The following is a 72089-nucleotide window of genomic DNA, read 5'->3' as shown; positions in this document are numbered from 1 at the left end:
CATGATGGCTGATGGCTGTTTGAATCCAGGGAGAAGCAAGACCCTCTTGGGGTGCTGATATTGTGAACCCCTCCATTGTAGGCTCAGGGTGTATATATGTGTAATTAAATCATACATCATAAGGACACTGCAGTCTCCGCTGTGTCTCATTCCCAAAGGGAACACAAAACCTGGGTAAGTGCGTGCAGTAATACTTTTATTTTATCTTTTTGTAAACAGCTTTGGGGTTGTTTTTTAAAATCTAGTGGTGTGTAAATTTTATGAAATAAGTGGGTGGCATTCAACTAGGCTTTTCTCAGAGTAGACCCACATTAATTAATGGCCCTAACTTAGGTTAATTGATGTTAGAGGCTCTACTCTGAGTAAAGCTTAGTTGAATACTGCCCAGTGTGGTTGTCTCTCAAGTTCAGAACACTGCAGTCCGTCCTGTACCCTGAGGTGCATTCTCCATGTTGTAGAATACCGAGTTTCCAATAAATTCGGGGAATGAGGCAGTAAAAAGGAACACCTGCATTTCCTTAGTTGTGCCCAAGTTACATTCCCTTTATGGTAAACAAGTTGCTGTTTGAAACCTGCCAGTCTGAAACAGAAAATAGCTTAATCACCTCTACTGTAGCCAGCAGCATTTTCCTTCCACAAAAAAAAACCCCTTGCATATCCCTTCCTAATATGCATGATGTACAAACAAAGAATAAAATTAGCACCCTCAATGAATACGGGGTTTATGACTGTAAAACACAGGCTGAGCCTGATCATGTTCATACACACTTCCAAGATAGTTTATATGTGCTTGTTAACCTGTCTTCACAGGTTGTATGGAAATCTAAATTAGAATGGGAAACTTACTACAGCCTGAAAGTCACTGAGGGGGCAAGTGAAGTGGGGATTCTCCCCCAACCCCCAAGCGATGGAAATGCTCCCAGCAAAAAAACAAAAACTACTAAGGAGTGATTAGCAAGAGAGCTGCAGTAGGTGTTCTCTGTGTACTCTCCTGGGAATTGTTGAAATCTTAAGATAACATCTGACTCTTCACCTTGATTCCTCATCACTTGACTGGCAGAGCTCCCAGTGCTGAAATCATGAGACGCCAACTCTAATCAGATGAGCCGCTAAAATATGGGTGGCTCTCGTGTTGGAAGAGATGACTAAGGAAGAGGTGGCTGTGTCTTAGGCAGCAGTCCATGTACCTGTAGGTCTTCCTTTGGAGTAGGTGTGCATAGGATTGCACAAATTTAATGTTCACGCACCGAATGTTATCAGCTCTTTCAACAAAAGAGCTTCACTGCTTCATGTTGAGGCCGCAGAAGATAGCTTCAATAAGTTAACCTTGGGTGCAGCATTGGCAAACGCAAAAGGAATTGCCTGGGCACACCTGTTCAACAGATGTGTGCTGCTTTTAAAGATGCAAATCTCTAGCTCAGTGAAAAGGAAGGTTGGTTCAGGATGACTCACCCTAACAGGTGGTTAGGGGAATGTTGACAGGAGTGGGTGAAGTTTCTTTCCATGTTGCTCTGCTCTTCACCCAAAGCAGCTTTCAACTAGGGCCAGTAGGCAGATGTACCTAGCACTGTCTGAAAATGTACAAGGGAAAGACATGGGATATCGCTTAACAGTAGATATTCTTATGCAGAAGATCCTAGGTTCATTCCCTGGCATGTGTGTTTCAAAGGCTCAGGTTACTGGTGATGGGAAAGAGCTCTGCCTGAGATCTTACAAATCTTGACTGCAATCAGCATGGACTAAATTGGGTTAGAAGCATGCACAGGCCAGGGTCACATTTATTAATCAAAAGAAGCTGGAGACTGCAAGGTAGCTTGCTGTTATATCTGCATTGGGAAGAATATGAAACCATGTTTTAAAGCTGCCTTCTAGAGCCTGGCTTGTTTGCAAGCTATTAACCATAGTCCCACTATGGATTTAATGGAAAGCTATGAGTAACACTGGCTTCCTGGCTTGTTTACTTGCTTGTGTGAAGGGAGAAGAAAACAGCCATGGATGAGATGGCAGGATCATTCCAGGCTATTTAATCTTCTTTACCAGGTTGCAATGTGACAGCATCCCCTAGAGGAGAAGAAGAATAATACAATAGGGTTGTGTGTGCATTCAACACCCAAAGTGCTGTATTTTACCTTTTCAACTGATAGGGAAGGTGATGCGGCTGAGTATTCTCATTCCACTATTAGAAGTTGATAGCAGTTCATCTATTAAACTCAGAAGGTACTTTGTCAACATGTGACTTAGGACTGGTTGCCGACTGATGTTACTGCAGAATGAAGACATGTTTCAAGTCATGTAGCAGGGTTGGGAAACTTGTGACCTCCCAGATGCTATTGAACTTCTCATCGCAAGAGCTCTGATAGGCATGGCCGATGGGCAGGGATGATGGCAGCTATAGTCCAATAACATGGGGTTGGACTGGATGACCCTTGTGGTCCCTTCCAACTTTACAATTCTACGATTCCAACAACCCTGGAAGGCCAATGGACTTTCTGTCCTTCCAATACAGTGGTACCTCAGGTTAAGAACTTAATTTGTTTCGGAGGTCTGTTCTTAACCTGAAACTGTTCTTAACCTGAGCTACCACTTTAGCTAATGGGGCCTCCCGCCGCTGCTGCACGATTTCTGTTCTCATCCTGAAGCAAAGTTCTTAATCCTGTAACCTGAAGTGTCTGTAACCCGAGGTACCACTGTACAAATGACAACAGCAAGTCTTTGACTTGCATTTCTTATGCAGCACAATGGCCACAAACTAGTATGTCATGCACTGAAGAGAGGCAAGAGCAGAACTTGCTTGGTTCCTTTTGCTGACCTCAGATGTTCATGTGAAAATGGCCACTGGATCTAAAAGCCACATACCGTGGTACCTCGGGTTACAGACGCTTCAGGTTACATACGCTTCAGGTTACAGACTCTGCTAACCCAGAAATAGTACCTTGGGTTAAGAACTTTGCTTCAGGATGAGAACAGAAATCGTGCAGCGGCAGCGGGAGGCCCCATTAGCTAAAGTGGTGCTTCAGGTTAAGAACAGTTTCAGGTTGAGAACAGACCTCCAGAACGAATTAAGTTCTTAACCCGAGGTACCTCTATACTTTGAGAGAAGAAGGTGTGTCTTCAGCCTTGCCCTGCAGCTGCCTGCTTTTCTAGGAATCTCAAAGGTTGAAGAAGAAGCACTTGTGGCCAGATCCTCTTCCTCCCCTGGCAATTTGGTTCAGGACATGGGAGGAGGAGGAACGGACATACTTTGGGGATAAGCATAGGTAGTAGATGTATGTTGCAGCATGCAGCAAAGCAAGAGGCTGAAATCAGAGCAGGGAGGTGACAGCAGGGAGGGAAGGAACACTGCACACAATTCACTTTGACTTTAGGTTGAGGTGGGGAGAAGTTTCAAATGTCTGCTGATTAATTGCTTTTAAGAACAAAGACTGTGAAGTCGGTGCAACTTAAGTAACACTGCTTGCCAATATACTGTTTCTTCACTCATTATATTCTTGCTTGCATCTTGTTCAAATGTTGGAGCCTTAGAAATGTTTTCCCTTCTTTTTTTAAGATCTGTGATAAACACAAAACCTCGTCAACCCACATGCATTTGTGCAATGAGAGTTCAGGGAGAGGATCTCAACAAGATTCCACAGCAAAGCAAACAGACATGCTTTGGGCACATCCAAGTACCAGCTAACATTAGAGACACCACTCAGCGGTGGAGCAGGCCGATCAGGCGCCTGGGGCAGCGCGTGTGCCCTGCGCCCGGGGGGGAACAGCAGCCTGCAGGGTGGGGCAAGCCGGGGCAGGACTGCCTGCCTCCTCCCCCTCAGCTGCCCTACAGGCGGGGGAGGCGGCAGGCGGACCATTTGGGGCAGTGCAGAGCCTGCGGGTGCCCAAGCCACCACGTCAATCTCAGGAGAGACGTGTGGCTTAGGCACGCTACAGGCCTCACAGTGAGTGCCGCCCAGCATTTTGTCACCCCCCTGAGTGGTGACACCTGGGTCGGCCCACCCCCACCACACTCCCCTTCCTCCGCCCCTGATTCCACTCTGGCTCAAGGCACAGTCAAGCCCGACAATGACCACTTTCCATCAATGCCTATGTGGCATAAGGGCAGGTAGATGGGCCGCTCCTTGAAACAACCCGCAGGCACAGGTTAATTCTGTGCCCAGGGCGGCTGTCTACCAGCTCCATCTGGTACGCAGGCTGAGACCCTACCTGCCCGTGGACTGTCTCGCCAGAGTGGTGCATGCTCTAGTTATCTCCCGCTTGGACTACTGCAATGCGCTCTACGTGGGGCTACCTTTGAAGGTGACCTGGAAACTGCAATTAATCCAGAATGCGGCAGCTAGACTGGTGACTGGGAGTGGCCACCGGGACCACATAGCATCCGTCCTGAGAGATCTGCATTGGCTCCCAGTACATTTCCGAGCACAATTCAAAGTGTTGGTGCTGACCTTTAAAGCCCTAAACGGCCTCGGTCCTGTATACCTGAAGGAGCGTCTCCATCCCCATCGTTCAGCCTGGACCCTGAGATCCAGCGCCGAGCGCCTTCTGGCGGTTCCCTCATTGCGAGAAGTGAGGTTACAGGGAACCAGACAGAGGGCCTTCTCACTAGTGGTGCCGCCCTGTGGAACGCCCTCCCGTCAGATGTGAAGGAAATAAGCAGCTATCTTCTTTTTAAAAGACATCTGAAGGCAGGCCTGTTTAGGGAAGTTTTTAATATTTAATGCTGTATTGTTTTTAACACTTGATTGGAAGCCACCCAGAGTGGCTGGGGAAACTCAGCCAGAAGGGCATGGTATAAATAATAAATTATTATTATTATTATTATTATTATTATTATTATTATTATTACCCAGCCAGATGGGTGGGATATTATTATTATTATTATTATTATTATTCCCCCATTTGATCAGTGTTCAAGTGACTGGATCCAAGAGGCACCAGGGGCATCTTCCATCCTTGCAACCTGGCTAGCAATGGGAGGTAGGTTGGCAGTGCACCTCTACCTGCAAGGGCCTCTGACATCTTAAGCTACCTGGCAGCCGTGATCAGCCAAGTTAGAGACTATCCTCCTAGTGGGGAAGGGTGTGGAGTAAGTGAAGGAAACAGTGGCTCAACCGTTGCTCCATTGCCTTGATCATTTCAGTTGCCCTTTTCTCGTTGCCCAATATTATAATGCCATCGTTCAAATCTTTGGTGTCACTGTACAGTTCTGGTTGCCTCACCTCACAAAGGAGGTAGGATATTGCAAGTAAATGCCACAAGGGCCATACAGTTCTTTTGGGTGGGGCTCCTAGTCTATGAGGTCCCAGACTGCTGTCTCGTTGTTCAGCTCCGGCAGCGCCTCTGCTAATATGACCAAAAATCTAGGTGACCATTGTCTGCTTCCCTAAAATTATTTTAACCCTTTAATGAGAGATCACTGTCTCATGTAAATTGGATTGAAGTATAAGGTTGTCCTTGTCCAGTATAAATGTTTGTTTATATAACACTGACAAACAGTCCTACCAATCAGAAAGGTGTCACACAATTGAATATGCATTTGCCATGTGTAGGAGTGCAAATATCCAGAGATGTAGTGATCAGGTGGGATTGCTATGAGGAATCATAACAAATATAGAGTAAGCCATCTGCGTCAGCAACGAAAGCATTTCAGGCATCCTGGATCATCAAAGACAGTGGGCAGCTTCTTTGAAGTAGCCTTTCTGATATGTTAATCTTAGGATTTTAATGTTAGGGCCAGTAAACAGATCTCACATAAAGGTGATAATGATCTTTGTCCTCCTGGCCATCCTCCTTATCATGTATATTGCTTGTTTATCACCTCCGGGGTTGCCAAATGCTCTCCTTTGTAGTTCTGTGGTTTGTTTACCCAGTGCTTAATTAAGTTTTGGTAGTTTAACTTTTCCCCACATGGGGTTTGTTGAAATGCTCAGAAGAAATCTGATTGGTTCTTACGAAAACTCTGTAAAAAGCTCTTTTGTGAATAAAACGACCTGGGCCAGGGGCTGGAGGGAGGGACAGAGAGAGATTATTATACGCACCCTTCCCAGGGTCTTGCTAGTTCAAACCTCTGTGTGTATTCTTATTAATCAGAGTTCAATCCTTCCTTTACTTTGGAAACGCCTCACCTTGTTTGCTAAGCTGGTTTGACTCAATGTACCTTAGCTCAGAGATCTGTTAAAGGGTTTCCAGAATGCATTTCCTCACTCTTAGTTTCTGAGAATTCTATATCTGATGAAACCTTTGTTTATAGAATTGCTATGGAACTGCTGCCAGCATATTTGGCACAGTGAATATTAATAAAAACATAGTGATACATCACTATAGAGTGTGCAGATATGCTCTACTTGTTTCTGCTAACAGAACTGAAAAACAGAAAAGAAATAAATTATCTGTGCTTCCTACCACTCTATATAGCCATTTTTAAACATTTTTAAACCTACAGACCAATCAGTCTATTAAGTATTATTAGTAAACTGTACGCTGCTCATTTATGTGATAAATTAGTGGAGTGGATGGAAAGAGAGCATATTCTATCAGAAGCTCAAGCTGGCTTTAGAGCAAAGCGTTCAACTATAGACCAGGCCCTTATCCTTCAACTCCTGGCAGATAAATACTCTAGAAAAGGGGGGTCTTTATATGCAGCTTTTGTCGATTTTAAATCGGCTTTTGATCTAATACCAAGGGATAGACTCTGTGAAAAGCTTGGCGCTACAAACATAGATAAACGCTTATTACGCCTTATTCGTGGTCTATACAAAAACACCAGGGTGAGGGTAAGATGCGATCGGTCAGGCCATTGAATTAAAGAAATTCAAACGCACTATGGGGTTAAACAAGGATGTGTCCTCGCACCAACGCTATTTAATTTCTACATCAACTCTCTAGCAGTAAATATGGCGAAAGAAAATGCCCACCCTCCCAAACTGGCAGGTTTGCCCCTCCCGGTGCTTCTGTATGCGGACGACGCAGTCCTACTCTCATTTTCCTGCGTTGGCTTGAGGAAGCTTTTGAGATCACTTGCTGACTATTGTCAAGAGGAACAACTATCAATAAATTACAGCAAATCTAAAATTATGGTGTTTTCAAAAAAAAGAAGGAAACACAAATGGAGAATAAATGGTCAACCTATTGACCAGGTAGCAACTTTCAAATACCTGGGAATAACTTTTCAGGAAAGGGTCTCGTGGCACCAACAGATGAAAAACGCCATTGCCAATGCAGGAAGGGCCAATAAAGCCCTTACAAGATTTTTTCACGGGAAAGGGGGTAAATACGTTCCGGCAGCCTCCCAGGTTTTTGCTGCAAAAATACTCCCACAACTCACTTATGGATCCCAGGTTTGCAGTTTTAAAAATTTTGCGCCTATGGAGGCATTTCAAACAAAATTCTATCGGTGTCTATTTGGGATCCCCCCCTGTGTATCTAATATAGCTGTCCGCTTAGAAGTTGGACAACCACCCGTTAACGCGCGGTTGTGGATTCTAAAGATACACTATTGGTTAAAACTTATTTTTCCCCCGGCCGGTTTGGCTCCTTTAACACTCTTAGACACCTTTCATTCTACCTGGAAAGCTTCCCTGTTTGAAAAGAGAAGAAGCTTGGGATTCTCCCCGCAGATCTTGATAGCGGCAGGATATGAGAGAGCCAAAAGTCAAGTGCTTCAACGCATTAGGGACATAGAGTTGCAATGTCATATGGGCAAAATAGATAAACATGCCACAATTAGAGACTTTGGGAGAGGGTTTTCACCCGGAAATTATCTGGCTGATTTACAAATACCTAAGTACAGACACTCCTTTACCCTGGCCAGATTCAACGTTCTGCCCTCTGCCCTGCTGCTAGGCAGATATGAGGGCAAACCATATGAGTCACGTGTTTGCCCATGTGGCTCATCGGAAGTGGAAACAAGTCTGCATGTATTGCTGCACTGTAGTTACTACGAGGATCTACGCCTGACCTTTATTGCCCCAGTTCTACAAAAGCTTAAAAATGAACCAGAACTCCAACGTATGAGAGCCTTGGTAGAAGATAAGGTTCCTGAAATTACGATCAATGTTGCCAAATTCTGTGTAGCCGCTATTAGGCATAGGAAACAAGAGCTTTCCAATGTCAATATGCAGGCGAAGGCAAATACTTAATTTTAGTTATGCTGTCTAATTTTAAATTGCTGTTATGGCCTAATCTGTATTGAAATTGTCCTTTGTTTTTTCCGGTGTTATGCTTCACTGACTAGCTGTACGAGTTAATCTGGTCTGTGACCATTTAATAAAAATTTGATTAAACATTCCTTTTTTCCTGACTTTTCCCCTTTGGTCTCTTTGTTCTTGTAAAATTGAGGCACTGCCAATTAGCCGTGATTAACAGATGAGCTTTGTTGTAATATTTTACCCTTATTGCCAAGAAAGAGGTACTGAGCTGGGCATGTTAATGATGAAATCTTCCTTAGGCTAATCCTCCTGCAAAATAAAACAAACAAACCAGAAAATCATGCTGTGTGTAATGGCACCATTTTTTTTCTTTTTTCTTTTTTCTTTTTTCTTTTGCTGTGAAGCCATGCTCTAGTTTGTTTATGAATTTTATGAGGTGTGAAGGAGCTCCCAGGCTATACTTAAATACTATACTATGAAATAGGCCTGTTCTGCTCTTTCACTTATTCATGGGCAAATGCATGATCAGACTTGAAATAGGAGCAAATATTGCATAGCACAAAAGCTAATGAAAGCAATCTCATTCTGCCTTGAGATCTGGAGTTTTGATCTGATCATGGTGATGGCTTTAGTTCTCTCTGGTTCCTATTTATTGTTCTTCTTTATTGTTTATGGTTTGTTAAATTTTGCTACCATGAAAACATTCTCTAGGGCTGATTATCACTTTAGCCGAGTGCAAAATAGATGTTTTCCACCTCAAGTGGCTAGAATGATGCACATGTCTATTTTTAAAACTAGAGGCACTGTGTCGCAGTGATTCTGTTCCTGCCTTGGACAGCAGATTCCAGAAGGTGGTTCTGGGGGAATACTGCCTGACTCCATGACATATTATGCTTTGTGGTCCCCCATATTGTTTAACATCCCCATGGACCTGCTACGTGAGCTCAACCAGAAGTTTGGGGTGAGGTGTCATCTGCGTAGATCAAGTCCAATAATAGAAACCAAATCCTAGGGGCTGAGGCCCTTTTCCCCAACCCCTCCCCCCCCCCCACTACGCAAAGTTGATATTTTATTCAAGTTGGCACCCCTGAGTTCAATTGCATTTTTTCACATGCATCATATTCATGCCTAACTCTGTTCAGTTGTGAAGGAGAGTACAGTCTGGGATCCCACTGCTACTTCGTTGCTGTACAGCTGGGATGGGGAAACTTCTCTCTCTCAAGAGCTGTACAGCTGTACCTTGATTATTGAATGGAATCCGTTCGGGAAGTCCGTTCAACTTCCAAAAATGTTTGACAACCAAGGCGTGGCTTCCGATTGGCTGCAGGAGCTTCCTGCATGCAATTGGAAACCATGGAAGCCGCGTCGGACGTTTGGGTTCCAAAGAATGTTCGCAAACTAGAACACTTCCAGGTTTGTGGCGTTTGGGAACCAAAACGTTCGAGTTGCAAGGCATCCGGGATTCAAGGAACAACTGTATTTCTTTGAGAGTAACCTTGGGGGCTGAAATGATTCTGATGATGATGATGATACTAGGCAAGACATTCCTTTTCTTTTTGTCACCCTCTTCTCTCTCTCTCCTCTGTTCCCTGCCCCTTGTCACTAACCCATGATTTTTACCCTGCAAACAGCCATCAGCAATAATACTATTAGTTCTTTCTTGTTTAGTTCCTCCCAAATAGTTAAAAGAGCTTATGCTGTTGTGACATGCATAGTTTGCTGTTTGACATCTGCTATTTCTGCAAACACCTAATTCCAAAACTGTAGTATAACAGGACATGATCAGCCCATAGGTATATATCAGGAGTGGGGTTCCTTTGACCTTCCAGATGCAACTCTCATCAGCTACAGCAGGTATAGCCGATGGTCAGGGATGATGGGAGATGTAGTTCAATAGCACCTGGAGGACCAAAGATTCCCCACACCTGGTATCTTGCTGGTTACACATGTATCTTGCTGGTTACAATTTCTCCAAGGTTTCTTGACTCCCAATTGTTTAAGAATAGCAGCTGTAACACTTCAGCCTGTCTTCCTGAATTGTACTGCGAAAATGAATAAACCTTGATGAGTGGATTTTTGTGAGTTCTGTTCAGTTAAGGTATCCAAAACAAATCCCTGGATTCAGAATTATTTAATTCTAAGTACGTGTCTTTTGTCCCAGGCAAGATTCCCCACGTCTCCTCATCCTTGTTAACGGAACACTGAAAAAAGGAAAAGCTTTGGTGACAGGAAGGCTGCAGCTTTTCTTCCCAGAGAGCACATAATTGTGGCAGCAACAGCCATTCCACCCTCTTCAGCCAGAAAAAGGTGTACTTCTGCAACTTGCTCACTTACAAGAGGATGATTAAAAATAGAGAAGCAGGGGAAGGATTGAGCAATTTAGCATTCTGCATCCAGCTGAGGGCAGCCTCATGCCGCTTGTGACACTGTTAAGGCCCAGAAATCTATCAGTAAGCAAAGTATCACTCTTTGCAGAGTCAGGGGATTGTCCTTGTCGCCTGTAATTTCTGGGACTGCCTCAGCTACTCAACTGGTTTATTTAATCACCAGCTCATTAGCATCATCCCTCTCAATTACAAAACCACTATTTTTATAAGCTTGACATCTTAGCTAGTCGTATGGCAGCGGTGTAGCTAGCCGCTCGGGTGCTGGGTGTGGCGCTCGTGTCCTGGAGCCAGACGCAGCGTGAGCCACCTATGGGGATGGGGTGCACTGCGTGGAGCCTCTCTGCCTCCTCCCCCTCAGCTGTAGGGAGAGGCGGAGGGCAGACGCAAGTCCCACACTGCCGTTTCAGGCAGCGCCGAGCCTGCAGGCGCTCAAGGCACCATGTCACTCCCAGGAGAGACGCGTGGCTTGGGCACGCTGCAGGCCCTGTGGTGACTGCCGCCCCCCGCAATGTAGCGCCCAGTGCCAGCCATGTTTTGTTGCATTTGTTGACTGAACTAAAAAGTTCCGCGAGCCCATTTTTTTAAAATAACCTTATCTTTTGTCATTTTGTCACACACACCCCTCAGGGATGACACTGGGGGGGGGCCTGCACCCACTGCACCCCCCTTCCTCCGTCACTGGTCTTTGATCATTGTTTGTGATTTTTATCCCTGAGATATGCTTGGAGATGCTGACTTCACTCTTCCTCCGCTTTGATCCAAAGTGGGTTCTGCTCCGTTCTGAAGTTTTCATTCATAAGGGGCTCATCCTATATGAATTTGAGTGGTTCAGGACAGACAAAAGAAAGTACTTTTGTGCCTAGCCAGGGCTGGGTTCTGGTTTCTGGGGGCCCTTGGCTCCTCCCCTTTCTCCTGAGGCCACACCCCTCCCTCTTAGCCTCAGCCTTTTAAACTAAAACAATTTTTTTGACTAAAGAAAAAATGGTCAAAGACAAACACAATGTTTAGTATTTCACTAGTTGCCTTTTATTTTGTTTTATTTGTCTCCACAGTATAACATGGAGATAACTCAACCTGCTATCTTAGACACACTTTCCTGGGAGTAAGTCCCACTGAACTCATTGGGGCTTCCTTCTGAATAGACACGTGCATCGTACTGCACTGACAGAGACAGCGCTGAAGACAGGCGAGCAATTTAGAGGTAAACAGAAAATGTAAACCACCAGAATAATTTTCACCTCCTCTCTTGCAATTAGGAAGGGTTGCAGCAAAGTTTTGTTGCAACAAAGAATAAAAGTTACTTGTGACACCCCAGAGACAATCAGATTATATCAGTGCAGAACTCTGTCACCCCCTTCAGTGTTTCAACATGTCTGTAACATTACACAGCTTCTAGATTCTATGTCTGAGTGCATTCCTGTCAGAGATAAAATTCAATCTGCAATATACTCATTTAATCCCATGCAGTTTAATTCTGGGTAGACTTGTGTTAGGACTGTGCTCTACCAGAGTACTACATTTCTGCATTTTAGGGGCTGCGCTCCTGACCATTGAGGTTACATCAACTACAACTACCAATGACAACACATCTCATACCCTCCAACATTTCTCCAATGAAAATAAAGGCATCCTATTCAACAACAACAACACCTCACCCATCTGACTGGGTTACCCCATCCACTCTGGACAGCTTCCAACATATAAATAATAATATTAAAACATTAAACATTAAAGAAAAACTTCCCTATACAAGGCTGCCTTCAGATGTCTTCTAAAGGTTGTATAGTTACTTATCTCCTTGGCTTGGGAGTTGCATAATTCCATACCCTCCAACATATAATATTATTATTTATCTAATGAAAATAGATATGTCCTAAGGAAAAGCAGGACATTCTGGGATCAAATCAGAAGCCGGGACGGTTTCTGTAAAACCGTGACTGTCCCTGGAAAATAGGGATACTTGGAGGGTCTGACATCTATCATGATAGCATCTTATATTGGTAGGCAGGGATGTGGGTGGTGCTGTGGTCTATACCCCTGAGCCTCTGGGGCTTGCCAATCAGAAGGTCAGCGGTCTGAATCCCCGCAATGGGGTGAGCTCCCCTTGCTCTGCCCCAACTCCTGCCAATCTAGCATTTTGAAAGCATACCAGTGTGAGTAGATAAATAGGCACCACTGTGGTGGGAAGGTAAACAGCATTTCTGTGCACTCTGGTTTCCGTCATGGTGTTCAGTTGTGCCAGAAGCGGTTTAGTCATGCTGGCCACATGATCCGGAAAGCTGTCTGTGAAAAAATGCTGGTTCCCTCAGCCTGAAGTGAGATGAGTGCCACAACCCCATAGTCAAATACAACTGGACTTAAACATCCAGGGGCCCTTTACCCTTTTGTAATGCTTCAATAATTCTACTCCTACATATGTCTACTCAGAGGTAGGCCTCATTGAACTCCACAGGGCTCGTTCCCTGATATGAATGTATAGGATTGCAGACTAAACTGGTTAGTCTTAAAGGAGCTACACAGAACTGTTAGCAAGACACCTAGTAGGAAACAATATGCGTCTGAATACTAGTTGCTGCAAATCACAGAAGGCAAAACATTCTTGCACTCAGTGATTGCCTGCAGGCTTCCCATAGATACCTGATTGTTCCATGTGAGAGAAGTATGCTGGACTAGATGGGCCGTTGGTCTGATGATCCAGGAGGGCTCTTCCTATGCTCTTATATATCCTCATAGTGAAGTCTGTCTCCAAAGGGGCACCCTCTGTACACAGAAGGGAATTATCAGGAGGCTTGAGAAAACCCCAAGGTTGGTGGGAACACAGCTCAATGAGGGCTGAATATGCTAAGTGGAGATGCAATGCAGACTGATAGTTGCATGGTGGGTGGGAACCAAACCTGGGGGCATATAACAGAGTGTCCTCAGATAATCTTTCACCTTGCAACATTTTGTTCCAGCTGTCAACTGTCTATCATAATTAGGAAGATTTTCACAACCAGGAGGCTGAGCAATGGTTCAATTGAAGGCTTTCCCACCATCTGGCCATCCGGGGAATTAGCTCACTGTGTACTTAGATACATATCTGTAGAGCATCTCAAGTTATTGCTATAATCCAGGGATGGCAAAAGTGTGGTCCTCCAGATGCTGCAATTCATCAGCCACAGTCAGCGAGGAAATGATCTGGAACTATGTGATTTGCTGTCTGCTATACTCCCTGGTGAAGTCAGCATCAGAAAGTTAGGATTTAATTATTAGGAATTAAAGCTGTCTGGAGATTGTACAACTGTTTGCAGCAAAACCTCTCCCTCTCTCAATTCTCTGCTACGCTCTTGTCTCATTCGTGCTTTACTTCTGCTACCTGCTGGCCAGTTTTACAACTGTGGTTGGTGAGCTCCTGCCGTAAAACTGGATTTCCTAGAAAATAATTTGCATCGCCTAGAGCTGCTTTTGGAGAAATCAGTGATGTTTTTTCCTTACCTGCATTGGCAAGTGCTGCAGCCTACCATTCAACTATTTGTTCCTTGGATGCTATATGCTGATATATAGACTAATTTCCCTAGTAAGCATTGCCAAGGTGAGGAATTGCCTCCGAACCTGGGAATCAGTTGACTGTTTTGAAGTTCTTCATTTAATTCACGGTGTGCGGTAAGGAAGTAAACTCTGCACATTCTTTAGAAATGCTTCCTCCTTTACAATCACTTCACAAGTTGCAGGATTGAGGGCTGGTACTGAGAGCAGGGTGATTGCAAGGCTCAGATTCAGCTGTGCCATCATAGAAGTTGGGAGTAATCAATTCAGACAGATCTAAAATTCTGAAATGCTAAAATTGTTTGTGCCTGTGAATCACATTTTATATCCCAAGCTTGTCTGCTACTCACAAGTGCTGTGGTAGATGCTGTCCTACTATCACTGGAACCCAACAACAGCTGGAGGACCACAGATTCTCCATCCTTGGTCTAAGGCCAGTTCTGAAAGCATTGCCCATGATAAAACCAGACTCTCAGAAGGTGCATTGAAACACAATCTGTTACTTGCAAATCACACCCTTGTAATGGTGGGTGTCAATCTCAACATTTTCTAGGGTTTATGACTGTGGATCATAGCACCACTGCAATTGGAAGGACTTGATGTAAAAAGAGACCTCCCACCATGAACTGTGTTGACCCTGGGCTCCCTCAGAAGATGGTGGACTCTCCTTCATTGAAGCTTTTTAAGCAGAAGTTGGATGGCCATCTGTCATTGATGCTTTAGCTGAGATTCCTGCATTGCAGGGGGTTGGACTAGATGACCCTCAGGGTCAAACTGGGCAAGGTAAACAGTCAGGAAGTTGTAAGAAATAAATGAAGGACATGCACTCATCCAAGAACACCCTTCCCTAAGTCTACATTAGTCCAAAGCAGCATTTAAACCCCAGATTTTCAATCATGGGATAACTAACAAGCTCCAACAGAACCCCCTTTCCACCTTATGCTCTCAGGAACCAGATTCACACTTGCTGAACCCATGGAGCAAGGAATGGCTGAGAGAGATGCTGTAGCCTTGCTGGTAAAGGATAGTAACAGGGAGACTTCAATCCTCACGCAGAAGGCACAGAACTCTGGTCCCTGATGGGTTCCACTTACTTCCGCAAAGGTACACCTTTCTCTTCCCTCCTTCTCTTCATTCTTAGCATGTGTCTGTGGCAGATCACTATGCCTACTCTCCAGGCTTTGGGTAGTCAGGGATCCTTTCAGAACAAGCTGTGCATGTGATGTATGATCTGATGCCCGCTGATTGCTGTCTGAAGCAGCACCCATATCTGTCATCTCCTTTATTTCATGTTTTGTTTCAATCTTTCTTGATTCCTGTGGTGTGTAACAGTGGCGTAGCGTGGGGGGTGCAGGGGGGGGGGCTGGCTGCACCGGACGCAACATCTGGGGGTTAGGGGGCGCAAATCCATGGGTTAGGGGGTGCAAATTACTTGCCTTGCCCCGGGTGCTGACAACCCACGCTACGTCACTGGTGTGTAAACTTCTTAATTGGGCATAAAGTTAAGGGTGGAAAGACTTATTCATAACAGAGGCATGTTTTGACTCCTGTAAACGATCCCCCAAACCCTCTCATATGGTAGGTAATGGGCAGGTCGGTTCAGACACACACCTGGTAGCAATTGCCTCAGCGTGAAAGGAAGCAATGGGCCTGAGGAAAACTGAGCCACTGGGAACCATTGAGAGAGGAAGCAGGTGTTTTGCAGCTCTCATGAGCCTAAAGTGCAGAGGGTTTAGTTTAGAGCTTCCTTTTACGTTTGGGGTTTCCCAATAACTGTATCACAGAATATATCCAAAGTGTGTGGTGGAAATGGTTTCAGGTAGGCCAGATCAATGGGACATGGGTGGCACTGTGGGTTAAATCACAGAGCCTAGGACTTGCCGATCAGAAGGTCGGCGGTTCGAATCCCCGTGACGGGGTGAGCTCCCATTGCTCGGTCCCTGCTCCTGCCAACCCAGCAGTTCGAAAGAACTTCAAAATGCAAGTAGATGAATAGGTACCACTCTGGCGGGAAGGTAAATGGTGTTTCCGTGTGCTGCTCTGGTTCACCAGAAGTGGTTTAGTCATGCTGGCCACATGACCCAGAAGCTGTACGCCGGCTCCCTCGGCCAATAAAGCGAGATGAGTGCCGCAACCCCAGAGTCGGCCACGACTGGACCTAATGGTCAGGGGTCCCTTTACCTTTACCTAGGCCATATCAATGCTGTTGGTATGCAAATAAACTTCAGCAGCTTTGATTAACAGAAGACCCCCTGGCTTCTCATATGTACTTCCAACAATTATGTGACACTTAGGGCTTACCAACATCACAACGATGGGTTTTAAAGCCCAGCAAGTGTTGCGTGTGGCATTTTCTCTCTACCACCAGCAATGCCCGCCTGCTTGCACTCCAGTTAAATATTAAACATTCCACACTCAGGTTATCTGCATCCCTTATCACTTGTTTCCTAGCTGATAATGTTTAATCACTCAAGTGTTGTAGTAAATCCATAAAGTTTATAGATAACATGGTTTTGTGTCCTTGGATTGTTTTACAGTTTTCTGCAGGTCATTGGATTCAACCTTGAGGCTTGTCAGCTGACCAGAAGGATGGTTCATAGCCATTTGTACTTAGAAGATGGCAGATTGAGACTTACTCAATGGAAGTAAGTACTATACTCCCATGTACTATAGACCTGAGGTGTCTGTCATATTCTAACCTACTATCTGCAAATATACAGCAATATAACAAACTACCTTTCCTTAACCCCAAGATGGGTGTGTGTGACTGCAACTTTTTATACTGTAAGGTTGATTTATAGGTGGGCTTTGTTTGTTTATTTAGGCCCATTAGCACAACATTTTGGATACTTAGGGGTTTGGGTCTCATTTGATTCCCTGGGTCTAAGGTTTGAACCACACTTGTGGACACCATGGTGCTTTCAGACACCCTCCTGGCAAATGTTCCCAATGCTTTTTTCTAAAAAAAATGTTTAAGGTCACTCTCATTTCCCTACTGATATTGAAATACTGCCCCTCAATGAGGCCAAACTTAGATTTTTTCCGGGGGGGGGGGCAGGGGGAAACATTCCCCTGCGTCCCCCCAGGAAAAAAGCACTGGATGCTCCCTTTTTAAAAAACAAAACAAAATAACAACCTTGAGGGTTCTTTGAGGGAGGGGAGTTCTGAACATTACTAGCCTTTCTTCTGTGAAACTTGATTCACAAGTGTGCCCCCAGCCTTTAAAAAAAAAAAAGGTTCAACGGCCCTGGCCTCAGTTCTCCACAGGTGACATGGCAAGTTGCCTAGAAGGAAGAGTTCCAGAAGTCATATGCTGATACCTTATCATGACCAATAAAAACTTGGCCTTTCCTGGAGTTCTTGACTCTCTGCCACACTGTAGCAACAAGGTCCCAGAGTTTAAACCTTTAATGTGGAGTTTTTTTAATATAATAATAATAATAATAATAATAATAATAATAATAATAATAATTTATGATTTATACCCCACACATCTGGCTGGGTTTCCTCAGCCAGAATAGGTTTCTGATGCCACCTGGGGCAGGAAGCAGAGCCGCAGCTTTTTCCCCTGAACACCTGAAATATGTGTATGCTTATGCTCAATATTTTAGAAGTGGGACCTAAGAACTTCCATGTTATTTTAAGCAGACGTACATACTTCTATGCTCCACTGAGACTAATTCCCAGGTAACAGGGCACGGGATTGATAGTCCTGCTTGTGTGAGCTGGGGACCGGCTTGTCAGTCCATCAGTTCATCTAAAACTGAGTACCATTCCCTCCCATGGATGTATCAGTGGCAGAAACACAGACATATCGCTTTCATCGTTAGATGTCCTTTGTCACTCTTGCTGAGCTCTCCATTTACCTTTTTGTGGTTACTTAGTGGCTTGTAAATCCAAGTGTTAAATTAATGTGATGAGAAAAGCTTTACATGTAGCAAGATCCAGAAGACATTGTAATTTCTGGCTGCAGTCTTGAAATGCCGTTGTTTGTTGGCTAATCATTCTAATCTCAAATGCTACAAAAACCAAGGTGTATCCCTGACTCACCAGTTCAGTGCATTAACCACTAGGCTGGAGGGCAAAAACATTGCTAATCCCACTTTCAGAGGATCTAAAACGTAGCCTGCGATTTCAACATGTGTTTAATTTGAGGCTCATAGGGACTTAGAACCTATTAAAGCAGGTGCGTTTCTTCTCCTTATTTGGAGAGCAGCAAACTATCGTCCCAGGTGTGCTCTCACCGCAGCATTTGCAACTTGGTTGGAGAGCAGAGCATGTGCACTCCAAGTATAGCTGGAGACTGTCTCTGCACATTGTTAATTTTATACATCTTAGGACAAGGACAAAAATGTGAATCGCAAAAGGGAATGAATAATAAAAACAGGAGTCTGGTGTTCTGCGTGCCGGCTGAGTCTCTCTCTCTACAAAATTTATCACCAGCTGCTTCCCTTTCGTGCTTTAGGTAGGGGCACATTGACACCTGTGGTCAGGCATTATTGCCTCCAATAGCTCAGGGGGCTTCCCGCTGAGGTTTGGTCAGACAAGCAAAGGGCTTGGGCAGCTCCTTGAACCAAAGCTCCTGGGTTTCTTTGGTTTTCCCAGAGTTCCTTGAAGCCTTAACAAAACAGTGTGGGTGGGCTGCTTTGCGCTGTGTGAGCTATCCATATCTAGAACTTGACCCAAGAGAGAGATGGCATTGTGAGGAGGAGTTGGAAATGAGGCAGCAATATGATGCAATGGCATCAATGTCACAAGCAGGTAGGGATTAGGTGAGGTGACAAAGCTCACCAATAGTGATTCAGTTCCAAAACAGGGAGAGTGTGTCTAGTCCTAATCCTATGGCGACAGAAGGATGCTATGAAATGCTAGATGGGGCTAATATGTTAATCGGGATTAATAGGAATTCCCACGGCCTAGACAAAGCAAAAATTGGGTATCAGCATTAGCCACAACCATCTCAGGCTGATTTTTGCCTGTGCATTATAGAGAGATGTGAGAGAGATGTGTTGATGGCTTTCACTGAGCAGATCTCATCTGTGGATGAGTGCATTTTCCAGACAAAAGGCCTTAAGAGAACACTTTCTGCTTGCCTATACATCTCACCTACCACACTTCTGATGTGCTGCTATGGGGAGTAGGGAAAACCGCCCACTTCCATGCAGCAGAACCAGGTGTAGAAATGGTGAGATGCTCAACTTAAAATTCTCCCACTGCAGTAACTAGTGTGTTCCCACTGCTGTGTTCATGGAATCTTCCGGAGCATGCGTTAACACTGCTTCTTCTTCCCAGTGTTCAGGGAATGAGAAGAGGAGCTGTAGTAAGGTAAACTGATTTTCTGTGCATGTGGGATCATTGCAGGACATGTTGGTTCCAGGAAACAACAAGACAGTTTATTTTTATTAATTATTTGTTTGCAATTATATCCCACTTTTTGTCCAAGGAGCTTAAATGGCAGTTTTCCTAGCCATCCCTGTTTTAACTACACCACAACCCAGTGAGGTAGGTTAAACTAAAAGGCCCAGGGTCGCCCAGTGAGTTCCGTGGAGGAGCAGGAATAGAACCTACTGCCCAAATTTCTTACTATAATGGCAGAATGCAAGCCAGCAGGCTCACTTTTAAGACAGGGCCATGGCTGTGACCTTATAATACAAAGTGTGTGACCGCAATAATAGCCATTGTTTTCACATATGAAGTGTTGGGACATGGAGACAATTGCCCTGATGCTGAGGTGATTCGTGATCATAAATGTCACGCTCGCTCCCCCCTCACCCCCCTTTACTCATTCATTCAGACCATTTCTGCCCTGTCAGGGTTTGTTTAGCCACACCTTGGTTGGCTGTGGATGAAAACAGACAGGAGCAAATAAAGTTCAAGGGAACTGCTGCTGGGGTCACTATTTACTGTTTGGCTTCCTGTGTATAAAAACCACGCCATGCCTACCTTGTTGTCAGGAATACTCGTTTCTGTTTTCTCGTTATATTTCCGCATTGATCAGTTCTCCAAACGGCAGAAGATCCCAGGCTGAGCACTCTCTTAGGAAGCTGCTATGGCTGCTCGAGGGCCGTTTGAGATGGGTGGCAAACGTTGCAGCGGCTCGGTTTCTCCCCAGAGCATCCTCTACCAAATGCTTAACAACGAAGAGCGATGGAAGACCGAAGGGAACCCCCAGTGTTTCCCCATTCCCTTTCCGTTTCCAAATATTGGCTGCCCCTGTGAGGTAAACCGAAGAGTCATCCTGAAAATACCGGGCGTCACCTGCAACAGAGCATCGGAAGTGCTTCTGAAAACTATCACTTTCATAAGAAAGCTGCCTTCTTTTTTTCAGTTGCCACTGGAGGACCAGATCCTCTTGATACGACAGGGCTGGGCACCCCTCTTCCTACTGGGTCTGGCTCAAGAACGGGTGGACTTTGAACTCTTAGAGACCTCAGTCCCCAGCCTCTTGAAAGCAGTCCTCCTTAATCAGTCTCCGGCAGGTGAATGCAAACTGGAGAACTCTCCTTTGGGGGCATCACTAGCAGAAGTTCAGAAGATTAAGGATTTCCTGGGGAAGTTCTGGAACGCAGACATTTGTGCAAAAGAATATGCCTATCTTAAAGGAATTGTTCTGTTTAATCCTGGTAAGTCTCGTCCAGGTATTTGCAAAGGCTGCAGTCCTGCCCTCAGTTCCTTGAGCATGGATCCTATTAATACCCAAGGGACTTAACAGCTTGACTTGACTTACTTAATGACAGGATTGCACCCTAAAACTGCACAGTTCAGGGTGCAGAAATAAATTTAAAAGTAGCTTAAGAAGGAGGAACCCCATTTTTAATTGGGTTTTTAAATGTTTTCAAAAATCCATTTTTAAACCTTTCTGACTTTCAAACTACAATATACTTTTCTTTTTTTAAAAAAGTATGTATTATATATAATACACATGCAGGTGTTTGTGGGTGTATGGGAGCTAAAATATGCAAATTTGCTTTACCGCTTAAAACTTTAAGCTCTAGTCTAATGTGAGGGAGATGTATGTAGGGGCAATACTGGACAATGCACAATGTAAATGTGATATTACATTACAAGAAGTCAGGGGTGGGGAATCTGTGGTCTTCCTGATATGGATTGCAACTCACATCAGCCCCATCCAATTTAGACAATTGTAAGGGATGATGGGAGCTGTAGTCCAACAATTTATGAAGGGCCACAGGTTCCTATTTCCAGCTGGAAGTGCTGCTGCAATGTAGGGAGCCAATTACTACAAAAATGTGGAATGAGCAACAGACCCTTCAAAAGAGATCTTAAGAGGATGGAGTCATTAGTGAAAAGAGCATGGGGCACTAAATATAATTAAAGGCTCATTCATGAAATATTAACGTGGGCTTTTGAGTAAATGCTTAACTCCAGTGGTAACCAGTTGAAAAACTTTATGGTATTCTGTATTTAAAAAGAAGTTGTCATCTGCTCGATTTCATCCACCTTATTTATTTTTAAGCCAGCTTTTTGGAGTCAATCCCTCACAAGGCTGTTTTCAATACTGTGTATCAAAACATGAGTTATATAAATCAAAATATCTAACCTATAGCAGAAGGTACCCCTGCCCGTATGGGCCAGTCTTGCCAGACTCTAGGGTTGTGCGCCCATCTCACTTAAGAGGCCGGGGGCCAGCGCTGTCCGCAGACACTTCCGGGTCAGCGTGACAAGCTGCATCTGGCGAGCCAGAGCAGCACACGGAACGCCGTTTACCTTCCCGCTGGTAAGCGGTCCCTATTTATCTACTTGCACCCGGGGGTGCTTTCGAACTGCTAGGTTGGCAGGCGCTGGGACTGAACGACGGGAGCACACCCTGCCGCGGGGATTCGAACCGCCAACCATGCGATTGGCAAGTCCTAGGTGCTGAGGTTTTACCCACAGCGCCACCCGCATCCCTTAACCTATAGCAGAAGCCACCATTAAACAAACAGCAGGAATCCAAAATGAGGGACTAAAAAAGAGAAACACTGAACCCAGCATAAGATAAAAATGGACCACACCGCCAGTGAACATAAAATAAATGGCATTGCCATAGCTCTTCACACTTTCCTGCTCTCAGAACCAACACAACGAGAAGATGCATTTATTTCCCTTATTTCCTTATTTCTAATTTTACAGACCTCCACGAGTTAAAATGTCACCATTATGTCCAGGCCCTTCAACAGGAAGCTGGGCATACTCTGACAGAGTTTGTCTCAATGACTCATAGCAGAAGCAGGAGGAGATACGCTTGGATGATGAAATCGCTTGGTTTTCTGAGGACCTTCAGTCCAGATACCATTGGAGAACTCTTCTTCAAACCCATCTTGGGTGATGTCGACTTAAACACCTTACTTCTGGAAACACTTTACACCAAACAGGACCTTATTTGACATCTGATGAGACATTACAGAAGACCAGGACTATCATCAAAAGGGGCAAGTTCCCCAAAACAATAGGAAATCTTGCTTTCTGTGCACTGGAATCTGTCTCAATCCCTGTGGAGAACCCCACCACACTGTAGGACTCTCTTCTGTTTTGCCTATTTCCTGTTTCTTTGCTGATCTGCATTAATATATATATATTACACCAGTCTTCCATATGCCATGGAGGCCAGCATTCTATTGCCCTTTTACCGATAATCTCCACTAGGTAATGACTTTCCTCCCTCTTATTGTTGCATTACACTTGTTTTTATTACACTTGTTTTTGCCACCCATGTATTTCCAGACATTTAATGGTTCAGCACAGGACAAAACAGCCCAGACATCACTGTGATGTAAAACTGTGATGTTTTATTTAAGTTTGTTCTTAATATAAGCAGTGATGCTTGCATTTGCTGTTAATTTTGTTACCAATACTTTTGATACTACACAGTTACAGTAACTTTAAATCAGGCATGGCCAAACTTGGCCCTCCAGCTGTTTTGGGACTACAATTCCCATCATCTCTGACCACTGGTCCTGTTAGCTAGGGATGATGGGAGTTGTAGTCCCAAAACAGCTAGAGGGCCAAGTTTGGCCATGCCTGCTAAATGGTATATCCTGTGCAATGTATGGATTTTTGTCACTTTACAAATGTGGCTGTGTGAGCTTTGAGCCCCCCCTCCCATCCAAGCCTAAGCCAATTACTCTATAAAGCACGTTTCTCCAGCTAACACGTAATAGATGGCACACAGGTCAACACATGCATTCTTTAGGGAAGTCTAGGGCCTCCATCTTCTGAAGTATCTCAGGCCCCCCCCCCCCAGAACCACTGCCACAGTCTCTCACCTGGTGCCACAACTGGTGTTGCCTCAGGTTCCCAGCGATCCTGCTCTCACTTAGCTGTAGCTCTCTCTTAAAGGCTGCTTCTGGAGTCTTTTCCTTGCAGTCTTGTTTCCAGCTCTTAACTGACGTGTGACCTCCATGTTGTGAGCATGGGTATGCAAGTCCTTGCTGAGCAGCATTATGTTTTAAGTTGTTTCTACATGCCGGTTTGTCTTTTAATTGCTAATTAAGTAGGTTTTATGACAGTACATTCAGGGCTTCAATGTTTTGACAGGGATGTTGCTGCAACTTTACAATGCATTTAGCATAACCTGAGCTTTATGTGTGCACTTTGAATTCCACCTCTATATAATTTGCCCTTTATTTTTCACGTACCAACACCGGTATGCAAGTTTTCGGATAATGCTAACTTGTCTTTGTTCACACATTAAAACAATGCAGCTTGATGGTTGCAAAATTGCTGGCTATTTTCTTTTAATGCATTCTAATTGAGATAAGACTGAATTTAAATATTCAGGAAAGCTAAATGCATATTGAAACAAATGGTCAGTGTATACTACTCCACCCAAAACAGGGAGGACTTGTCCACTCCACTAGTAACAAGACAAAAGCATGCAGTAGTCATAGTAGCAGCAGCAATAACAACAACAATAACAATAATAATTTTATTATTTGTACCCTGCCCATCTGAGTTGCCCCAGCCACTCTGGGCAGCTTCCAACAATATAAATGCATAATAAAACATCAAACACCTAAAGCTTCCCTATATAGGGCTGCCTTCAGACATCTTCTAAAAGTTGTAGTTATTTATCTTCTTGAAATCTGATGGGAAGGAGGGTGTCACTACTGAGAAGACCCTCTGCCTGGTTCCCTGTAACTTCACTTCTTGCAGTGAAGTTTACTATTCCATTCGTAATAGTTAGAAGGGGCAGGGGGGAGCTCTCCTATCAGTGACATTCAAAATATTGACTACCTGTATAAAAGGCAGACATTGCTAAGATGGAGCTGTGGGTCACACAGATGTATAACACACTTCTGTGTATGTTTATGGGGAAGTAAGACCCAATAAATTTGTCTGAAGGATTGCAACCTGAATGGGTGAAGGGTTTGCATCATTTTCAGGTTGGCTCAGTACGGAATACCATTATGCCGGAATACCAATTAGTAAAGGAAGCAAGCCAGAATCCTTCAATGCATAAGCAGCTGGGGAATGGTAGAGCAGAAGGGAGGGAGCAGGTAGAGCCAAAACCAATGACAGGAAGAGCCAAGTAATTGTAGTTTTGCCCGCCTAGTTCCCACCAGGTATTTGGGGTTAAGACTGCAGTCTTAGAAAGCAACCTTGCTGCTTTTACTTCCTCATATACTCTCATTGTGAAAATTAACATACTTTGATTCTCATTCCGCAAGGATGAAGAACAAGTGGAACCAGGCTTTCTAAGGGTGGAGAAACAAGCAACTAAAATAGTGGTGCTCAATTTGATCTTTCTGTGAACAGAACAGGGGTTGTTTGCTGCAAATTTCAGCCAGAAGTCCATTCAGTAGAGAAAATGTAGACTACACATGGGTTGGGAAGTTTGGAAGAAAAGCAGGGTGGGCTTAAAGCTTTAGAAGGAACTGTGAAATATTTCCTAGAAATTCTTTAGAGGGTGGAAAGCAACGGTACAAAATCAAATGCAAGCTTTGGTCTGCTGCTCCAGGGTCACAATTAAATCCAAGGTAATGAACCTATTAAGGAACATTTATTAAAAACTATTCAAGATCTTGAACTTAAACATAAAAAACTGGTTCAGCTAGAATATATGCCAAGCTAGAGCAGCATAGATGGGAACTGGACGCTGTGGAATCTCAATATGTGGCCAAGTCACTCCACTTTGTGAAACCAAAGTTCAGTGCTCTAAACTTTTAGCAAATGTGTTAAAGGGGGAGAAAAAGAAGCAATCACATGTGTTCTCTTTGAGATAAACTAACGGCTCAGAAACCTAGGATGGTAAAAATAATAAACACATGATTCTGACGCTATTACTTGAACCTATATCAGTCAAAGTAACTGTTACACAGGGCTTTTTTCCAGGGGGAACTCAGTTCTGGCACCTCTCAGATTGGTGCCATTGCCATTCTGAGAGAAAAGGGGAGGCATTCATGGTGAGTTCTGGCACCTCTTTTTCTAGAATAATTGTACTGCTGTTACAGAACAATATGAATCAATATTTGGATAATCTACATTTGAAACCACTTAAAGAAGAACACAAAAAGTTATCAAATACAGCATTTATACTGAAGAAGAAATCAGTTATCAACATTGGCAAGCTAAAGCATGGCAAGACACCAGGCTCCGACTGCTTTGGCAGTCTTTTTTATAATAGGGTTGCCAGCCTCATATCTGGAGTGGGGGCAGAATCTCAGAAACTTGGAATATCTCTTAAAATACTGTTATTCCTAAACCCAGGTGGGATTTGAAGGAAGTGGGATCCTATCACCTGATCACCCTGTTCAGTCAAGATTTCTTTTTTCCACTCTTGCTCTTCACCAGGCTTCCTCAAACACGACCCTCTTAATGTTTTTGGCCTACAACTCCCATGATCCCAACTAGCAGGACCATTGGTCAAGGATGATGGGAATTGTAGTCTCAAAAACATCTGGAGGGCTGAGTTTGAGGAAGTCTGCTCTTCACAATCCCCCTGGAGCCCTGGCTGTAGCATTAAGATATAATTCTTTCATTAAAGGATAGCAGGGAGAGGGCAAACAACATATGTGGACAATATTATTTGTATGACACGTAATCCCAAAGTGACTATCCCTGCATTGAGGACTGAATTATCAGTTTTTGAGAAAGTATAGCTGGACTATGTTATAACTGGGATAAATCGTTTTTGTATTGTAATGTCAATTCAAATATACAACTGGAACTTAAAAAAGTTAGCATCTTGATACATTGTAAGGATTTCCATTACTTAAGGATGCACATCCCTTGAAATTTAAACACATCGCATTATTAGAATTTTATTCCTTTAGTCAAAAAGATTATGTGTAATTTGGGCAGATGGAAGCAGCTTAATATATCTATTTTGGGCTGAATTGCATCAGTAAATATGATGATAGTTCCTACATCTGTTCCAAGTGCTTCCTCTCTCTCTCTCTCTCTCTCTCTCTCTCCATCCTACCTCTCTTAAGAATTGGCAAAGAATGATTAAAAATTTTGTATTTCAGAGGAAGAGAACAAGATTAGCTCTGAAAAATTGCTATAGGAGGCCAGATGAAGGAGAATGGGGACGTCCGCATTTGATGCTATATCGCAAAGCTTTTCAAATAAGATAACACTGTTTTATTATTAACAAAGTTGACAAAAATGGATTTTACATGGACAGAAGTGATGGGTATTGCCATTTTACAAATGGACTCCTACAGCGCTGCATTAAATTCATAATCCATATACTCTGTCCTATCCTCTTCCTACAGCTGCTTCTATCATCCCTGCTCATTGGTAATTGAGGCTGAGGGGGGCTTAGAGTTCAGCCACACCTGGAGGCCTACAGGCTCCCCATCCTTGCATTAGTGTGCCCTAGTACATTGCTAGATAACTAAAGCAAGGTTTCTACTTATTGCTGTTCCTTATTTTTCTATGCCATCTTGTGGGTTGTCAGAGAATTGCAACATGAATGATGCATTTTGCAGACTACATTGCAATGGGCATTCAAGCGAAATGTCTGAAGATGTAAATAAGATGCTGTAGCGTTTGTGGCTGGTGCCCATCGAGACTGGTAGGGTGGAAGGCAGGGAGAACAACCGTAGGTAGAGTCAGAGACAATGAATTCTAATTTTGTCCCCCTCCTCCTCCCTGCTGAGTTCTACATATGCAACCCTGGAACTAAGAAGGGGGAAGCTGACAGGCAGCACCACCCTATGAACTGGTTGCGAGGCAGGCAAGTGGAGGATGGCAGAGGGCAGACTATGGTTGAGGGAAATTGTTTGGTCTGGTTCATGGCGGTGTGGCTGTGGACTGAAGGAGTACAGAGTGCATCATGGGCCACCCCTGTGCTGCTCTTGCTGGACACCCACCTTGTTTCAGCAGGCACCATGGTTCCATGGATGGAATGTTCTGCAGGTGTCCCTCTCATGGCGGAGCCATATTTGGTGTTCTAAAGATATATCAGGGCTTCCATCAACTCATCTTGACATCATATGGAAAATATTTGCATTTTTCATTAATTCAAATAAGCATGCTTAAGAAACGATTAAGCTAAGTGAGTCTCGATTCAGGTGCTGCAATTTGTTGACAGCGTCGTTTTGTATGCAAAGCATATGCTCTATCACTCACCCTTCCACCTTGCCCTAGCAGGGGATTTCTAACGTGTTTGACAACCAGCAAATAAATGAATACAATCTCCCCCAAGAAATAAGACCTGAACGGATAAAGTTTATGAACTTTGCTTCTATCTTTATTTGGGTGTCTGTGTGTCCTGAATGTGTCCATGGTTGTTGTTGTTTTTATCCTTGCAGGTGAGGGAGAGCACAAAATGGCAGGAAGTGCCGTTTCCGTACAACTCTGCAGTTTCAAAAGTCAAATCGCTGCCAAGGTTCCCTTTATCTCACACGCGAACCTCCGAATTTCCTCTTAGCACCTAATCCACACCAATACTCTGCGCATGCGTCTCACACCTCCCCCTCCCTCCCCCCGCCCAGACCTTCCAGAGCAGTGTCTCGCTCGGTCTTTTTAAACACAACCCCACCGCCCCAGCAGGGAGGGTTCTGATTGGCCCGTCCCCCGCTCGCAAAGCTGCCAATGAGAATGTCCGGTGCGGTCCCCGCCTGCGCTTCTCAGGGTCGGCGTAGCGAGACCACGGGCGCGCGCGCGCGTTCCTCGTCAGCAGCCGACATGGCGTTCGCTGGGCTCGCGCTGCGCGGCGCTGCTGCGGCGGCGTCGAGACCTCGGCCGCGGCTACGTTTCGCGACGGGGCCTCTGAGCCGCAGGCACGCGGCGCATTTCACTTTCCAGCCGGACCCAGAGCCCACCCAGTATGGTGAGAGCTTCCGTCCTCCTCACTCGCTCCTGAGTAGAAGCGAGCCGCCCTCGCTTCTCCACGTCCACGCGCCCGGCGGACTGAGGCGGCGCAAAGCTGAGGCGGTAGAATGGACTGCACCATTTAAGGGGGGGGAAAGAAAAAAGATATTTTCACACACCCCACCGGATGCCGTTACTCAAAAACCGCGCACCAGGCGCTAGGCCCTTTTTCTAAGTCCCGCGCCTTTTATTTCTTTACGTGCAGTCGAATTTTTAAAAGGCACCTTCCACCCCCCTCGTCCCCTTAAAGTGGTGCAGTCCGTTCTCCCTTCTCATTCCCGCTTGGTTCCGCTGTCCTATGGAGACTCAGCCTCATGTTGCTGCTGGGGAGGGTGAAGGCTTGGAGCTAGAGGGCGATCGCTTTGTGAATGGGGGGGGGGGCAGAAATAAATCAAACTTGTTTACTCTCTCCCCCCCCTTGGGTGGTGGTGCTCGCGTTATTAAAATTCAGGTTGCTCATCTCATTGTGGTACTGCAGAGCAGCAAGGGAGCCGGGTGCCAAAGAGGACAGAAGGACACTGGCAGTTTTTTTTAGCAGTTATGGCAGAAATTGGGAGGCTTGTACCCAGCTGGTAGTTTGCTGTAGTTCTTTGCATCTGGTCACATTCACTTAATATTGGAGTAGGGTTTTTCTCCTTCATCCCCTTGAACGTGGAACTCCCCAAACAAGGCGTCCTGTAAATATTGATTCTAGGGAGTGAGAGATGTTACTGACAGACACACACTCCTGTGGGTAGGAGTGACAGTAAAAATCATGAATAATAATAATAATAATAATAATAATAATAATAATAATAAATTTTATTTATATCCCGCCCTCCCCAGCCGAAGCCGGGCTCAGGGCGGCTAACAACAATCAAATAATCAAACAGTCAAATAATCACACATTCTAAAAATATTTCATTATAAAAATTAATTAAAATTAAAACCGCCTGCCATACACACAGGCGTACAGTGGTACCTCAGTTTACGAACAGTACTGTTTACAAACTATTAGGTTAACGAACTCCACAAACCCGAAAGTAGTGTCCTAGTTTGCGAATTTTATATTGGACTACGAATGGAAGCCGAACAGTGAAAGGGCACCGGTGGAGGGAGGCCTCATTAGGGAAAGCGTGCCTCAGTTTAAGAACGGGTTTGGTTTAAGAACGGACTTCCGGAACGGATTCAGTTCGTAAACCGAGGTACCACTGTATATGTAAACGATGGTACTACTAGAACTCTGTGACACCAGCCTGCCATGATTTATCTGTACAGAAGATTTTTAAAACTCAAAAGTTTACATACGCTGAAATGAATTCTTGGAGATGTGACCTGTGCTACTTTATAGTTCGTACATGAGGTCACTTCGTGAAGAGAAATTGTGTCAGTCAGGCTTCAGAACTATAATGATTTTGTACTTTAGGGTGCAGAGATAGACAGTTACACCTGTTGAGTAATTCCACTTCCTTGCTTCCTAAATACCATTGAACAGCTGGCGGTGGAAGAATGCTAAAAGGATAGCCTATTATGAGTGCATCCAAAAGTGTGTGTGTGTGTGTGTGTGTGTGTGTATATATATATATATATAATGTTACATAATGTCTACATTCACATGAACTAAGGCAAACAATTGGGTACTTCTCTAGAAGAGCTGTTGTAGGGCATGGTATCTACATATAGTATTTCAGTGTAGAAAAATGACCCCAGTGATTTCTGCTATAAATTATGCTGATGGCCTATTATCTTCATTGGTTTGCTAGTCTCGGTACTGAACGATCACCCCTATGTGATATAACTATGCTGTGCACAAGGCTTGACTACTTCTGTGTATGGCTAGGTGAGAACATTAGGGGTTGAGACATTTCATTATTCCAAATACCTGCTTTATCTGTTTCTTATATTTCAATAAGAAACAGGAATAGCTCATTTCAATTCTGTACAATATTTTCCCCAGTATTTTTTCTAGTTGATAATAATAGGATTTACAATTCAGTTTTCCATAAGGTCCCAGAGTGGAGTATATACATTTTAATGTTACAATTAAAATAATTAGATAAAATTTCAATTGAAACAGTGCGAAACCAGTTCAACCAGCAACATCCAAATATTACAGTATACCGCAGAGGGGAATTAGCACTATGTATTATTCAGTCATCCCCCATTCCCCATCTTAAGCTGTTACTGAAAAGTACAATGATTAAAAAACATAATCCTATCCATGTTTACTCAGATGTAATCCTATTTAATTAATTGTAGCTTACTCCAATGTAAGTGGGGTTAGGATTGCAACCTTAGTATGTAGGCAAGGGTATTCAACAAAACTGAGCCCCCCAAAGATTATTCATGGTGAATGTGTCTTAAAATTTCATTATTCAGCTTTTGGATTAAATAGCAATAGCAGAAGCTATTTAATGTACAAGAAAGACAATTAACTATTGATGAGTGGTGAACATTTAATACTTGATGTGTTTCATTTCACCTTATGAAGTGCTCAACTACAATCAATAGCACAGAAAGTGATAGCTAACAAGAACTCTTAACCCTTATTGCATGGACCCTTTATGAAGTTATAGGTAGTGAAATGAACTGTGAATAGCTGAAGGCACTGGGGTCATGGAAAATCTTGTAGATTGGAAATATATCATGCTGTCTCTGTGGATTGGAACCCAATAATTCAGGTATTTGTATTTAACCGTTCTCTTGTCTAACTTATTGGTCTCTTTGCACAGGCCAGACACAGAAAATGAACCTTTTCCAGTCCATTACAAGTGCCTTGGATAATGCCTTGTCGAAAGATCCAACAGCAGGTATAGTTTTATATCTAAAATTATGTCTATGGAGGTTCTTTTGTTAGAAGCCCTTTTTATTGAATACACACTCTTAAACTAAATCTGAATTAAGGTAAAACTTGTATGTAAATACGAATTAATTTGAGATTTATGTAGCACAAGAACATAGTAGAATTCTACAAAAATTAAGCAGTGACTTTGATCTGTTAGAAACTATTCAGAACCACGATATGGTAATAAGTTTGATAGGACCAGCCATAATCTCACAAAGTAAGCAATAGGCCTGGTGGTAGCTATACATCCTGCTACTGTGCAGCCAGAGTTTTGATTATATTGAATAATATAATGCAAAGTATGCAAAGGGTCAGGTTGAACTTGAGATTCCTTTTAATTACTAATCATTATTAACTAAGAATCATTTTGTATTCTTGAGCAATTATTTACTTAATTCCTTGTTGTACACTTGCAGTAATATTTGGTGAAGATGTATCCTTTGGGGGAGTCTTTAGGTGCACTCTTGGCTTGAGAGACAAATATGGTGAGTTTACAACTTATATGATTCATTTGCCAGATCCAGTTACAGATAGGTAGCCGTGTTGGTCTGCCATAGTCAAAACAAAAAAAAATTCCTTCCAGTAGCACCTTAAAGACCAACTAAGTTAGTTCTTGTTATGAGCTTTCGTGTGCATGCACACTTCTTCAGATACACCTGAGCTTTCTGAAGAATCTGAAGAAGTGTGCATGCAAACGAAAGCTCATACCAATAACTAACTTAGTTGGTCTTTAAGGTGCTACTGGAAGGATTTTTTTTTTATTTGCCAGATCGTTGTTTCTCTTCCTGTTCACATTAACTATTCTATCTATCTATCAATCATCTATCTATCTATCTATCTATCTATCTATCTATCATCTATCATCTATCATCTATATCTATCTATCTATGGTATATTATATATATATATATAGAGAGAGAGGTTATATGTTTGATTCCACTTGAGAAATTGTTATTTCCTTCTTGTAAAGATGATCAGAGCAGCCAATGCAGGCAGCTATTTCCAAAGTTTAAAAATGGGCTAACAGCACAGTCCTATAATGTCTATTTAGAAGTAAGCCTGGTGGAGGTAAGAAGGATTTACCTCTAGGAAAGTGGGTCCTGTATAGAATTACAGCCTAGTTCACCTTGGTTTTGAAGGTTACTAAAACTGAATGATTTTTAGGCTCTTTGACAGTTATGCAGGATGTGCAGAACTATTAATATTCTGCACCAAGGAATCCCATATTTAGCATTTGAAAACATAGCAAATTTTCATTTAATGTCAAGCTTTGTTAGAACAGTGCATTCATTTGTTCTAGATTGTGCTTCTGACATGAGATGGTTTTATTTGGGGTCTGTGGTATACGCTGATAGAGCTCAGCAATTCAATTTGCCCAACAAGGGGGAAAGACTGCAGTTGCAAGAAACAACATTTTACACGTTGATATATCAAGAACTACTATAACATTTTGCAAATGAAACAAGTAGGTTAAGATTTGTTATTAATGACGTCTGACGTGGGGTGGTTTTTTATGTTGTGGTACGTGGGGAAATAGAGATCTGCACACTTCTATTTTAAACTGGCTTTAGATCTACCAGTGAAATGCACTGTGTGGGAAACTTACTCTGGTTGCTGCTAGTGAGAACATGGCTGTTGTTGTTGTTGTTTAGTCGTTTAGTCAGAGCACGCCAGGCACTTCTGTCTTCCACTGCCTCCCGCAGTTTGGTCAGACTCATGTTTGTAGCTTCGAGAACACTGGCTAGTAGAACATGGCTGGTAGTGTGCATTCCACTGCACTTTTGGCAGGGGCTTCTGGGACAGCACATCTCCTTTCACACTGTTAGAGCCCAGTGGAACCTCTCCCAATCCTAACCCCTGCAACATGGATTAGTGGTTAGGGTTGCTCTGATCACAAATATATTGCAACTGCAACATTAATAAACAGTTACTAGTGTAGGTGTTACTTTCCTTACCCTTACACAAGTTTCTTTGTCTGCATATTAGTAGTATATATTGTAACAATGGCCCCTTTTAACACAAGGTATATTTGTAGCTATGCTTGCATAAAACTAAAGTGATTCATATGGTAACATTTCATAAATATATCAAACTATGTTTTTAGGTGTCCACTTACACATGATACATTAAATGTTTATAGATGAGTAAATTTAGCTTGGGTTTGATAAGAAACCACACCAAATAAAATATTGAACATATTTCAAAACAAACAAAAGTTACTGGAGAAAAGCTCTGTGGCTTCAGACTTTCCCATCATTGTTCTCTCACATCACTACTTCTGACAGTAGCTTTTAGTAAAAAAGTTATTGTCACTTTGTAGGCTCCTGAATTCCACTAAGTAGCTTGTACTCTGAGAAGTATCTTTTGCATCTGCGCATCTACCCTATATTCTTATTTTAAAAGGTTTATTAAGAGAAACTCTTATTTTTGTAGGTAAAGACAGAGTGTTCAATACTCCTTTATGCGAACAAGGAATTGTAGGATTTGGCATTGGAGTTGCAGTAACTGGTGCTACAGCCATTGCAGAAATTCAGTTTGCTGACTATATCTACCCTGCCTTTGATCAGGTTGGTGCATAATCTAAGATGCTGAAAATAAGAATAACAGTTTATTGTTATTTTTCCTTAAAGTAATGAAAAGCTGAACAGAAATGGGATTGGACATGAGGGAGGCTGAAGCAGAATGTCAATATGACTGCACTAGGTGGGGATGCTGATAAGGTTGTGGCACTTTGCATGTTACACGAAGCACCAAAATTGTATGTGTGAATGCAGTGGTGCCTGTGCTTGCTCTTCATCCTTCTAACATGCAAGAAGAAGAAGAAAATTTACAGCTCTCCTGAGGGCAGATAGTACGCCTGTATCTCCTTAGAGGGGAAATGTATGAGTCCCCTTGCAGACATTTCAAAAAGTGGTGGAAAGTAGAGGTGTGAATGCAATTTTGGTGCTACTTCTTGCTGCTGCTTGTAATGTGAGGCAGCCCTCAGTGAAAAAGTATTGGAGCTAGGCTAAAAACTGAACATTTGTATTTAGCTTTGACTTCAGCTGTTGCATACTTGATAAAATGTACTTTGTTACAGAAATAATAAAGAGCAACACATAAGGGTAATTTGTAGGAATCAGATGCTAGAAATCTGTGTTACATCTGTAGCTGGCTCAAGGAAGTGTGTTGCAAAGCAAAGACAATGATGTAAAAATTTATTAGCATTTGGTTTTAAGATTTGGGGTGTCTGTTCCTGCTTAATATTGTACAATGGAACATGAACGATCAAAATGCATAGTATGTGTGTGCCTGAGTACATTCAAGATTAATTAAATAAATGTATCTTCCCCTCAGATTGTTAATGAGGCGGCAAAGTATCGGTATCGCTCGGGAAATCTCTTTGATTGTGGAAGCCTCACTATACGAGCCCCTTGGGGTTGTGTGGGTCATGGTGCATTATATCACTCTCAAAGCCCTGAAGCCTTTTTTGCTCATTGTCCAGGACTAAAGGTATGGTAATTGGATAAATGGATTTTATTATAATTGGTGTGGATTTACCATTACGGTAGCTATTCCTCATGGGAGGCTCTCTGTGACTTAAGTAATTGCCATGTTACCTAGTGAATGAATCTGGTGATGTTTGCAGATGGACTCTGTAGATTCCCTTTTCTGTTAACATGTTTTGACATGTTAACTAATTTTTCACATGGTTCCTTTATGTATAAGGATCACTACTAATGTGGTAGCAGAGTACTGTGAGGACTTCACCACCCCAAAATTAAATGCTAAAATTAAAGTAAAACCAAACATTTGAATTCAGCTTGAGTCTTCATTGAAGAACGAAGTGCTACCCTATCAAATATGCATTAAAAAGTTGCAGTTCACAGTCAGAGGACTTGTGTTTGCAGTTATTGCTGGAATGTATAACTTCAGACTGAAAGTAGGGGATCACTTCTTTGTATGATTAAGCTGTTTATACTTCACACAGAAACGAGCATGGTTTAGAGAAGAACTTATGAAATCTCTTGGGAAATCTTTAGGAACTATCAGCTGGGAACCTTTTGCCAGCATGGCTACTTGAGTAGAGTCCCTTTATTACTCTCAGGTTTGAAGAGTGATGATTAGAGCTGCCTTTAATAAACTCGTAACAGATCAAATACCAGTGTACTTGAATCAAACAGAATTGTCAGAAGACAATTACACTGTCAGTCGAATGGTATTGCTTTTGAACAAGTGCCACAATCAGAATTTCAATTGATATTTAGGGCAGACTGCATTGGCCTGAGTTTAGCTTCTGATGTGCCTTAGTGTTTTGCCCTCAATTTATTGGGGCAAGTAGCAGATAAAGTGTGTAGGTACAGCAGTGTCACTGGATAATATTTTGAGGATTATATTCAAGCCTGTTCTAAAAGCAATGCAAGATAGGCATACCGTGATGGTTCAGTACTGTGCTTCTGAGGCTCTTTTTGTAAGTTTGTTCAATCTTGGTTTGTTCCACTGTAGTTTGTGCCACACCAGTTTTAATTGCTACTGAAGCAAGCCAGTTTAAAATGTAGCTTGAGCCATTAGTCTTCTTTGAAGAAAACCATAGAGAGACTGTTTGTGTTGTTGATTTGTATATACCTGATAACTACTCTGAACTCTGACCAGATGTGGATTTTTTTATTCTATAATGTGCTCCTATTTCAGAAAAAATGCATTGGATGCAGTGGTCACAGTAGAGAGCTGTAGGCTCTTTCAGGTATTTCTGAGCTAGTTTTGATGATTGAATAATGGTAGTTATTAAACTTTGAATAGAAATAGTAGTATAAGAAGGGGATAGGTATGCTATGTTGCTTCTGTAATTAGCCTCTTAATAAGCGAAGTATTTTGTTTTGTAGATTTTCTTATTCTATCTTTTCCAGGTTGTTGTTCCAAGAGGTCCTGTAGAAGCCAAAGGACTATTGCTATCATGCATAGAAGATAAAAACCCTTGTATATTCTTTGAACCTAAAATACTGTACAGAGCAGCAGGTAAAGGCTTTTATGCACAACATAAAAATAAGTGAATGAAGATGATGTTCTGTATAGGCATATAAGGAAGCATGGTCTATTTGAGCAGCCAGCTTAAATTACTCATTTCCTTATTTTGTTTATCGAACATTTGCTTGGATATGAAGAAATAGATTATTTAAAGCATACTCCTGTGTGTTTATTCATATAAAAGAATACTGTGTTGAGTCCTGATGGTGGTGGTGCACAGATAGCTTGATATTGTTTGTTTAAGATCTTTGAAAGAAAGATTTCCTGCCTGACAGCTATGGATTTGCCTCCCTTATCTTATTAATAGGCTGAAGGTTGCCTGACCAGCTGGAAGGTAGCCTTTTATTAATGACTGAAGAATGAAATAGGACTATTTCACTGTTAAGGGTATTTTGCTATAAAAATGGCCCAGGGTATCTGTTTAAAGAGGTTTAAGTTGGCCATAGTAGTTTGAGCTTGTTTCAAACTTTATAGATTTCTCATTCAGCTATATCTGCAATTAATGGAAACATTCAATTTCTTTATCACAGCTGTCTTAGAAGAAGTGAGGTGAACAGTGAGCATAAGCTGCAACTTGCTGTGGCTCATCCTTATAACTCTAAACTATGGCTTAGTATTATATGTGAACTGGGCCTGTATCTGTTAAAGCGTTTGCTCGAGTGCTGAATCAATGTTCTCTTATTTATCAAAGGAACAATTCATTTAGTACAAACAGTCAAGAAAGAACTTGGGTCTTAATATATGTATCATGTGGGGGGAGGCTCTCAATTTTCAGTTAGGCTAGAAATGGAGGTTTTGGGCTATTTTCAAGGCAGACTATTCAGGTGTGATCCAGCTTCTTGCCCTGCATACATACACCTTTGGCTTTAGGTAGTCTTCCTGCTAGCATTTTTTTTAATGTTTGTTTTTACTCTAGTTTAATGCACCATCAAATCTAATGCTCCATCAAATCTAATGTGCACCTCAATTTTCAGAACCTTGAAACCCCAAAAAGTATTTGCTAGCAAATGTAAATGTGCCATCAAATCTAATGCGCGCCTTAATTTTCACACTGTAATTTGGCCAAAAAAGGTGAACATTAGATTTGAGTAAATACAGTAATATACAAAAGAGTTGAAATTTTCACGTTTTCATGATGAAAGGGTAAAATAGTACATATTTCCTGTTGTTGAAAATATTGATGTGCCAAAAATAAGAGAGAGAAGGAAATAAGCTATTTGTCTTTTTATTAGGTGCATAATTTATAATATTGGTGAAAAAATACACTTTTGTACCTTTGAACAAGGTTTTTAGTTTAATTTTTAGCAAGACTTGTCAGTGTGCATTGTCTTGTAAAAATATTGATGCAGGAGGAAGCAATGCAAAGTATTATGGTGAATAAAGAAGTCAGTTATTTTAATAATAGCAACATTTTAAAACTGCTTTATTCAAAATATAAGAATTGTTTTAAACAAAACATAAATTTTACATAGAGGTGTTTGGTTTGTTTATTTTTAAACTATATTTGCTAGTGAATCAAGTGCACATAGTGGTAATTCATAGGAAACAATGAGTCACCTTGACATTATCAGGTTTAAGTATCTTGTGGAGAGAGTATTCTTATAGCTTATGACCTTTTCAGTTTCATTTAATTCTATCATATATGACATGAGTGGTGCAGAAATGATTTGCATCAGTGGTTGTTATAGTGACATGGCAGGTAAGATGGGAAAAACTAGCTTGTTTTTAATCAGCGTTTAAAATGCCCTGTCACAAAGACGTGTTTTTCTATTGCAATTAATTGTAAATAAAATCAAACAATAGCACTGCCAAATGCATGACTTCGGATTTATGAATATTCATAGAATGTTAGTTGGAGGAAGCTTTGCAGGTGAGAAATAATCATGCTAATAACAATTAACAATAATAAAAAGGAGCCCAGGGCAGTAAAGAACAAAGCTGCGAAACAATGCAATTAAAAATAAAATAAAAACATAATCCAAAGCACCTGGAAATCTTTTTTTTATAAAGCAGTCTTGTATCCTCACAGCTAATAATTACAAGTTTGATGTGGACAACATCTTTCAGTTATAAAATGCTTGAGTGAACAGGAACATTTTGAACTTTCTCTTGAATGTTAATAATGAGGGAGATAGGCACACATCACCGAGGAGGGCATTCTGCAACCGGAAGCTGCCATTAGTTCTGTGCAAAGGGTGATTAACTTAACAGTGCTGGGTTGAAAGGGACATTAAATGCTAATTAACTTGTCATTTCTGATATATCAACACAAGTTACTCACTCCATAGCTGCAGGATGTTCGTAAGGGGTTTCTGACCAAATATGACATAGAGCCAGGCGACTAATCTGTCACTAGCGGGGAAAGGGGGCAATGTTTCCCAGGAAATGCAAATTTAGACTTAATCCAGTTACTGGTGGAAAATGTTTGCCAGAGGATGTCCTCAGAGCCAAACAAGAGCATATGCTTGCATTAGATATGGCAAAGGTTCTGAGGGCTAATGAGGCTTGTGGTCTATTAAAATAAGCCATTCCTTGCACAGGTACTGCACAGTTATTTCCGTGGGAGAAGATTTGGCTTAAACCACAGTTTTTTTTCTGATTCCTTTGCCATTGCACTGCACTCATACCTCAGAGTAAAGCTAACATAGTCACATCATTCCAGGGCATGTGCAAAGTTCCAGCTGAGCCAAGCATTTTGGTAATGCTAGATAACTGGTTCCATTGATTTTTATTGTTAATAAAGTTCTAATTTCCAGCTGAAATTAGACCTCATGTTACAATAGCTATTTAAAAATCACAGGATTGTCATTATGCAAACTTTGGCCTTTGCAGTGGGAGACTTGGGTTCCAACAATTATAGCTACATGAAATTAATTGGATGGCTTTTGGTGAATCATACACTCTCAACCTAGCTTACCTAAGACCAGAGATTCTCAACATTTCTAGCTCCAGGGTCTTCTTGAGATGGCTGAAAGTAACTGAAGCCCACAAGTCACAGTATGGTGGCAGATGGAGGCAGAGTGTTGCATAAACCCGAAATTACTGATATCATTTTCTATACGCTTCTGTCTAACCCATATTTGAAAACTATTATATCCTATACCACAATGTTTTTCTTAGACAACGAGCACCACAGCCCAGCTCTCCTCAAGCTAAGTAATGAATATTTGCTTTGGAGGTATTGTGACCAGTGGTGGAGCTTCAGGCTCCAGCACCAGGGAACGGAGAGCAGGTGGGGGCGGGGCGCCCAGCGCGGGTGGGGGGGGCTAGCCGTGATGGCACCCTGCCGGGATCGCGCTGCCGGGGCCGGTGCGCTCTCCCCCCAACTCCTCTTCCTCCACCAGTGATTGTGACTCAGCCCACACTTTTTAGGCAGAATATGCTGATCCAAAATGATGAAGAAAATAAATAAATAAATAAATAAATAAATAATAAATAATAAATAAATAAATAAATAAATAAATAAATAAGCAAGCAAGCAAGCAAGCAAGCAATTTCCCCACTTTTACCCTGAGTTTAGGCATTTCCTGTAAATCCTTCTCCCATTCTCCTTTTATACTTGTACCATTCTGCTCCCCACCTTCAAATTGCCGGTTTCTGGAAGTAAGCATAGATTATGCTGTATTGAACTTGTTTGTAGATCTTGACATCACAACAACAATTTGTGGTCATGGGGAAGGAGACGTACGCAGGCCTGGGACTCGCTGTGGCTTGTTCACGTGATGTCTGAATGTGGCAACTATCTACAAACTTATTAACTTATCTCTGCAGTCATGTGGCTTAGAAATTTGCTTCTTCTGTTGTTCAATGAAAGTACAGATACTTAGGAAACTGAATTCTGTGGTCATTCTGGAATTTTCTGAAATCCCACGAAGGTAGAGCCTACATGATGGTAACAGAATTTATGATTTAATCAGTGTACTTATCCCTTCAAGGAAAAGAAGCTGGTACAGCCAATTTAGAGCAGGTGATAACTTGTGGTTGCAGGACTATAGCATTTCAGAGTTGCTGCCAAATATGAGGTTTTGAAGAAGCAGTGTGTAAAAGGGCCTCATTGTCCAAAGGGAAAAATACTTCTGCAGCTTGAATAGAAGCATACAAGGAAAGATTGACAATTATTTTCAGAATAATTTACTATATAGCTGTGTGTTATTCTGTGGGTTGCTAGAGTGACTAAAATTACACCTGGAAACTATAATTGAAAATGCCCAGGCTGGAATAATTACTTCACTAGTATTATATAACTAAGAGCAGATGTCATTGTTAGTGGGAAAATAGTGTGAAAGAGCATTTACATCTAAAATTACCAGCATTCGCATATGAGCACTGATATATTTAGGCTCTCTTTTGATTTCTTTGGTCTTTCACTGTATTGAGTTAAGCTAATGAGGTAAATGGGAATCATTTAAAGCTAGAGAAAGTAGCTTATTTTATTTTAGCAGAAGGTTTGGCTGAGAATGGTCAATAATATCGAATGACGCAACATATTTCAATGAAAATGTGAATGTCACAGACTCCTGGCTGTTCTTTGCAGCAATAGAAAGCCGCTGCTGAGGACTGGGGGGCCCTTGGGAATGGATGTGATTTGGCAGGAGGCTGCAGACGGGGAGTTGGGCATTGGTAGAAATAGCCATTTGGATCCAAGCCTGTATCTTTCAGTGCAATTCCCAATCCATAGCTGTTCCTTAGAAATTACAGTGTTGCTATTGTGGAATTAACCTGTAAATAAACTACAAATGAAAACATACAACAATGTGTTTTTTTTGTTTTTGCTTCTGATAATTGTTTCAAATTGTTAAAAGAATGGATACTGGTACTGGAAATTTTGTTGTTGAGAAATTCATGTTTTTTGGTAGAGAGCCATATAGCAGCATTAACCTAGTGGCTCATTACGTGATGACTTTTGTTAAGTCTTGTTTTCTAAACTTTTAATATACCATGTATAGAATCAGGCAAGCAGAGACCTCCCTTTGCTCTTGGGGGTGCCTTGCCACTGTGCAGCCTGTATCTCCTGGAACTTCTTGCAGCCTCAGCCTCACCTGTTCAGTTTACATTCTTGGGTGCTTTGTCATATGCACCTGCTATTAATTAATTTCAAAAGATTTATATATTGCTTGATTGTAATAAAACCTCAAAGTGGTTATGTAACTCGGGTCATTGAATCTTGACTATGGGAAAACAGTTCTCTTTCGTACTCCCAAGGTATGTTCAACTAACACAAAACCATGAGTAACACAATGCAAATTTTAAACCATTAGTGTTCAGCATGTGACTGTTTAGCAGCTGGAGAATCTAACCTACATTGCTTTGCATTTATTCAGTGGAGCAAGTCCCTGTGGAGCCATACTACATTCCACTCTCTCAAGCAGAAGTCCTTCAGAATGGAAGTGATGTTACACTGGTGGCCTGGGGTACGCAGGCAAGTAAGACTCTGATGGGTTTTTAAAGAGAAATTATGCTATATTATCTCCTGGGAAAATGTTCTTTGAAATGCCCTCCAGATGAAGTGGACTACAACTCCCATGATCCCTGGCCATTGGCTATGCAGACTAGGGATCACAGTAATCTAGTACATGTCATCCAGACTTAATGGCACATTCCTAACTCCCACCCCTTGCCAGTGGGGCTTGGTGAAGCCCCTGCCACATCCGCAGCCCTGCTGCTCATTTGAGGGACAGCAGAAATTGGGAGTAGGGAGAAGGAAGACAGGATGATTGGGTCCAATGCTGTTGTGTGATGGCTGTGGGACCAGCCTTGAATGCCCTGTTTTAGGCCTTTTCGTTGACTCCTGTCCATGTGTTCAGTGACTGGTAGGTTGAGCCAGGAGAGCTGGGTGGTGCAATGCCTCCACCTAATCCAACTCCTCCCTTTTCCCAGCATAAGGTGGGTTTGGACTACTCTGTGTGGAGGTTCCAATGGAAGCAGTGCGAAAAGTTCATCATGACTTAAGTCCCATTTATTTCAGTGGGATCTTAGGGCAGCTAACTATGGCTCCAATCCACAGTCTTTATCTAACAAGTGAAACTTAAATACTTCAGTGCATTGTAGGAACCTTTAAATTAAACACATATAGCATCAATTCTGTTTTTATTTTTGAAAAAATATATATTTCTGAGTGAGGCTGTCGTGCTAAGATAAGTGCAGTATGCATGTTGTGAAATATTCAAAAGCACTCTCTAAGTGTTGCTGAAATGAAATTTCAGTAGCCTGCATATCTAATATACTATTGCACGTTTTCACCCAATATTTAGGTTCATGTTATTAAAGAGGTAGCAGTTATGGCTCAAGAAAAGCTTGGTGTGTCCTGTGAAGTAATTGATCTGAAGACTATTCTGCCTTGGGATGCAGAGACTATATGCAAGGTAGGTACATATGGCACATTAGCGCATTCAAGCATTTGAGTTATTTTCTCATATCGTAGGTCTTTGTGGAATGACCACCACTAGAGGCCTCTATTAGTTCAAGTTAAAACTGAGTTTTGGCACTGTTTTACTGACTACCATACTGTGAAGACAGAATTTCAGCTTGTTCCAAAATAATTTTGAAAGTCTAATCTATACTGTTCAGTCATATGAGATTGTGTAAAATATTGGGGTACGTTAGCTTCTTAGGTAGAGATGGGTAGTTGGAAGGCTACCTGGAAAACATGATGGTTAAAATCAGGGGAGTGGTACCTGTATTCACAGTACTGACTTGAAGAGAAATCTGTAATCTATTTTCTGAAATCCATTATGTGTATTTTTTTCTTTATAATTTTTAAAAGAGCTTTTTCCTTCTTTAGAACTTTTAGAATAACTGGCTAATAATGGGGCTTGTTGGGGGAGGGGTACTGCCTCTGGTGGGGGACATGTTATGCTCCTTCTGGGGTAGTTTGTCCACTTTTGGTCCCCACCCTGCACTTGTGCTTCCTAGAAGTGGCAGCATGCGACAGTGTGCACACCCTGGGGGAAAACTTTGATTGACCTGCTAGACCAGGTAAAGGTAGGTGATGGGCTTAGTTTTAAAATGCATCCTTATCTTGTCATTCATTCCTTCTGAAGCTTTGAACATTTGGAGAATGAGTGTGACCTTGTCAAATGTGGGACACCCTCTCCCTCGTTCCAGTGATGAGTAAAGTTTCATTTATTGATTATATTTTACTTTAAAATGTGTGTGTTGCCTCTCCAAATGCTTGAGAACGCATAAAAAGAAAACATTTATAAAAATTATTTCAAGATACAACAATGAAATGCAGTATCGGGAGCTTTGGGGTTGGTGTAGCATAGAAGCAGAGAAGGATAGCTTTGTCTCCTTCACTTCCAGCTTTTCTGTCTTGTTTGCCCAAGTACAGGACTGTTTACTTCTGCTACTAATTGCCGGACCCTTCTCCAGCTGCTGCTATGCACTTCTAAAGAGTAATTAAACATGTGGTGTTTTTTCTTTTTAAAATACTTTTGTACTGCACACATATTACACATTTCTCAAGTGAGGAATGTTGACAACAGCAGCTGCATGTGCCCTAGTTGTCAGTAAATAATTAAATTCTCATCATTAATTTTGCTAATTCAGATGGTTTTTCATGCATTTTTTTTTGTTATTTTCCCCATTTAAAGCTTCCTCTTTCAACACTGGTAGATTCCTCTTTTTGTAAATGTTCTTGAGTTCCTGTAACAAGTAAAATCAGGACCACCTGCTTTAATGGCACCACAATTAAACTCAAGATTCCTAATGACATTTTGGGAAATTTGAAGAGAGAACTTAGTGAAATTTGGACTTTTGTACTAGGAACCAAGAATGTTCTAGCAAAATAAGGCGTGATATCCTGCAGCAACATACAAGAAGGACTACAAAGCAATGAAAATGGAGCACAAAGAATGCAATTTTAAAATAAAATGTCAGCCGTTGCTAATCAGGTTCTCTTCAGATATTTTGGGCCATAACTCCAATGTTAACTGCAAGATTGCACCAGATTTAATTACTTGAAAAGACTGTCCTCCATGCCTCGCAAGCGCTTGACAGCCCTGTGCTGTGCGGAATTGGAGAACAGTCAGTGGTGGAAATCTAACACGCAACGTTATTTGAACTCTCATTATTTCCATAAACTAGAGGAGATTATATCCACAGACAAACGCCAATTAAGGGATTGGTGCCAAGTGATCAAATCCTCTAAATCAGGCATTTCCAACTCAGAAGAGATTGTGATCTGCTCCCAGTATAAAAAAACTGGCAGTGATCTACCCATTGTGATTGGAGGGAGGAGGAGCGTGGGTGGGGTGGGTGGATTGCCCAGAGTTGTTGAGCTTTTTGGGGGAAGGAATGCACAGAGTATTTTAGCTTCCCCCCATAATTTTGTACACAATAACAATCCCGTGATCTACCAGGATCAGCCAGGGATTAGACATCCCTGCTCTAAATGCTCTCCTTGGTTCCTCCTAAAAACAGTCCATTTTAGAGCCAGTTACCTGTCAAATCTCTGGCCAGCCTCGCTTAGATTCACTTTTACTGAGCTACGTTTTCAAGCTATACACTCCGCTGTCCTAAACGGACAATATAACAGGGTACTATTCGAAGACAGACTCTGTATATGTGGGCAACCGCAGATGGAAGACATCTTGCAATATTTTCTATATTGCCCACTATACATTGGACTGAGGAGGCGATTTATCACCTTACCATCCGTACAGGAAAAATGTCTCTTCCCAGCAGAGAAGATCCTATGACTTCTTAGTGAAGTAAACACTTCAGTGACTCATAAAATTTGCTTTGGCTGCCAAAAAGATCACAATGAAGACCCTGGACAATATAGCAGTGAACTGTAAGGGAGCTGCAAATATCTAAATAGAGACATTTATTTGTGGTGCGACACCTCTTTTGCTTGTATTTATTTTTGATTCAGATTTGTCCTGGCCAATGGCTAGTACAATAAAGTTAATTGGATTGGATTGGACTACAACTCCCATCAATCTAGGTAACATAGCCAATGATTGGGGGTGATGGAAGGCTGATATATGTGATAGGAAGTGCCAGAAAGCAGTAGATTTCTGTCATGTGTGCACAGCAGAATTAATGTGAATGTCTCACATTAGATATCATGCTGCAATCTATACCAAGTTTCCAGGCAGTACGCCCCACTGAATTAATAGGATTGAACTGTTAATGCAGGGCATATTGTCTTGATGAATGGCCCTCATAGAGCCAAGCAATTCTCTAGAAATCACTTGGGTTTGAATGTAGGACTATTAAGGGTTATCTTTTTGTATTCAGCATCTAAAGAATTTTGGCTTGCATTTAAACTAATGATATCACGTCAGTGCTTTGTATTTGGAGACAGTCCTTTCAGTTTATGTATAGCTGTGCCATACATCCCCTCCTCCCTAACTAATTCTTGATACAGGGTAGATTTATTTTGTAGCTTCCTCTGTAGCTTTTAGCAAATGGAAAGGAATCCAGGAACCTTTGGTTTTCCTGACTGTCTTTTTGTCTAATGACAGTAAAAGCCAATGTTTGCCATTGAAACGGTCTCCCTTGGGAGGTTGTGGACTCTCCTTCATTGGAGGTTTTTAAGCAGAGGTTGGATGGCCATCTGTCATGGATGCTTTCATTGAGATTCCTGCATCACAGGGGGCTGCGCAAGATGAACATCAGGGTCCCTTCCAACTCGACAATTCTATCATTCTATCACTGAGCTGGAACACAGCATGCAGTTAATAGATACAGCTTTTATGGTAGTTTGATAAACCCAGCAAAATCTGTGGAGTTTCTGTGAAAACTTTTGTGGCTTTCTGAGGAAATCCCAGCCCTATACCTGCTGCTGTCATGTTCCTTAATCACGAACGAATAAGGCAACAAGAATGTCAGTTCTTGGTTGCAAAGAGATCATTTGCTTCTGAACTAGTAAAATGTTGGACACTCGTAACTGTGATAACTGCAGTCTTTTAAAAAAGTAATTTGGAACTTTTAACTTGTTCATTGATTTACTGGTGTTAATAGAAGATTAAGACTGATCCATTGCATGGATGAATCTGCAGGGTTTTTCACTCTGTATTGCATTAAATTCTTGTAGCAATTACTGTTGTTACATTTCTTATAGAATTTTAACTGTTGCTGGATAAACTTTGGATATTTTAGAGCAACAATTTAGCTTTTCTGCAAGTATGCTTATTAAAACATGAAATTGCATGTTCTATTTATACTATGCATCTGAAAGATCATTGTTTTAAATTATTTTATCTTTGCAGTCGGTGGCAAAGACTGGACGGTTGCTGATTAGCCATGAAGCCCCTATTACAGGAGGCTTTGCGTCAGAAATTAGTTCAACGGTTCAGGTAATCTGTTTTTAAGTACCAGAAGATTATTTTCTAGAAGGATATTTATAGTGTTAAGAATGACATACTCAAAAATATAATTAAGATGTTACAGTTCTCTTGTGCATGTTAATTTTCCATCATTTTGGGAGTTGAGTGCTGCCTTGTGGTTGAAGGAAGAATTGTTGTACAAACAGGGAAATCTCAGTGTTCCAAGCCATCAGTCTCGTTGTGGTTGCATCTCAGTACTATGCTTCTTTATTGGCTTTCAGGCTTGTGTTTTCTGCTTTACTTCATTTGTGTCTTCTGTAGTGCCCATGTATCTCCTTGAGTCCTCTAGTTTTCTTTTGTCTTTATCAAAGACAAATTTTTATGGAATTTTGCTTGAGGATTAATTTTGTAGTGGTTGTAGCGAAACAGTAACATAGGTACACTTACAACTAAGTGGTGACTAGTAAATCTCTAGAACAGTCATGTATAGTACAGCTAAACATTTGGAAGAAATGGGCACTGATGTGTGAAAATGGGGTTCTCTTGAGTCTTGACTTGTTAAGGGTATACAGGGAAGTTTAGAAGTTTCAGAAAGCAGAAGAAAGACTGTGCCACAACTGTGTTTTTCACAGCTGATTTTATTTTACAGTGGTGATTATGTTGTTACTTAAGTTTATCCTTTTCAAAACTCAAGATAAAACTTGCCTATCCTGAAAAATTCTGATTTTGTTCATATTTGAAAATAGAGTATATTATTTAAACAGAGCAATTTATGACAGCTTGTTTTGAAAATATTGGTTTCATGATTCTTTTCATATAAACTGGAAACCCATTGTACCCATTTTCATTTGGTACAGAGTTTAATGCCCTTGAATTTCTACTCTGTATTACTTTATTCATCCCCCCTTTCAGTAATTTTTATATATGCATTTTATTAAAAAATGACAACTGCAAGAGTGGGCAAAAGCTTTATAATTGAATATAAAAGCCTTTCTCCCCCTTCCTTTGTTGTCATTGTCATTTTTAATAAATTCCATATGTAAAATCAGATTTTCTGTCATGTGATTTATGAAATATATTGTAGGAGAACGTTAGTTTAGGCACACAAAATATCCAGCTTTATTATTAATTTCTAACACATATTCACTTCACAGTGAATGTATTTTTTAAAGTGTTTGACACATCTGTATCGTGAAAAGAAAGCAAAAATCCAACACCCCCCCAATCAATATTTTGCTGGATGAAATGCATAGTAGGAATGCCAAAAATCTCAGGATTGGAGTTGGCTTTTACTTTTGCACATGGAAGTAATAAAACTTAAATAAAGGGAGTCCAATTGCAGTAGAAAAATTCTATTTTCATATCATTCATCCTAACTGTGTGGCTAGAAGAAACTGAATAACAATATGCAGGTTACCATAAGAGTATTAGCATGCATCACTTGGGGGGTACTTCTGGATCTGTTACTGTCGCTTGAGGCTCAAGTCTCCTTGATTCCACAGACTTCCTTCTATAATTTGCACCCCTGTCTGGACAGGAACAGCCTAACTTCTGTTGTTTACACTCTGGCAACTCTAGGCTAAATTACTGCAATGCATTAACACATGTGGCTGGGTGCCTTTGAAGACTGTTCAGAAACTACAGCTGGTCCTGAATTCAGCGGCCAGATTGTTGACTGGTGCAAGGTGGTCTGACAATATTTTCAGTCTTAGTTCAAAGTGCTGGTTTTGACCTATGCTGTTCAGGATCCTAATAACTCAAGACTGTCTCTCCCCACATGAACCAACCCAAAACTTGCGCTCATCATCCAAGGCCCTTCATCCTGTGCCTCCTCTGAGGGAGGTTCAGAGGATGTCAGCATACCTTTACAGTGGTGGCTCCCTGCTTATGAAACTCTTTCTCCAGGGAGGCAATCCTGGCATCATCATTTCTTACTTTTAGGCACCAGACCTTTGTTTTTTTAATTTATCTGATGTCTCTCTCAGTAGGCGAGATACTTTAGTTCTGCCTTTTAATTTTTCCTCTGTTTTTAATATGTGTAAGTTAAATAATAATCATTACTATTAATAATTTTGCATCTTATGGCAGTGTACACACACAACAGCATGGTGTCAGCATGGATCTTAAATAAAAGAGAGAGTTACATTGCAATCCCGGGCATGTTAACTTTAAGTCATGCTGATTTCAGCAGAGCTTGCTCCTAGAAAAGTAGGTATAGATTGAAGCCTGAGTTATCAAACTTATCTTTTGCATTGATGTAATCCTGAAGGAAGATTTAAAATCTTTTAATGCATATCCTAGCGTTTAATGAAGATGGTGTATGGATTGCCTGCTAGTGGTGACTTATTCCTGGAACTATAAATGTAGTTTTATTTAAATAGACTTTGTTCTGTTAAAATGAAAATGGAACAGAGATGAATTACACCTGCCACACTGATGCTCATCTTTAATTTTGAGAGCCATAAGTTCTGTGTATTGAGAATTGAGCTCCAGGAATTTCCAGCAGGGACCAATAGTATGATTTGTGAAAAACTATTGAGCCTACCTTTTACTTTTCTTGCTCACCAGAGTCAATTCATGTGAGTATTGCCTGGAAAGTGTGGCTTTTAGATAATGAGCCTTCTGTCACTACAGGTTGCAACAAAAGTAGAAATAAACATTTTTTAAAAGTTTGCTTTCCCGATCCAAAGCTTTATCTAAGTGGAAGCAGGGAAACAATTTGTTTGCACAATTATCTGGTATGTTGCATCACAGAAACATCCGTAAGCTGTTAGAGCTTCAAATGCAAAAGCTAAGAGCTTGTGTCTTTTTTGTCTATGTGAACAGCCCTAGTCTTTCCTTTTATACACTCACATGGTGAAAAATAATGTCTGAACTAGTGGAATGCAATTAGTAATGAGACATACTTCCTGCTTTCCTGGTTATCTTTCCTGGTGTATTGGCAGTAAGACTTCATGTAGCGCAAAGTTTACTGGGGGTGGAAGGATGCTGCCTGGGCATAATATTTTATATCAAGACTTTGCTGATCATGATGTTGCTTTTAACAAATTATGAAAGCGTTTGATAACCTCTCACCCTAAAAGTGTTTCTAAAAGAGTGGCTGTTGGTGGTATCTACCTGTCACAGAGTTGGACATCTGTTTTATGCTAGCATGATAAGGAGATAGTTATTGCTAATCATCAGAGGTTCCCAGCTCCTTTTATTTAGTATTATTTATATAGAGCATTTGGACCACATTCTTCAACCAAAAAGGCTCCCAGAGCGGCTTACATGAAATCAGAACAAGACCCTCCCTAGCTGCAGGCTTAGACTGAAACAAACAAACAAACAAATAGCATACAGAGGAAAAGGGACAAGGAGGGAAGATGAAAATAAAACTCAAAACCCAGGCACCAAATTATAGACAGCTGCTCGTATATTGACCAGCTTCTTGCATACTGTAGGGTTGCCATATTTCAAAAAAAGTTGTTGAGCTTTTTGTTTAGACCCCAAAATTGTTGGGCTTTTTGGTGGAAACCTTTCCCTAAAATAGTCATTTTAAGCTTTTTGACCTGTTTCTGCTGCTTTTTCCAGCGCATTGCCATACACCCTGTCATTTTGTCATTTTGGCAAAATTTCATCAGATTCCATTTTTACACCTAAAGGCCAGGACATGCTAGGAATTTTCCTGGCGTATGCCAAGCCTAGCATACTTCAGAAGCTGGAGGTGCCTGATGAAATGACTGCCTCTAGATGAAACATGAGGGAAAAGAGGCCCGATGGAGCTGGCCTGCCACAGCAGAGTCAATGGATTGAGCTCTGCTACTCAGCAGACCTGGAGCCGCTTGAAACACATTAAATTTCCTAAAATCTCATTCTGTAAAACAGGGCCAGATACTTGGGATTTGCCATACAGCTAATTTTCTGTTTTGCTCTTTAATCTTCTGCAGTTCAGCTGGCAATAATCACAACTTCTAAAAGATTGTCACAGTTCCATAGATCACAGTATAAGATAGTGTCCTTGGGTTGTTGGACAAAATTAATGAACTGTAAAGCAATAAAAGAGGCCTGCGGAATGGAGTAGAAGCCAAATGGAAAAGAAAAGGAAGAAAGGTGAAAAGGGTGGCCTGGGGGATGATGATAAGCAAGAAGAATTGAGCTATATAAAAAGAAAGCATCGATAACATGGGCTCTGATTCAGATGACTACAAAAAGGCGTTTCGTTAAGAAAAGCATTTTGCTAAAATTCCCTTGTGTCGAACTACAGTTAGCGTGGCAAGATGCATCTATTTAAAAAAAATAAAAATTCTGACAGCTACCTTTCCTGAGATTTACTTTCTATGTTTTGATTATGCATGGAGTAAGACAGTCTTTGTGGGGCCACATGAGGGTTTTTGTGTGTCATGTTAGCATAAAGTCTGCATAATGATGTGAACCACCCACCCACCCCTCTTCTACCATTAGTATTGGGATACAGATTGTTATTGGCTATTGAATAGATCAATAGAGTGTAACTTGTGAAATGTGGGCCATTTTTACTGAAAATTTATTTCCATTTTGGGATGTTCAGTTTGCCGTAGATATTTATCTGCTTGAGGCAAAATGATTGTCATAGTAGTACATTTATATTTACTGACTGTGATTTATAACTCAATATATGCCTGCCAAAGCAGAACTGGAATAAATATGGAACTTTTGTTTTAATGAGTTTCTTTCCTTTAGTGGGTTTAGCACATGCCTCTGTTCAACTGTTAATGTTCACTCTCCTAAAATGTGTTTTGGGTTATACTTGTTATTTAGTATATAGTTGCAGCTGCAAAAATATATTTGTAATTCAAACCAATATGGTTGGAAATACGGGCCTAAACTTAAATTTAACCTACATAAATTATAACATGCTTGCTTGAAATACCATTAATTCAAAGCATAATGGGAAAAGGACCAGGATAACTCTTAAATAATGAGGGATTCTCATGAATAAAGTGAACCTTTGGAAAGTTTTTGTAGAATTTTTCTGAAACTTAGAAAGATTTTTTCAATATTATATTTTGTTAGAATTTAACCAATAAAAGGAACTTCATTGAAAAAGCACATCAGACTATGCAACTTATGTTTTATGAACTGGTGTAGTTTCCTTTTTTGTTCCAAAGATACATTAAAGTTTGGATGCATCAGCATTTTCAACAAGTTTATAAACTGAATGATAATTTGGGATCAGAGAGACATATGGATTCTTTAGTATACATTCACGTCCTATTTAATTAGAAAAGATTTTATAAAGTACAGTGCATTGCATCAATAATCTGTAGTTCAGTTCTAGTATTCTTTTTAATCACTTACTTGGCTTCTGACTGGTTACATGTATGACTTTTATTTAATACAGATTGAATGTGACAGGACATAGCTGTGAAAATGTTCAATAAAATGCCTAAAGTCTTGCACATTCAACATGTCCCAGTTCCAAAAATTAAGGCTTGAAAGCATTTTATTTTGTTTGGCATTGTAAATAAAAACCCGCAGAAATGGCTTTAAATATGAAATTGTAGGAGTTACTGTTAAATCTGCCAGTTTTAAAAGGTATCATCTCATACTATATATTCATCCTATAAAGAAAAACAAGAGCTCTCAGTTTACAATATGCCAGTTGTTTTGTGGAGAATCCATTCATAGATAGCTTCTGAGTAGGGCATTCTTATCTACACATAAATGCTGCATAGTAATGCTATATGGACTTCTTTCCCAGTTTTGGCAAATTCATTGATGAAAGATTCTACCAAAACAGGAAATGCTGTTCACTGTTCCTCTCAAAGAGTTCCTTTAGAGGGCAAAAGGATCCAAAAAATACTATATTTAAGTGCAGTGTTTCCCAACTGGTGTTCCGCGGCACACTAGTGTGCCGCGAGACGTTGCCTGGTGTGCCGTGGGAGGGAGGCGGGCGAGTCGGGCAGCTAGAGGCCTTAGGCGCCCTGCAGAAAGGCGTCCTCTTTGTGGGTGGGTTCTCCCCCCTCCCTTTGCGCATTGTATTTAGTTGGGGATTCTGGAGAGGGGGGCGGGGGCGCGCTGGCCCCGAGCGGAACAGACGCGCCGTCGTCCCCACCTCCCTCTCCTCAGTAGCTCCGAGCCGACTGACTGAGGGTGGGACGCGGCCAGCGGCGTCCTCTCTCTCTCTCCGCCTCCCAGCACCGCTTTTCCCGAGGCGGGTGCGCGCCTAAGGCTGAATGGGAGCAGCCTGGGGGCTTGGCGGCCTCTCAGCGGCTCATGACGGGCGTCCCCGAGGCGGGAGGTGCTGAGCAGGGGCTCTGCGAGAGGGCGCGAGGGATGCGTGGTGGTGCCTGCGCACGCGTGACTTAAGAGGGCGACCTGCTGCCTCTCCTCTCTCTCCCCTCCCTCTCCTCATGGGCACGGAGTCCCCGGCACAGCTTGGCGCTACTACAGCTACAGCTGCTACTGCTCCTGCTTGGATGAAGGCGGCTGCTTCTTCCTAACGCCCAGCCTCTGAGGGACCGCAGTCTCCCGCCCTTTTTTTTTTTGGGCGGGATGCTGAGGTAAAGGATCCCCTCGCGCGTGGGCGGGCATCTCTTTGGGCAGGGCGCGTGTGGAGGCTTAAGGTGGGGAGTGTGGAGGGGTTGCCGCTTGCGAGGGGAGGGTTCATATTGTATTGGGCTGCGGTGTGGGCGACACGGCTCTCCAATGGCCAGCCCGCGGAGGAACATTGAGTTGGAGCATTTCGAGGAGAGGGACAAAAGGCGCACTGAATAAAGTATTTTATAATTTTTCATATTTCTGTTTACTTACTATTTCATAATAAAGTAATTATAAAATACTTTCTTTGTGTTTATTTGATTCCTATTAAAGAGAGTTACTTTATATATAGTCAATATAGGCACAGAGTTAATTTTTTAAACATTTTCTAATGGTGGTGTGCCTCGAGATTTTTTTCATGAAACAAGTGTGCCTTTGCCCAAAAAAGGTTGGGAAACACTGTTTAAGTGTATACCTTCCGGACATTAAACATATATGTAGAAATAGACTGCAGTCTTTTTTTGTGAGGTTGAAAATAAATCACTGCATTTATCTTACCAGAATAAAAGTTGATGGAGGATTAATTTTAGAAAGGGTTGGCTTACAGGAAAGTCTTTATTCCAAAGTAGTTGCCAAATTTTAATGTTTCAAACACACACTTGCACAATATGAAAGTAGTTAATGCTTTTATTAATTTTTATAACTATGTAAGGGCATCCTAGAGTGTGGAAGTGTTGCTTGGTATAGTTTCAGTAATTTGCAGTTCACAGAAAAGATGCATTTCATTGACAAATATTTATTTCATTTGCTCACAAGGGGGAATGACCAAATGTGAATAATGATCTTTCTCTTCAATTAATCACCTAGAGCATCAATCCACACACACACACAATTTGTAAGTACCTGGAAACATAGACTGTACCACATGCAAAACATAACACTGAATTATTAGGAAGCTTTAGTTAACTCTGAAGACATTAATAGGAGCTATTCCATTTTTTTAAAGTGATACTATGTAATAACACATTATAGCAGGGTTAGCCTATATGACACTCTAGAGTAGTTGCTAGACTGCAGCTCCCATAGTCCCTGACCATTGATCATATTGCCTCAGGCTTATAGGAGTTGTAGTCCAACAACAGCTGAAGAACACCACATTGACTACCCCTGCATTACAACAATAGTAGCACCATCAACCAATGGTCTGGTTTGCATGTCACTAACCATAGTTAAGCTTAATGTTTAAGTTTAACAGTGAATATGCGGCATGCGTAAGGTGATAATCACAGTTGCATTGTTTCTCCCCTACTGGGCAGTTTGGGACCTAGGCTTAGTGTTATATCCAAACCTAGGCTCATGATTTGTTGGGTGGTAAGCAAAGACGCGGGTGGCGCTGTGGGTAAAACCTCAGCGCCTAGGACTTGCCGATCGTCAGGTCGGCGGTTCGAATCCCCACGGCGGGGTGCGCTCCCATTGCTTGGTCCCAGCGCCTGCCAACCTAGCAGTTCGAAAGCACGTCAAAGTGCAAGTAGGTAAATAGGGACCGCTTACTAGCGGGAAGGTAAACAGCATTTCCGTGTGCTGCGCTGGCTCGCCAGAAGCAGCTTGTCACGCTGGCCACGTGACCTGGAAGTGTCTGCGGACAGCGCTGGCCCCCGGCCTCTTAAGTGAGATGGGCGCACAACCCTAGAGTCGGACACGACTGACAAGCTAAACTATGGTTTGGCTTAGTGTGCCATCTAAACTAGGGCTGTGGTTTAACTCTCTCCTAACAAACCATGAGTTGTAACCACAAGGGGAGACATCGTGATCATAAACACTTTTTTGAGAGTTTGCATGTTTGCTTGTTTGTACTAAGCCAGGGGTTGGCTTAGCGTGGTGTGTGAACCAGGTCAATGCTTTGTTCAAGTGTTCTGATAAAGTGTTTCTGAGATGCTTCTGTCAATATCAAATAGCAAATATGTCTTCATCATTAGGCTGCAGTTTTGTTTTTAGAAACCATGTCCTTACCTCCTCATACAACTTGGTCAACAACCACAGTGATAAGTGAATTGTGAAATAATCATATCTGCTGCTGGTAATACTTGCTACCTAATGGTTTATTTACTTTATATAGCAATGCATAATTCTGTGAGTAGTTTTATGGGTACTTAAACTAATTACAGCTTTTGATTAGCTTTTTGTACTTGAAGAGGAGAAAGTTTGAGCAGCAATGGTAATTTCAGTGGTAATAAAATTAGCATTGATTAAGGTTTGACAGGCTGCATTTGTCCAGGTGCTATACACTTGGAATTCCTGGCAAATGAATGCAGAGAGGCTAGTTTATCATGGGAAAAGAAAAGTATTTCAGACTTCTGTTTTCAAGTATAAACAATTCTAAACTTATTTAGAATGCAGCGAGGAAATTGAAGATAAATCTGGACCTGTATACTTCAGTTTGTACACCTGAAATGATACAGTGCTGTGATGTTGGTCTAAAACAGCACAAGATAAATTTCTCAGCTACGGTATTATTTCCTAGGACATTATAGCAGATAAAAGAGTTTTTTCATAGACTGAAGAAAATTATGATAAATGCTCTTAAATCTAATTTATGTGAGCTAGGTGTATTGAAAAAGGAAAATTGTGGAATGTGCAGTTTTTACATTATATGTAAAATATATGTATATAGTTTTTACAGTATATGATAGAAGGTGAGAGACCACATACAAAGTGTTTAAAAATGCACAAATAACTTCTTAACACATTATAAACATGCAGTTATCATGCACCTGAAAATGTTTTTTATAGAGTTGGGGAACCTCTAGATCTGCATGAGAGGTGATGAGAGGGGCTGCAATGGGGAAGGGGAATTGAACTCTGCATCCTTCTACTGTGGAAATATCCACTTGATGTGAGTTTTGTTGTACAACAGGTCTGTGTCAAACTCATTGGATTTATTAGACTCGGGAGTGATATTCCTGCTGACTTTATTTGAATTGTTAGTTTGCTGTACGCTGAGGGATTGTGGGATCACATACTTTCAATGAATGTGTGGGGAAATTAAATTAATGATCAGAATAAAATAAAAGATATTGAAAGCTTACGTTCCAGCTTTGCTCTAGGTGTCAGAAATCAGTTCAGATTAAGAACAAATTTCTCCATTACTACTTAAATAAATTTCCCCGTTTTGATAAAGGGGGAATCAACAAGAAAAACCTCTGTAGATTCATAGAACTGCAGGGCTGGAAGGGATCCCAACAATAATCTATTCCAACCTGCTGCATTGCAGGATTCTAAGCCAAATTCATACACGAGAGATTTCCATGTAGCATGATTCCCACATATAGATAGCAAACTCAATATGATATATTTTGATTAGCCGGGTGCTTCAGGAAGCTTGTTGATGTACCGTATTTTTCGCTCTATAAGACTCACTTTTTCCCTCCTAAAAAGTAAGGGGAAATGTATGTGCGTCTTATGGAGCGAATGCAGGCTGCGCAGCTATCCCAGAAGCCAGAACAGCAAGAGGGATTGCTGCTTTTGCTGCACAGCGATCCCTCTTGCTGTTCTGGCTTCTGGGATTCAGAATATTTTTTTTCTTGTTTTCTTCCTCCAAAAACTAGGTGCATCTTATGGTCTGGTGCGTCTTATAGAGCGAAAAATACGGTACTTATCATCAAGCAAATTTGTCACCAATAGGCACCTTAATTAATTAACTATTCCCTGTTGCTTTTTGTTTGTATACACATCTTTCTCTTAGGAATTGAATGTCTCCTAAATAATTGCATATTTAGATACACTTAGGAGATTAAAAATGTGCTGTGTGTTGAACTGAACTGGCTGAGACAAACAACACCAGTTTTGCTTGTGTGCATGCATATACTAAGCATTTAGATACTCTATGTCATGTTACACTTTCGGAGTATAAAACCTATAGCCTGTGTTAAGGACAAAGTAGCAATATTTAGGTTAACTTGCAGTGAGCTAAAGGAAATATTTAATGAAAATATTTATCGTGTCAGAGTCTACATTACAGGGACAGAGATTAAACTACATTTTGTGAGAATAGTAGATTAAAGTAAATATTATGTACAATAAGAGTAAAACTGCTTAATTTGTTCTTTTACAAATAAAGGCCCCTGACCTTCTAGCATACTTTATTTCAAGCTTTTAACAAGGTTTATTTAAGACACATGTGCAACGATTCTTACATAGCTAGGGTTTTAACATGAATAGTTTTTTCCTTAGTCCTCAAGATTGTGGTTTTGCCTGACAGTTTCTATTTAATCTTGAATGATGAATTTTATAGTTTGATGAAGTATGTATGCAACTTTCCTTTAAAAATATTTGTTGATTTAATTAGATTTGTTTGCTTTTTGCAGCACTTTGAATCTTCCTTAAAATGTATTCTTAAACTGTTAGTTTTTAAGTACTTCCTACATTACTTGCAATCAGTTTCTATCTAGTAGTGAATATTAGATGATCGCATCCTTGTGTCAGTTTCTCTGCGCATAGCGTAAAGGAATTGTTTTATTGAAGAGTTGATCACAGTTCAGAATTGTAAAGCCTTTTGAAAATCAGAACACTGAGTTAGATTCACTGTGCTCTCATCTCAGCATGAATAAGTCTGAATCCAACCTGTCAGGTCTTGGTCAGTCCTAAACATGTTATGTTAATGCTCAGGTCTGCCAATACAGGGCTCTAGCACCACTCAAACTGAGATATATACTTTAGGGTAATATTAAACAAGTTCAGTGAAGCAGAGAAGAATGTTCTGTGTGCTTAGTATAGAAAACTTATTAGAGGTAATATAAATCAAGTTAAGTAAACATTTTTTTACGATCACCTCTGTGCTAATATTCAGGTACGTTTTAAAGAGATGTTTCAGCTGCGCAAGTGTTATTTTTGTACTTTGTTTCATACTGAAACCTTTTGGCGGACAGGAATTTCTAGGTCTTATATATGACAGGGTTTTGGCTCTGAAATGTTTAGCTCCTAAGTAGGCCACTTTGATCTAGATCATGTCACATTAATATGACATTGCTTATTGATTTACTGCGCTGTCATAAATTTAGGATTGTGGGTGCCAATAGATCAACAATTTATAGTTGTTTAACAATTTGAATAATTTCACTATCGATTTCCTCCCCAATAAAACGTTTTCTGTTAGCGAGTTCAGTCTTCCTTCCTTTCTCTTGTTGCTTTCTGAAACATCTGCAGTGATTGCATCCTTCCTTTAGAAAAGTGGTCAAAACTAAATAAATGCATATGTTGCTGCATATCTTTAAAATATTTGAGCAAAAGGTTCAGATCACTTAGAAGCTGTCAGGAACTGACTGTACTTGCCAATGTATTTGCTTTTGACCTAAATATCCACTTATTTTCCAAAGGTTTGGAAACTGTACCTAAAGCTTTGTTTAAGCGTTTCAAAAAGCATTTTGCTCCAGAAGTTGGCTATTTGAGACTGAATTCAGATGTTCACCTCCATGTGCTTAGTCAGATTGATTTTAACTGTAATGAAATGTATATAACGGGGCAGCAGATTCCAGCCTGGGATTTTATTTTTTGTCATAAATTAAAGAAAAAGAGAACCCCGGATTTCAGCTCTGAACAAAACTGCAACTCAGCGCTAACAGGTTTTCCTCATTGCTAGAGGTTCCTGTTCATTGCATTCTTCTAAAATAGTATAATAGCTAAGGGTACATCGGCATTTCATTTGGTGGGATATGCAAAACTTAATTTATTGTGCACGTAGCTAACTATTTTCACATGTTCAAGTTAATACTATAAAATCATACCACAATTTCTTTTGGAATTTAAAAGCTTTTACATTTTAAATAATCATGTGTAACGTGTTAGACATCTTGAAATCAAATCCCATGTAACATATATACTATTGGTATAAATAGCACCTACTGAGTTGATAGAGTGATCACTTATTTTCTTAACAATAATTTTATTCTATATCTGAAACTAAAAAATAATAATAAATGATCAAAGCTTAACAATTATATTTTCCTGCATTGTAGAACAGATGTGTTTGGATGGAAAGTAACTTGATAAACAATCATGACATTGACATTGACATTAGAAGCTCTTGTTTTCAGAGATTGAAAATTTGATGAAGCATTGAAGCTAATAATAGGAACAAAAATCTGTTTTTCATGAATAAATGCTTATAGTAAGAATATAGGATTCCCCAGGAAAAATAATAATTAAAACAAAGAAAAACAAAGACAGATTTAAATAACTCCCAAAGTAGCTTCGTTTTTTCCATTTCTACTTGCCATATCATTTAAAAGTACAGCTATATTTTATAAATAAATACAATTTGGTATGAAATATATAAAGATGCAAGCTTTCAGAAATATATCCTTCATTATATGCAGTGCATCTTACACAAATGTATAGAAAAGTTAAACAATAGATCAAAGAAATGCGTACAAGTAACTTCAGTGAGATCTGTTTTAAAATGTTACTGCAGGCATTCAGATGTACCTGAAAGTTAATCTTTTTGAACTTTTAGTTTTACTTTAAATAATCACCTTAATTCAAGTCGGAAATTTTATAATTTATTGCAGCAGGACAGCTGAAGTATAGCATCAGTACAATCCAAAAGGAATACAAGAAACAGCTTGTGTGTATGAGAATCCAAGGACAACTCAGATGGTGATCTTAAAAAAAGAAAATAATTTGAAAGTTCCATGCTTTTATTGGAAAGCTGAAATGTATGAATCCTAAAGTATTTGAAGATTGGCCACTCATCCAAACACAGCCCAACTTTTACTGTTCAGTATTGTCACACAAAGGAGCTATCTACAAGCCCAAGTTTCTGCAATTAATTCCTGGAAGGCCCCTTGGGTGGCTAGCACTGAATGGTGTATTGTTTAAAAAAGGCTAGTATCAGATTTCATTTAAGAAATATGTGTGTCTGAATGCCATAAGTCTGCTTGTGTAAAAAGATAGATCTCGCTACAAACGCACTTGGTTTTAAAATGCATTTCAACATAGATAAAATCTTTATGCCACTGTCTGTAGGGTGGTATTAAATTGGTTGTTCTCTTATAACATGTTTGTAAACTGTCAGGATTAAATATGATCTCTTCATCCTAAGATTTTTCATATTGAATAGATTATCTACACACATAGAGCATGGGAAGTTGATAGTTTGGGATACTTTTTCTTGGGGATTTTTTTTCAGCTGCAACTCATCAGAACTCAATTCTGGCATCTCTCAGGTGGGCGCCACTGCCATTATACGAGGAAAAGGCAGGCGTTCTTAGTGAGTTGTGGCACCTCTTTTTCCAGAAAAACAGCACTGCCTTTTTTCTTTTGCGTATTTAAAACAGGTGGCTGAGTGGCACTCGCAAATCATACCACATCAGCTAATACAGTGGAAGTCTTTTCCTTCCATGATAAATTATAATAATAATAAATTTTTATTTGTACCCTGCCCTGCCCTGCCGGAGTTCGGCTCAGAGCGGCTAACATCATATAAATAATACAATATACATAAAAGCAAACAATCTATTAAAATGCATCCCAAAATTAATTTAAATAATGTACCTGTCCTCCCAAACTCCTGTGTTTCAACAGCAGTAGTCTGACATGCAGGTGTTCTAAATTATTGAGGAAATAGGAACAGGAAGATATGTGTTATAGGACGTAGGAGGATAGGATGTAGGAGGGAGGGAGTGCTGCTGTGTTTGCTTTTGCAGCAACCAGCTTTGTTGCAGTTAATAATAACATGTCACTTGAGGTTGCCTAAGTGATGGTAAGTTGCATGAGACTACCCAGTGATCTTATGGTAGAAGCAATAATTCCTGGATCTTTGGGATTTTCTGGATCACAGCTCAATTTCTTAGATAGCAATCCTTAATCCCACTTAATTAATGGATAACCCCATTAATTTGCTGGGACTTGATACCATGTAGACATGGTTGGGATTGTGCTATTAGCTACTAATCTTCATCAGTGATCCAACTGTCATTGTTAGTGTGGAGTCTCAATTTAAAAACATCATTAGCAGAACAAATCGTGAAGCATTGGATCCCAAGTTATATTGGAAAGAACTGACTCAGAGTGTTAACATATGGTGGTGCTGCATTCTATCAGCAAATATTAATACTTCAGATTTTAATACATTCTGTTTTCATCATAACATTTAAAATTACAAGTAGCAATTTTCTTTCTAATTTCATTTCACTTTGTCAGCAGAACTGCGGCTTTACCAGGGGTTTCACATTGAGGATTTCACAGTACAAGAAAATGAAAAGCTAAAACAAGCATTTCCACTCTCATCCAAAAACCCTTATTGAATAGATTTATTGTCTGAAGGGTGAAAGTAATTAGTTAAAGAAAATCTACAACACAGTACATAATGTTAGAAGCTCTTTTTTTGTAGGAAAAAAAGTGTTGGTAAAAATATCTAGGAAAAATGTAACCCAGAAGTCATCTGTAGAGTGGTTGGATTAATGCTAAGCAGGGATGGCAATAACTTAAATAGATTAAGAAAAACCCTAACGTGGAAATGCAAGAAAGAAAGAAAGAAAGAGAAGAAGGAAGGAAGGAAGGGGGAAAGGAAGAGGAAAAGGAAAAGGAAAGATTTCTTTATACAGAAGAAGAGAAGTTCAAAGGAAGTGCTCACCTTGTGTGATTTATTGTAAGGCCATGTTTCACATGAAGGTTGGAAATATGATGCGCTGATCCTTACAAGTCAATTGTGCTGACCCTCAAAGGGATCGGAGTATATGGTGCAACCCACACCAAAGAAATGGTGCAGTTTACAAACCCATGTACCATGGTACTTCTATTTCCCCAGTATTACTTTAAGTCAGGGGTCAGCAAACGTTTTCAGCAGGGGGCCAGGCCACTGTCCATCAGACCTTGTGTGGGGCTGGACTATATTTTGAAAAAACAAATAAATGAACGAATTCCTATGCCCCACAAATATCCCAGAGATGCGTTTTAAATAAAAGGACGCATTCTACTCATGTAAAAACATGCTGATTCCCGTACTGTCCGCAAGCCGGATTTAGAAGGCGATTGGGCCGGATCCGGCCCCTGGCCCTTAGTTTGCCTACCCATGCTTTAAGTGATGTGCTGATAGAATAAATCTTTTGTGTAAACAACCCCCGAGAGCATACCGTACAAGAGAGGCCCTAGCACCTTAGCTACGTCTACTGGTGTGGATGCATGCTTATGCCCCTCACAGCAGGCACCTACAGTACAGCATGGAAAATTTTAAGTCATGGCTTCCAGCTTCACAGTTGCTACTGCCAGAGAAGTCTGCCTGAGGGACGTTATCATAGGAAGGCCCTCCTCCACTCTAGAACTGGCCCTGGTGCTATAGCAATGAAAAAGGGCACATTTGGTGTTAGGGATTTAATGGTTTGGGATTTAGATACGCTGTGCTAAAGAAAAGATAGAAAGCAGAGATCTTTGTGAGTTTGGTTTTCATTTGCCATTTTCTTCTTTAATATGCTTGTTGTGCATTATGCTACTTAGAGAACTTGACTGCTACACCCAGTACATTGAACAATGTTGTTCACAGCTACATGTTTGTGTTTCTAGTTTTATTACTTCCAGGCAATAAAATGCTTTAGGATTATTTTTCAGTCAGTTGTAATCAACTGTATCCCCAAACCCAGCTCATTCAAATGTTCACTTAGTAACATGGTCATCTCAGGGGACTCTTCCACCTCAGAATGCATATGGCAATTGCTTTTTTTGAAAGCATTTATGTGTGAAAATCTTCTTGTAAGTAGAAAATGGAAAGCTTATTGGCCAGGAAGAAAGCTCAGCTAGCAGTTTAGTTTATTCATGTATTTGAATTATTTACTTAAATAATGTAATGTATTATTTTTTTTACCTATTTTGTTCATTCCTCCATAAAATCTTGAGGACTTACGGTTGCTTAGATAATGGGACCAGCATGGGTTTGAATAGCTGACACATTTAAAGCTAATACTAAACATGTCAATGGTAACTGATGAATTTTGATAAGTTTTTTTTTAACTATTAGATTCAAAGTGCTGGTGTTGACCTATAAAACCTAACATTTTTATTTCTTTTTTAAACTTTTTCTTTCTTTTCTCTGTGTCCTATTGGTTCTTCCCTGAACAGAACATTGAAGTTTAAGACATCACTGAGACAGTAAATTTATTTTGGGCAAGAGACTTCTTCCTTGCCTTGGCCTTGTTTCCTTTTGGATTTAAAAAACTAAATATTCCTTTTTAACTTGAGAGTTTTAAAACATAGCTGATATTCAGTAGTGACAGCTGGGAGATGCAAACAAGTATTGCCAGTGAGGTTGACGAAAATGATGTCTTGCTTTCTACTATTTTTCAAGGCACAGAGATTATTCTGCTCTTCTGGTACATAAATTGGAAGTGAAAGGAGAAAGTGGGAAGGCCAAATCTCTTCCATTGACTGATAATAACTGGTTTTTAGACTGCTATATACCTGAGTGTCCCTTAGACATTTTCACACCTGTTAATCACTGAGAAGTTGTTGTGTATCTGGGAAACATTTAAATGATCCAGCCATGTGTGCAGGGGGAAATCACATGAGTCTTTTTCAGTAACATGAATCCTTGAGGGGATTTGAGCTTTGAGAAGGACTCTCATGGCCTGGCTATAAAAGTCTTGCAGTTTCTTCATGCTGGTACTGGTACTGAGTTAACTTGCCTCTTTTCTTAGTGCAAGATCAGGAGTCATAGTCCTGAACTCTTGCCAAAAACTCTGGGCTAGTACTTTCAGAACTGTCCAGGGTCCTGAACCTGCCTTCTCCAGAACATTACTGGCTTGTGACCTGTCACCTAAGCTGTCACCTTGGGATAATGGAATTCCTAGAGGATCAGGACGACCCTTAATTGTGTTCTTTAAATTCCAAAACTCTCATCCAAGCATAGTTTAATGAGTGTTAAAATGTCAAGAATATCCTTTAAAGCTATCGGCGTTATTCACTTTCTTCTATCTTTTCATTAACAGGAGGAATGTTTCTTGAACCTAGAAGCGCCTATTTCAAGAGTGTGTGGTTATGACACTCCATTTCCTCACATATTTGAGCCATTCTATATCCCAGACAAATGGAAATGCTATGATGCACTTCGGAAAATGATTAATTATTGATCATGCAGGTAAGTGGGGGGTGGAGAAGATATATTTAGATAGTTTGGAATTAGTTTTAAAATGTTCAGATAAAATTCTAAGATTATTTTTTTAAAAAAAATTACATAAGCCCTTGCCTGCAATTGTGTGTTCTAGGGAGCAAATATAATTTAATTCTGCAGGATGAATTCTTATTAAACATATATATGATTGTGCTACCATTGAGCAAAGTCACCATATAAATCATGGTAGCAGATATTTTGCTACAGTTTGGCAAGGGATTAGACAACCATTCATTGAGGCTTAAAACAGGTACTTCACTATAAGATGTGGATAGAAACAATTTGTTTTCAAAAGTAACCTTTTTTGGGTAGTTTTCATGATATAAGACTAAGTGGTTGTTTAGATCTGCACAGAGAGAAAACTAAACAAGCACTGTAAGCCAGACTGTCCTACAGTTTTCATGGTCTTACTGCTCACTTTAGAGCTATTTTTAGTTGTCGGTATCAGTCGTATCAGGTGACGACTTCTGGGGTGAAGACAAACCTCTGCATTAAAGGTAAAGGTAAAGGCACCCCTGCCCGTACGGGCCAGCCTTGACAGACTCTGGGGTTGTGCGCCCATCTCACTTAAGAGGCCAGGGGCCAGCGCTGTCCGGAGACACTTCCGGGTCACGTGGCCAGCGTGACATCGCGGCTCTGGCGAGCCAGAGCCGCACACGGAAACGCCGTTTACCTTCCCGCTGGTAAGCGGTCCCTATTTATCTACTTGCACCTGGAGGTGCTTTCGAACTGCTAGGTTGGCAGGCGCTGGGACCGAGCAGCGGGAGCGCACCCCGCCACAGGGATTCGAACCGCCGACCTTTCGATCGGCAAGTCCTAGGCGCTGAGGCTTTAACCCACATGGCCACCTGCGTCCCAACCTCTGCATTAGCAGCACCCAAATAACCTCCCTGGGCCACAAGCCTGGGTGGTGTATATGGAGGTTCTGGATGACAATATACCCCCCCCCCCAGCCTCACTGATGTATTCCAAAGGAAATCAGAGCAATACATTTGAAGGGTTGTGGGGTTCTATGTAGTGGCATAAGAGAGAGCACAGAGCACTGCAGTGGGAAGGTTAAATTAATGAAAATCTTGCCCTGCTCTCTCACTCCTGTGGGAGCCTCTGCTGGATCTTGGTTCTCTCTGCAAAGGGAAGGAGCCTGTTCATAGAGGGCTGGTTAGGATCTAAGCCACAGCTTTGTATACTTGCAAAATCTGATTGATATCTTTAATATTTCAGTTAGTACTAAGTACCTGACTGCCTGATATAATACATTCCTATTTAGTTAATTGGTGCAGTGATTTTTATCTTAATTACCTATTTGTTTGACCTTTACTGCTGCTAGAGCTTTGGGGAGTGGGAAGTAAGTTTAAAAATATGCAGACCAAACTGGCAACTTCTCCGCCTCCCCAATTCCCATTAAAAGCTTTTTCTTTCATTCCAAGTGCCAGTGCAAATAAAAAGGGGTTTATAATGTTTTGCAAGTATGCTCATAACACAGGAAATTCAGTACTTGTGGGAGGCTACTAATAATTACTCTTTCTTTGTCTTTTCTATATCCAAATTGAGTAAAATGACCAAGAGCTTACTGAATATATGAGACTTCAGGGCCACTTCAGACATGAAATTTCATACATGAAGGTTGCCTGTGTAAATAGAAGCAAACATTTCTAGTTCATGGGCTTTATTTGCATTTTAACCGCAGTATTTCCCTTTGCAATCATAACAGGACACTAAAGTGAGGTTATGTGATGATGTTATGTCTTGCCAGAAAAAAATATCATTAAACATGGTATAACAATCAAGGCAACCGAATTATAAGACTAGGGTTATGTTTATGCCATTTCCACATGCATGCTGTGTTCCATAGTAGTAGCAATTAATAATGGGCCATGCAAGCCTAGCACCGTACAAAATTATTATTTTTAAATTTATCTGACAAGCTTGCAATTCCGTAAAAACTGCAACATTAGTGTGTGTGTGTGTGTGTGTGTGTGTGTGAGAGAGAGAGAGAGAGAGAGAGAGAGAGAGAAAAGTAAAAGAGGGATGAAAGTAACAGAAAGGACTGACTGCCAAAGCGCATACATGCTTTCTGAAACAGGTCTTTTTAATGTATTTCTTTAAATTGAATTAGAGTATATTTCAACAAACGGAACATTCCAAATGGAATGATGAAAGGAAATGCATGAAATGCATGAACATAAGAAGAGTTCTGCAGGATCAGACCAAAGTCCCATCTAGTCCACTGATGATCCAGATGCCCATAGGAAGGCTATGAGTAGGATATGAGCACAACAGCATTCTCCAGCTCCTTATTCCAGCCTGTTGCTGTTCTGCTGGATCAAACATATTAACTAGTAGCCATTGATAGCTTTATCATCCATGAATCTCTAAAAAGTGCATAGGATTGTAACCTTCAATGCCTAAAAGTGTGCATATTGAAATTCTGCATAAACATTTTCTACTTGTTTGTAATACGTTCTCTCCCCCCCCCCCCCAGAAACAACCTCTGTTAGACATTCTCTGCTTCTACAAAGGTGAGAAGAACAAGAAGAAAAAGCAGTTGCTGTTGGTGGAACTATTAACATAAAATTGAGATCTTTCAAAAATTGTAGAGGAGAACTAAGTGAGATTATTTTCTCAAATGCATTGATTTGGATACTCATCTTGGCTATTCATCAAAAGCTCAACATTTCTGCCAGCTGTGCATTCAAGAATGGGCAGGTGATTGCCGTGAAACATGTGATTCTCTTTCCCCGCTCCCCATTCTGAATGTGACAAAACTTCTAAAATGTTTTACCCTATAAATGATGTATTGGGTTCCACACAATGAAGATAGAGGGTTGTATCCAACATTGCTGTTCCACTAGCACAAAAGACTTCTGTTTGTGCAACAGAATTTATTCCTCCTTTCCCCTTTAGCTCCTTGTGCACCCTCAAAATCTCCAGAGGGTTGGGGGCCCTTTGTCTCAGATTTGCAGGATGATGAGAGGACATGGGATTCTCATAGCGGCCATTGCCCACACATCATTAGATACAGCCCACTAATCAGGAAGCATTTGGTATGCTTTTTTGTGTGCCTTACTAGATAGATCTTTTTACTTTGATTTCACAACAGACTTATTTGTGTTTCAACTAAAACTGGCAGTGGTTTTACACTTGGACATTTTATTTTATTTATTTTTAGATCTCATTATATCAGTGGCATAAACTGTCAGTTCTTTGAAAAAGCTAGGTGTCCTAAAGCTAGAATCAAAAGCTACTCTTTGATCCAAAATTAAAAACAAACATAATTCTCAAATCAGTTTGCTTGCTCAAGGCTTTTGTTAAAAAATGTGTGTTGGCACAACTGATGAAGAAGCATCTGCTGCCGTGGAGTTATGAAAATATATAATTAATACCAGTAATTTCACAGAAACACTCCTGTGAGTCTGAGACTCATTAGGTATTTCTGGGTAGTATCTAAGTTATACTCAGAAGTTATACTCATTGAAATGAGTGAGCTTAAGTTATTTGAGTCCTTGATTTCAGTGGGTCTACACTTGAGTATGAAAGTTAGATATTGCATTATGATTTTATTTTGAATGCAAAGCAAAAATGTTAACCTTGAATATAATAACTGTATCATTAGAGAAAAATGTGCATTTTTCTAAATGGGTTTATCTCAGCACCCCAAAGCATTGCATTTACTTACTAACACATTGTGTAGACCAAGATAACCTTTTACATTTTTAATGCATTTAAAACAGGTATAGATTCATAACATGGGTGGTTGGAATTCTTCAGTTTCTGTGCTGCTCTCACAGCCTTGTCTAGATGGCAGTGTGCACCTATTCAACCTGTATTTGTGGATAAATGCCTTTAAAAGTGTTTACCATACAAAAAAAGATACTTGTAAATGTGAAAATTGTACATGCTTTTTGCCAAAATGCAGCACATGACAATGAAATCCTCAGCTAAAAAGTCACAAATGAAATGTATCTTCATTAGTATCGGGCATATGATACCCTGGACCTCTAAGCATTTTGAAAGGTAACATTTTTATGTAAGTTAACATAAGGAATGTTTATGTTAACTCTGTTTAAACATTAGCTTTTAAATAAAATGTAAGATTGTTTGTGCTAGTTTGTGCTTTTTCATTTACAAATTGTATTACAGGCCTACAGTTTGAAAGATAAAAACATAGTTTGCTGCAAGTAATGATCTATTCTGATTTCTGAATGCAGGCCAGCATAGAAAGAAGTATGCAACTGTACGAATGCATATACTTATTCTGAAATTAGAATTGGTTTGGCTATGCCTGCTTCCCTAATCAAATTTAGTTACTGATAGAAATGCAATTTCTTGAGACATCTGTTGCTTTTTGCTTTTGTAAGCGTCTGAACAAAGTTGTTCATAAAGTAATAATAAGTTCAAAATGAGCAAATACTTCTCCCATTCTGCCTTTATATATCTTTAGGAAAGGCTAATGAGAAGAAGTTCCATTGCTTGATGGAAGCTTTAAAGTACCCAATAGCCTTGTGAATAACATTAATATGTGAGTACATCCTCTAACAAGCTGAAGTGCTCATGTTTAAAAAGACAACTGGATGTCTCTGTATAATTTCATCACTCCATGAAAGCTAGCTGTGGGATGCTACGAAAGACATCCACAATTCATGTTCTTTTAAAAAGAAAACCTGTTAAAAGTACTGCCTCTCTTTTTACCACAGTCAAGTACCACAAGCGTGCAAAACTCATTCTGTGTATTGGCAGGTGTGTTTTTTTAATAGAAAAAATGTTGTTTACAAATCCATCACAATTTGTACAAATAGATTTTACGAAACAAATGTTTAAGGAGAAAGAATGAAAAGGCTAACACATATATATTCATGTTCCTTATAGCTTATCAAGTCTGCAACTGGAAAGCTGCATATCAAAGAAAAAAGTCAGAAATACTCCATTTCAAAATAAATTTCTTGGCATTTAGTGAATGTGCAAGTTCTTCCCTTACAGGCAGGTTATTGGCTTTGTCGCTTAAAGCCTTGCTACAAACAGATATTTTGAGTAAATCTCTGCCTCCACTGTAGTTTCCATATGATTTCTATAAGTCATGGCATGGATCCAAAGAACAGTTTAACTTTTCGTGAGCCTAAGGTTTAGGGTTAGTCCTTTTCTTTTTAAATAGCAGTTCTTCATGCTGTGTGGCATTTGAAACTGAAGGGGATTTTTAAAATACTGCTGAATTAGGGAGGGAGGAATCAGATATTTAAAGCAAAAAAGTAAAAGATAAACGAATCTTAAGGCCAGGATCCAAGCAACTGGTTTTGTCCTTGGTTTGAATCTCAGGTACCCCTATTTAGCAGGCAGCAACACTTCGGTTTTCTTTTCATGATCTTCCCGCAGAACAGCCACCTGTTCTACTATGAAGCACCTTTGGTGCTAGTGTGAATGAATATGGATAGTATGACAAAGTATTACATTTATTGAGATGATTAAGCTAAGATTTGATATTGTTCCCACCCACCTGTTTATTTTTTTGAGAAGTATCAAGATCTTCTGTCTTCTAAACTTGCCAAGAGAATTATTGATTTTTACAAGCCACCTGAGGAATCTAATCTTGCTTCTAAATATTGCATGCATTGATTTACTGTAATGCTGCTAGATGAGCACAGGTAGCACTTGATTCTTCTTGTCACGGTGGCACCATTCCTGTGTGATACTTAGGTCTGATGCTAATTTTGAAAACGGAATCACACATAACCTTTGTTCTGTGTGGGTGGTGTAGTGTCTCTCCAACACAATAGAACTGTCTTGAATATTTCTTTTGAGTTTTAAAATATTTTTAAAGGTGCTACCTTTAAGCTAAGTGATGAATTGGGGTGTAGGATGGAGAGCAAAGGGGACTTAAATGCTAAAAACAGTAATACTAAAAAACGGGGGTGGCTCATGAAACCTGCCCCCTGCTTAGTCTATAGATTGTCTGGCATATCTATAATTCAGAGGGGAATGAATGTTTGTGAAGAAGAAAAATGCAACCAGGGTTGTTTCAAAAGATGGTTGGATGGCTGTTATGGAATCTTGATTGCTATCTCAGCCAACTTCTACACATGTTTGTTCTTATGCTATCCCTAGAAAAGTCTCTATGGACTTTCTCACTTTTAACGACTATCAATAAATGCAAGCTTACTTAGTTCTTGTATGCCTTTTATGATTAAAGTTACAGAAGGTACCAGTTTCAATTATTTGCTAGATGACCTAAAAGCTTAATTAGAGCAAAAACTATGTTTTTTCTTTATCAGGGCTCTGGAGAATGTGTGTTTTGCATTTCCTTGTTAATGTCTAACATTTAAAAGCACAACAGATGAGTCTGCCATGAAACTGAAAACTTCAGTCAACAACTGCTATAATTATGTTTGTGCATTTGTATAGGTATTCTGAGTGGTTCATATTAAGTGACACAATTCTGGCACCTACTCATGAATAACTGATTTGAGGAAGTTTTAGGTCTTTCTTTTGCCTGTGCTATGTGATTTGGACCATATCTGTGAACATAAGATAACAAAGACATGTTGTGCTTTACCCAAGCCTCCCTTAAATGTACTCTTAGGTGCACTGAGTGAATGATTTAGGATTCATGGGTTAAGCCTAATGCAGGAGTTTTTGGATTTTTATGGTGATATTTCCTGAGATCTTTTAAAAGTGACTGATGAAATTTCGTGTTTTCTGCTTCTCTTGTATCCCTTACTTGGACTCCCTTGGGTTATTAATGAGAATATTAGTATATCATCTACCGTAGTTTTCATTCCATTAACTTCCCATGTCAATATTTCAATCTATTTCCCCACCCACATTAATTTCATTAACTGCTTCTCCCACAAATTTATCCCCTTGCCTTCTAGTGTATTCATTTTTATCTTCTGCATTCCAATTTCCCCTCTCCGCAATAAACCAAAATCAGCAGACAATTTGCTCACCAATGCTTGTATTGTTCAAAAGTGGTGCTGCTTGCTGCTTTTATTATTAAGTGCTGAAGTACTGTTCCTGGCTGTGGTGCTTGTTCTACCATGAAGCTTGTGTCAGCACTTGGGACAGGTCACTGAAGACTGCCAGTCTGGCTGCTGATAGCATCACTTTATAATAGCCCTGCCAGAAATTTACACTTCAGGACCATTCACTCAAACAATATGAACTGAAGAAAAGAGTCATGGGGGGGGGGCATTTATGGTGGAAGTTACTTGTAGGAAGTCCAGGGACTATAAAAACCCAAGAAAAAGAACCAGATTTTTTTTTGAAAAGTCACTATTTTGCAGCAGTAAAAGGTGGGTGTGGGGACAGAATTCTTCAGGCCATAAAATGTTTATTTTGGTGCATGATTATTTTGAAGTGAATGCGATTAACTACTTGCATTTGATATGTCAGAAGTTGAAAATCAATTGTACTTGGCTATAAATGGCAATGAGAAATCCTCAAAGTGATTGAATAACTAATTGAATTGCATCGATTGCACAATTGGCTGTTCAATAATATGTGCAAATATAATTTTAAAAGAAATTGCAATGGATACTGATTAAAGATTCATAATCTTTGCCTATTTTTCAAAGTGAAATGCAAATTCATATCCCTAGATGTAAAAACCTTGAACCAATCCATAATTTCTCTCTGGGAAGTCTTTGAAGGCTTGGATTTCTGCACCAGTGGGGTGACTTGTCTTTCTGCCTTAAGGAGCTCTGAGGATGAAGTCTTGCTGCCAGCAAATCCCATCATTTCTGGACTTCCTCTTTGTATTTCAAGGGTCTGTTTGTTTCAGAGTCTTACCTATAACATAAGGATCCCAAAATCATGAGGGACCCAAGCCTTCCCTCAAAATTCTAGGTCTGGTTCAACTCCTGGTTCATTAGAAGCTTGGGGCTGCCATCCCTGCTTCTGTTTGCATTGAGGGTTATGGGCTTTGTCTTCCTACTTCTCCAGAATACTTCGTGAAGGTGGTGTGAG

General features: G+C 40.7%; 2 protein-coding genes across 5 annotated transcripts; both read left to right on the top strand.

The window, feature by feature from the left end:
• Positions 1-16588: 16588 nt before the first annotated feature.
• On the top strand, positions 16589-22879 carry LOC309366587 (nuclear receptor subfamily 0 group B member 1-like). 2 transcript variants are annotated; one of them, XM_081905270.1, is made up of 3 exons: positions 16589-16698; positions 20382-20676; positions 22187-22879. In XM_081905270.1, exons 1-3 carry the CDS (start codon positions 16693-16695, stop codon positions 22438-22440), a joined length of 555 nt encoding a protein of 184 aa, XP_081761396.1. In that variant the 5' UTR covers positions 16589-16692; the 3' UTR covers positions 22441-22879. The 2 variants fall into 2 exon arrangements, with proteins under 2 accessions (XP_081761396.1, XP_081761395.1); XM_081905269.1 differs by lacking the exon at positions 16589-16698 and having other exon boundaries at positions 20002-20676.
• A 5298-nt stretch (positions 22880-28177) lies between these two features.
• On the top strand, positions 28178-68232 carry BCKDHB (branched chain keto acid dehydrogenase E1 subunit beta). Of its 3 annotated transcripts, none has more exons than XM_081904913.1 (11): positions 28178-28334; positions 31087-31164; positions 31616-31684; positions 33633-33766; positions 34536-34691; positions 36086-36194; positions 41525-41622; positions 42455-42565; positions 46421-46507; positions 63952-64100; positions 66616-68232. In XM_081904913.1, exons 1-10 carry the CDS (start codon positions 28190-28192, stop codon positions 64090-64092), a joined length of 1128 nt encoding a protein of 375 aa, XP_081761039.1. In that variant the 5' UTR covers positions 28178-28189; the 3' UTR covers positions 64093-64100; positions 66616-68232. The 3 variants fall into 3 exon arrangements, with proteins under 3 accessions (XP_081761039.1, XP_081761040.1, XP_081761041.1); XM_081904915.1 differs by lacking the exon at positions 28178-28334 and adding an exon at positions 28686-28707; XM_081904914.1 differs by lacking the exons at positions 63952-64100; positions 66616-68232 and adding an exon at positions 50407-51547.
• Positions 68233-72089: the final 3857 nt, after the last annotated feature.

Source organism: Podarcis melisellensis (assembly GCF_964234715.1).
Source record: "Podarcis melisellensis genome assembly, chromosome: 3".
NCBI classification, from domain to species: Eukaryota; Metazoa; Chordata; class Lepidosauria; order Squamata; family Lacertidae; genus Podarcis; species Podarcis melisellensis.
The sequence above is the reverse complement of the archived record's forward strand: the minus strand, read 5'-3'. Positions and strand labels throughout refer to the sequence as shown.

Coding starts and splice junctions, on each gene's coding strand:
- BCKDHB (XM_081904913.1), top strand. CDS start 28,190: ATGGCGTTCGCTGGGCTCGCGCTGCGCGGCGCTGCTGCGGCGGCGTCG. Junction 28,335..31,086: donor CCCAGAGCCCACCCAGTATG/GTGAGAGCTTCC, acceptor CTCTTTGCACAG/GCCAGACACAGAAAATGAAC. Junction 31,685..33,632: donor TGGCTTGAGAGACAAATATG/GTGAGTTTACAA, acceptor TTATTTTTGTAG/GTAAAGACAGAGTGTTCAAT.
- LOC309366587 (XM_081905269.1), top strand. CDS start 20,103: ATGGCTGCTCGAGGGCCGTTTGAGATGGGTGGCAAACGTTGCAGCGGC. Junction 20,677..22,186: donor AATTGTTCTGTTTAATCCTG/GTAAGTCTCGTC, acceptor CTAATTTTACAG/ACCTCCACGAGTTAAAATGT.